The sequence below is a fragment of the Sceloporus occidentalis genome, unplaced genomic scaffold, assembly GCF_023333645.1.
Source record: "Sceloporus occidentalis isolate IW3139 unplaced genomic scaffold, rSceOcc1.0.p SCAF_2, whole genome shotgun sequence".
Taxonomy (NCBI): Eukaryota; Metazoa; Chordata; class Lepidosauria; order Squamata; family Phrynosomatidae; genus Sceloporus; species Sceloporus occidentalis.
In genome coordinates this window covers 209,113,468-209,185,556 of record NW_028316982.1, presented here as the reverse complement: position 1 = coordinate 209,185,556, position 72,089 = coordinate 209,113,468, and positions in this window count along the sequence as shown.

The window sequence follows — 72,089 nt, the reverse complement described above, 5'->3', positions numbered from 1 at the left end:
TGGCTCATGGGTTGTGTACTATTAATTTTATCAACACGGATTACTACTTAAATTGAGTCAAACTGCTGATCCATTTCACCAGTATTGTCAAGCCTGATGGCAATAACACTCTGGGGTTTCAAACAAGATTATTTCCTAGCTCTAACTGGTGATTCTTGCTAATCTCCCTTCAAATACTAACCAGGCCCAGCACTTCTTAGCTTGTGGTTTTATATTGGTTCTTTGTTGGAAGCAAGAAGAGTAACCTTTGGGAGTACAACTGAGAAAAAATAACTTTTGGGGGCTACTACTCCCCTAATTGTCAAGACAGCATAGATTATTGGAAATACAAATTTTAAAATACCCTGGTTCTAGACTCAGGTAGGCAAAGATCCATATCTGCCACCTTAGGCCAAACTAGTTTCAGCTAGCCACATAACAATGAGGAGAACTAGATGCTATTATGGTCCTTGTGCTTTTCCTTCAGGTATCTTGCACTATGAGAAAAAGGTACACTCTTGGCACTGAGACTTGAAGAGTGGGGAGACAAACTGGGCTTCCACTGCTTGCCCAGGTACAGAAGAGAGCAACAGCAATCTGTGTTTTTAAGTAACCATAGATAATGAAATAAAAGATAAGATATAATGTGTTTGTAAAATACTATTAAGTTGTTGCCTGGAGCTGAGATAATTCACTCTGCTATTACCTCGCAGAAGCATCAGCATGAGACATGCTGTTAACAGGATTCTCATGTGCTTACTTTAGGGATAGGGAGGGGGAAAATAAGTAATTGAACATTCTTATTGCAAGTATCTATTTTGCACATCCTGGCACTTCTTGCCAGACAAAGTGTACTTTGCTTCAGAAATTTGCATATTTACAAGGCTACCAGTTTGTTTTATGTACATTAATTCATATGTGCATTTATAAAATGCAAATGGATTTTTACAAAGTGCAACTGAAAAATGTTCACAAACATAACGTTAGTCAGTTTGGAAAATGTATATATAAATATGTACATGAAAGAAGGTTCATACAGAAATGAATGTTATGGAAACTCCATGTAGAAAATATTTCCATGAGGGAAGAAAATGCAAGGTCTGACATCTTGATGTGAACAAAACAGGAATCCAAGAGAGATTCAGGAAAATGAAATGAAATCTAGACTGAGTTTTTCACATCTGTGTACTTCTGCTTCCTCAACCTAAATAAATAAATAAATGGAAAAAAGTGTTTGCACATTGTTGCCTGCAGTAGAGTACCCAATATTTGCATATTTCTATCTCCCTAACACATTCAGAGAGTTTGAATATTTTTGCTAGCTGTAATATGTATAGAAATTCTAGGTATTTTTAGTGACTTTGTGTGGATTTTGTGCACAGATTGTATATATTTTAAATTTATGACGTTGGGTCAGACAAACTATATTTATTTATTCAACAAATGCCAGGGACCTTATTATTAAAACATATTGTCTATTACAACTTTTCATGCAACTATCTGTGCTTTTAATATTTGTATTTATATTCCTGTTGCAGTCTCCTGAGTTGCTTAGGAGAATCAATAGCAACTGTTAATGACCGAAGAATCAACTGCCCCAGAGGAAGAATGTTTATCTTTTTGGGTGCTCAAACATTGCTCACATTGTCTCACAGCCTCAGTTGACCTTGAGAGAGCATGTCTCTCCTAAATGGCCACCATTACTCTGCATCAATGGAAATAATAATTGGTGACACTCCCATACAATCAATACTGTAAAGTTCTAGCCTCATACAGGGATCAAGCTATCGGTCCATGCAGTATTCCTCTTGATTGGCTCAGATATTTTTCATGTGGGTGGAACACCCCCCCCCCCCAAACATGAACATGTTCTATTACCCTGGAAGAAGGGAGAGCCACAGGGTACTGGCTACTCCCAAGCTGACTCCCAGTGGATGACACCTAAATCTATCTCCCCATCTGATTCCAAGGAAGCTATCTCCATACTGAACCACTGTCTGCTGTCAGTAATGGATGGGATGGGGGCAAACAAATTGAAGCCTAATCCAGACACAAAGTGATCCTTCTTTGATTGCTGACCCATCTTGATTATCTGGAACCCTTGACTTTAGACTGCCTTATCGACCTGCCTTTCTGATACCCTGAATCTCGGCCCTTTTAACAACTCCTTTGGTATTCCCTCTTCTGATACTGCATTACTTGCATTGACTCTGCCAGCTGGTGGTTTGTTTGTTTGGGAAGTAGGCTGGTCCTATCAGCCATTTGGCCCCTTTCCCAGACACACACTTTTTCTAGTATGGAACATTTCTAGTATGGAACATTTTAGTAAGTCTCTTTTGCATCTATTACTGTGTGTATAAGAAAGTTTGCATTGGTATTTGGAGAGTAGATTTGAGTTGTGCAAATCCCTCATCCTCTCCTTATCTGATTACTTTTGAGCATGTTGCTGAATTAACCGCATATTCTGACTCTGGCTACCTTACCCACACATTTTCCTCTTCCTCTGTTTCTTTCTTGGGTGAACTTTAACTTTATAAGCTCTAGAGTAGGGCTAGCAACATTAATGGTCATGGCCTGTTTTCTATAACTCTCTCATTTTGATAATTCTTTTCCCGTGATTATCTCTAGAAAGATTTTTATCTTCTTCTTTGTATTCTAATGTGCTGCTCCTGTTAATATGCCTCACCTGGAGTCATTAATTACAATAGTAATTCTCCCAAGATTTCTAATTAGGTTTCATCAAGGGAAAAATAGCAGTACTGGAAAGAGGAGAAATAACTAAGCTCTTTTCCATGTCTTATTTATTAGGCGTACCAGTTTATGAAATATGTATTGATTTAAGCATCATTAGGATGATCATCTATTGAAGAGAAATGTAGAATAAGTTAAGTTTTATTATCTGGAAAAAGTCCCTTCTTGTCATGTGAATCAATTATCTGGCTCATTGATAGCACAATCCTATAGGTGAACTTAAATGTAAATGTTGCTGAGATCAAAGGGAATTATTTCTGAATAAGTAGGTACGGTCATCTCGTTGTATCCCTTTGTACCCTCCCCCCCCCCAATGAAAACTGTGGGACCTCAAGACCCATTGTTTTCTATGGTGGCATAATGTGTGTGTGGCTACTTGCCCATTCACGGCTCATGAACCTTATGATCCGTGGAATCTCAAATCCACAAATAGCAAAACGCAGATAAGGAGAGTCCTCTGTACTCTTAGTCTGAACTCTGAATCCAGTAACTCTTAATGTTAAAATTATGTGTATTTTTTACATATAAAACAATCATACATATTTTGTAATGGTTGTTGCCATATGGCCTCATCCACACATTCATATACTGTTGTTGTTATTCAAAAAAGGCAATTTTCAAAAGGATCAGCACAGCTTCTTTAAACAGAGGTCTGATCTGCAGCAATTAGTAAATCACAAAGAATTAGCTCTGGGCTATGTAATACTTTACAGTGTTTTCTACATATGAAACTCCTGTGCAAAAGTTTAGCAGGAAGGGGAAAGAGGTTCATGCTTTATCAAAGCACTATGTTTATCCATCTCTTCTTGAATCAATTCCAAATAAAACAGCCATCTGTATTGTAAAGTGGTCAGTGAAGTCAAGGTGCATGGCAGACTAGCCTGGATCTTCTTTATGAGATATATAGAATCATGGAATCATAGATTTGGAAATGTCATCAAGTTCAACCCCCTTGCTTAATGCAGGATCTCCAACTAAATCATACCTATCAGGTAATTGCCCACCCTCTTTCTGAAGACATCCGGTGAAGGAGACCCCACCACCTCTCCAGGGAATCAGTTCCATATATCCTGCCATTCTTTTAAGGATGGGATTCTAGGATGCCTACAGCATCCAACATAAATATAACATAGCAATTTATTAATATCAAAGCATACATCAGTTTTTAAAATATCTATTAGCACACTTTAAAATACTGCATTAATAAAAAAGTAAAGATAAACCACTGTTTAAACTCAGAGATGTAGCTGTGTTAGTCTGTAGAATCAGTATATAGAGAGATTTTGTAGCATTTAACTGAAAGAAAGAAGTTGGCAGCATGAGCTTTCATAGACTTCAGTCTACATCTTCAGATACACAAGCATCTCAAAGGTGCTACAAGATCTCTCTATGGCCTGTTACAGACAGCCAAAATAAAGCTGCTTCGAGTCACAGTGGAGGTATGGTGTTTCAATGATGCATGCGTCCTAAGAGTCCAGAGGTCGCACCAAAGCCACGCTCCAGCCCTAAGGACTGGAGCATGGCTTTGGTGTGGCTTCTGGACTCTTAGGATGCATGCATCATTGAAACACCATATCTCCACTGTGATTCAAAGCAGCTTTATTTTGGCTGTCTGTAACAGGCCAATAGAACTGTTTGAACCCAGTTAGTTACTGAAGTCCTGCTTGATTATTTTTTTAAAAGCCTTTGCATGGAAGCAGATGGAAAACAAAGAGATGTTAGCCTAATCTCCGCAAGAAAGAGACTCTGCAGCCTGGGATGATCATGGAGAATTCTTTCTTCCCTTTTCCTATCAAATGTACCCCTGAAGGTGGTGGGGCAGTGAGAAAGCCCTCTCCTGTGGATATTGGAGCCTAGGAAAACTGATAGGAGTTTATATGATATTTTATCTGGCCTGAGCCAGATAAGACTTCATATGTAATAACCAGCAAATTATGCAATAAATAAATAAATAAATAAATAAATAAAAATAGACCAGTAGTCACTGGAACTTTGCAACAGAGGACTACATGTTCCTGTAACTGCCCCAGTAAACAGTCTGGCTGAAGCATTCTGAAACATGGAACCAATAACTGTGTAAATATTGTAGAAATTTTCAGAACTGGACACAGCTGACTCCCTAGCTTTAATTATGAAAAAGCACTCCATGCCACCATCAAAACCTGGGAATTATGGGCTCTTTGAGGGGAATCTGCCTCATCCATCACAAACTGAATCCCTGATCTGAACAATCAGGAGCAACTCTTTTTGTCTGGATTAAGTTCCCATTTGTTTTCCCTCATTCAGTCTATTGCTGCATCAGAGTTAAATTTAGAACTAAAAAAAAAGATGTTGTTGGATTTAGCTAGAAAAGCAAAATACAGCTGGGTGTCATCAGCATATTGGTGTACCAAATCCCAATGCTCTGGACAACCTCTCCCAGAGGTTTCATGGTACAAACGAGACCTTTATTTTCTCCAGCAAAAACACCTGTGAAATCTCAGTGAACAGATACATAGAAACAAGGTATTGATGATATTCATCCTGCGAAATGGCATTGTGAGAGTAAGATACCGCATTTTAATGGATCAAGCATCTAACTGCGAAAAGGAAGATGACATAAGAGCAACACTGCATGGCTTTTTTCCTCTCTCTCTCTCTCTCTCAGAGGATAAAGTGCAATCAATACAACATGGAAAGTTACTGTGAGTTAATCCAGCTGTCCAAGTAGCTGATTCTGAGTATAGTGTGATGGCCTCTCTCTTCAATAATTAAATTGCATCCCATGTAAAAAAGTATTTCAAGGCAGGTACAAGCTTGGCACAAGCCATCCTGTTTCAAAACAGCATAAAAAGAACAGCAATAGCTGTACTTAATAAACTCCTCTGCCCACTGTATATTTAGCTTCAACTTGACTTTTTGTTAAACTGTTACTAATTCTGCATGTAGAAAAGTATAGGTAAGGAACTGAAAGCATGTATCCAAGCAGCAAACAAAGAGGAGACAAGCTCCACATACTCTAACATGGTCAACTGTTTATTCAGAGTTTATAAAGGCCAATGTTCTTCGGCCACACTAGGCCTTCCTCAGGGTCTGAAAACAAATATAAATAAACTTAGATTATAATACTAAAAAAGACATGACAGAGTCTTATAGTTCTAAACAAAGGGGCAAAAATATCCATATAGTTCTAAACAAAGGGGTGAAACAGACCACCTCTTTGTGCTGACTTGAGGGTGGCATCAGAGTGCGGTGTTTAGATGCCACACGCTGTGACGCCACCCCTAAGCCAGCTTCACACTACCTGCCTGACCACATAGTGGACAGCTTTGTGGCACTCCAGTGGCACAGCCTTTATACACTGAAGGCAGCAGGAGCACCACAAAGCCACAGTAGCAGCAGAAAAGCCAGTTTTTTTGACAGGCCAAAAAGGAGCAGCATTTTGCTACTTCTTTTGTGCTGGTACAAATCCAGGTTGGAGGCATGGCATGCATTGCCATGGCCCCAACCCAGCATTCAAAGGAGCATCAAGACCATCTGTTAAAAACACTGAAAATTCTGGACCATGCCAACAACTATCAGGTCAGAATGCACAGGGAAGCCATTGAAGCCACAAAAACTTGGACAACTTCATCAGGAAAAAAGAAACCCTTAAAGTAAACAAGGTTTGGCTACCAGTCCTGCAAAACAGCAAAATCTGTACTCAGCAAATGCAAATGAGAAATCACCCAGGGTCAGGAGCCTTCCCAGCAGACAATGATCACCAACTAGCAGACACTAATCCTCCTTCGCATATCTTCCCAACCTGAGGCCCTGCCAGCAACAACAGAACAATACACAGATTAACATGGGAATCACTCCTTCTTACACAGGGTCACATAGTGTATACACACACACACACACACACACACACACACACACTTTTCCAGGTCAGCATTCTCTGAAGATGCCATTCACAGATGCTGGCGAAACGTCAGGAATAAACTCTTCTACAACATGGCCACATAGCCCGAAAAACCCATAAAAAACTATGAAAAAAATTAATTAAATTCAATTAGTTATTTGTAATTAGTTGTTTCCAAGCTCTGAAATTGCTGAGTAATTTCCTTATGCTCTTGACTGTTGACCGAGATTCAGCTGAAAGCCTGATAGTGTCATACTAAGTAAGTATAAATGTTCAGGACTGCAGGGAAACAAAAAAACAAAACAAAAAACAACATTTGGATTGAAGCTGTAGAGGGAAGAGCTGTGTGCTGACATCTTTTTCAAATGTCCAAGGAATATTATACAGTCCAGGGAAACATTTGTGTGTAGTGGCTTGGAGACCTCTCTACTGGTTAGTCCCCAGATTATTCTGGTCCATATCTGCTCTATGAATTTCCTTCCCTCACAAGAATAGGCAGCTGCTCCCAGGTGCAGTAGAAGATATTATGCCATCACCATTACTGAATCTATAGAAGCTGGTCATTTTACCTTCTGTATATAGAAGTGTTGGGAGCCAATGTAGTGTAGTGTACTAGAACTCTGGGATACCATGGTTCAAATCCCTGATCACCTATGGAAACCTACTGGGTGACTTTAGGCAAGTCACACTCTCTCTCAGACACAAAGGGAGGCAATCCCCACAGCAAACAAATCTTGCTGAAAAAACCCTGTAAAAGCTTCACCTTAGGCTCACTGTATCAGTGTAAGGTATACAACAATTAGAAATATGAGAGCGTCACAGTCTTGGCCTTAGCCTCAAGCAAACAGGATAGGCCAGGATTGCCTAAACACTGGCAATACCAATCAGTTCTATTGAATATAGTTCTAATGAAATATGCTTGAGACAGCATCTTCTTAAATGTTATATTTTTCTCCAAAGGTATAAAGTAGTGGTTCACTGAACAACATTAATTTTGATTATGCTTCCACAAAAATCAATAAAGTTTAGCAATGAATCAGATGAGCACTGGGGCCAAAAACATGTGTTTGTCTTAGGAAGTTCATGAGAGTTAAATATGTAGCGATCAACAGAGATATATATCAAAAATAGATGACACTTGGAAGTCTGATACATATCTATGCTCATTACACAAAGTTTCACAAATAGTACAAATTCAATACAATTTTGAGGCTGCAATTTAAGTGTAGGTGAGAGATGTAGGGAAGGCAGGAGACTTCAGATTTTGTTGAAAAGTCAGTTCTTTGGTGTCACTAAAGACTAAACAAAGACACAAGGTTCCAAGCAATGCTGTCAGTGGAATCAGAGATATAACATCTATTTGCTGTGATATATTTTACTAGCTAAATCTGACACTTGTGATCAATAACATTCACACCTGGGAGTGAACAGTATGAGAAGGGAAGGTGGAACAGATGGAGAAAATTCCATCATCTTGGGAAAAAAATAGATCAAAATATTACATGAAGATTAATTCATTTATTTTCTTGTACAATCTGGCTGTGCTTTCCTATAAACAGAAAACCAATTCTACTCTCCCCACCCTTTATTCAATATTTCTTTGCCATTTTTCAACATATACGCTCTAAATAAAATTGAGAAATGGCTTTGAATCATTATAGAGAGAAATGGGATGGGGGCGGAAGAGGTCACCAAGTCAGATTTCTCTTTTCTTTGAACTCATTACAAGATGGAGCATGTGACTGAGACTGTATATTGACTGTTTCATAAAAGAAATAAATTTTTGGACCAGGGTGTTGACATGCATGTCCTGTGTGAGATAGGCCTTATTTTGGGGGGCGGGGGGGGGGGGGGGAAGGTCACTGCCTGTAAACTTTCCCTTGGGCAAGATTTACTGTAAATAAAACTTTCTCCTCCCACCTCAACATTTTCCCTTCCCCATTACAAAAATAATATTTATAATCTTAAAGAGAAAATTAAGTTTTGAAATACCTTATTGTAACAACAATTTAAAAATTTGGTGCATTTATTAAAACTCTTTCCCATAGCTATCAGTCAGTTGCTAAAGATCTGCCTGAATGGACAAGTCGTTGCCTCTCATGAAACACCTGTCCCATTGACTTCAAAGAGCCTAATTTAAGTATAAGTTTGTATTCAACACACAGTCCATCCCCTCAGCACTGTAAATAATCACCAGTCATGTTTTATAGATCCATAAAGGCATATCCTTAAGTTTCACATTCTGTCACATATCCTTTATCTAATCAAAATATAGCATATCAATCTTAATGTATACAAGAAATGTATATTTTAAAGAGACAAACTGATTCTACAATAATTCGTAATTGCTTATCACCATGTATCACCAAAATTTTGACTGCAAATAATTTCAGACTAATGATGAATTAAATGTAATAGCAATATGACATGATCAGAGGCTGGATTAAATATTTTCTTTTTAATAAGAATATTAATAACATTTACTTAAATTTAACATTTATTTTCACCAAATGGCTCAAGATCAGACTTATTTAATCAAAAGCAAAACAATAAAATACAACACTATAATATACTAAAGATAATATCTTCAGCACTCTACGAGTTGCTACTCATCTCAGCAAATGTAGGCAAGGCACACTCAGAAGCTTGATCCGTTAAATCAAAGACTTCAACCCTTTATGAAAGTGAATAAGATCTTCATCTAGCTAGAGGTACAAAGGAAAACAATTCCACAAATGCAGAGCCAGATCCTGAAAGGTTCACAGCCTCAACAGAGTCATATCTATTGGTGGAGCCACCAACAATCCCTTGTCTGTAGATCTTAAATTCCTAGATGGTACATACCACGCTAGCAGAGCTGTCAGGGAATGAGGGAAGGTAAAGTACAGGGTCTTAAATACCAGGACCAAAATCTTGTAATGAGCCCTGGCCCAAACTGGCAGCCAGCAGAGGGATCTACAAGGAGAAGAGACATGTGAGTATTTAGGGAGACTTAAAACCACCCAAATGGCATTGTTATGGATTAAAATCAGAAGAATGAGAGGGCATGAAGGTGAATGTGCCAGTAGGCTATTACAGTAATATAGGCATGAAATAGCCAAATAGATGTGCAGTTTCAGTGGTTAAAAATTGAAGGATCCTATGGATGTTCAAAAGATGGAAGCTATATGCCTTTTCAGATGCCTCAATAAAGGGACATAAGGACAGACAATCATCAAGCAGGGCCCCAAGGTTCCTGGCAACTGAGACAGACACAAGTGTATAACCCTGTAAACACATTTTAGAGCATGAAAGTGGGGCTACTGGGCAGTCAAGTTCAAACACTAGGATCTCTATTTTACTCATGTTTAGCTTAAGACAGTGAGTGATCATCCACAGAAAAACACTCAACAGGAAGTCAGTTATAAACTTCCACATGGTAGCATCAATTGAATCAAAGCTCTGGAGGGTCTGAGTGTCATGTGTGTAGATGTGATATTGGAAAACCACTTCTAAAATAAGAAATTCAAGAGGAAGTGTGTATAATGAGAAAATAAGAGGGCCCAATACTGATCCTTGAGGAACCCCTCCAGCTACAGTGAAGGTTGTTTACATAGCTCTTCAAAATGAACTAATGGTGGAACAGTCCAACAAAAGCATTCAAACCTGGACAGAGCATTCCCCATTATTCCCAATGATGCCAACCATAGTAGTAGGATTTGATGGTCCAAAGTGTCAAAGGCTGCAGAGGGACTGAACAGGATCAACACTGATATTTGATGCTGAACCTTTGCCATGAGAATATCATTTACCACATGAGTCTGAGCTGTATCTGTGGAATTACCTGTCTGAGACCCTGAATGAAATGGATAAAAAAGAAAATTATGTGTGAGTGAATAAGGCATCAGTTCGGAAATGGCCATTTTCTCCAAAAAAATTAGAGATAAATATGAGGAGAAATAATATATAATAATTAACACTTAGTGAATAATCAAGGGAGCACGCAGGACAATATGCTTAAAGCAGCCCATAAAAACACCCTTTAAAAAGGAGCAGTTCACCAAGTGGGCTTATAAAACAGAAAGAAAAGCAGGTCTGCATAAAGAAAAGAAGGAAAAGGTTCAGTAGAGCAGGAAGTAGGGGATGAAGAATTCCATTACTTTTTCAACAGTACAGTCCTCACAAGGTGGCTATTAAGTGTTGCTACTATTTCAAAATGAGTGTGCAAATTCATCACTAGTTTAACAGCCAAAGGGCTACAGAAATTGTTTTTCATTCTTGCTGATATAAGCAAAATAATTCTTGAAAAATGCTCATAGCTACCATGCTGCGCAGAAAACAAAATGGACTAGTTTTGCAAGTATATAAGCATGTATCCTTCTTACGTATTCTAGACAGCTCTTGGAATCTCAGTGAATGGTTTGCTTTCTGATGCATACTCTTCTCCCATGATTGACACAGATTTAAGAACTGGGCTAAATCAGTGTTATTCAAACTATCAGATGTGGGGGACTGGGCCAACAGTAGCCCATGGACCAGGTGCATAGGGCTAGATTAGTACAATGGCCAACTCTATACAAGTAGTTTTTTGTGGGTTTTTTTGGGCTATGTGGCCATGTTCTAGAAGAGTTTCTTTCTGATGTTTCACCAGCATCTGCGGCTGGCATCTCTGAAGGTGCCAGCCACAGATGCAGGCAAAACGTCAGGAAGAAACTCTTCTAGAACATGGCCACATAGTCCAAAACCCCCACAAAAAACTATGGATGCCAGCCATTAAAGCCTTCAACTTCTTTATGGAAGTACTTCATTAAACATTGGCAATTTCAGGCAAAGCATTGCTAATTCTTGCCCCTCTGACCCAGATATCCAGGTTCATGAGGGGTGACCACACATAATTTCTTATCACCATTTTGAGATAGCCTAGTCATTTGTGGAAATTTTATGGGGAGCAGGAAGACCACAGCATTTCTATTTATTTATTTATGTCATTTATGTCCCACCTTTCTCACAGATTGAGACCCAAGGCAGCTTCCTGAAATAGCAAATTAAAAAAGTTTACAATAAAAATTTAAAAAACAATTAGAAATCCTCACATTAAACACTACAAAATCATTTCAAAGCCACACAAAAGATAAAGGCAAATAAACCACACATCTAAAAACAAATTTCCCTGCTTAACCATTAAATTTCTGCTTAAACAAAAATGTCTTTGACTCTCAGCAAAAGGACAACAGGGAAGGGGGTTCCTAAAGATTACAGCAGCCACTAAGGATATTATCACACGGGGCATAATTGGAAGTTTAAAGGGGTGGCAATGCAGGGTCATCCAGGGCTTAGGGACAAATTCGCAGCTGTTTTTCACATGATGCTGCAGGTAATCAGAAGAGAATCCAGGGAGAATGTGAGGTCAATCAGAAAATAAGTAAGTTTGCAAAACTACTGGATTTACATTTCCATTTTGCTTGCGAATGGACTCCTCTCACATAATGGCTGCTGTGTGAAAATGCAAGCCTCCAGATGCATCCAGTTTCCTGATTTCCCAAGCTGCCTTGTTGTCCCTGGGAGAGACTTCTGAAAGACACACACACACACTTCCCTCACCCTGTTCTCTCCTCCTCCCACCACATAGCTGGTGGGAGAAGGCAGAGGGAGGGCATTTTGGAAGTCCTCCTGGACAGGAGGGAGAAGGGAAGACATGCCCTGGAAAAGGAGGGCACCAAGGAGTATCAGCCCTCACTGGAACCAGGGTGGTTTATGGAACCGGCCCCCTCTTTTCTCTCTCTTTCATGTGTGTGTGTCTTTGTGTGTGGTTTTAGGAGTTTGCAAAGGGCAGCCTCATTCTTCCTTTCTCTGAAACACCTTTTTGGCCTTCTGTGGCAAAGAGGATTCCTCCCCGTCTCCCCTCCCCAGAGTATGTGTGTATGGGTGTGGGTGTGTGCGCACATGTGTGCACTTGTGGAAATGACACTTTGGAGCATGCCCAGAAAATATATTTAGAAGCTTGCAATGGGGATTTGTTTGTCTCCTTTTGACAGCCAAATTCACATTGGGCCCACTTCAATGTGCTTTTAACCCCTTGTTGTGCTACGTGTGTGATAACCAAAAGCAATGGACTTGCTTTTCTGGGATTCCACCACTTTAACCATTTTGGGGATGGAAACACATAGGACCTACATGTGATAAAGTCCTAAGAAGGTGTTCTCTCTCATGTCCTCATCACATAAGCCTGTGGTGGTGGAGGGTCTGTGAGAAAGCCTTCCCTGAAGATCTTAGCATTCTTTCCGTTTTGTATGAGGATTCCCTTTGGAATGTTTCTCTCTCTCTCTCTCTCTCTCTCTCTCTCTCACACACACACACACACACACATTAAATTGCTTGGGAGGCAAGGTTTAATTGGAGAGCCAAGGCTTGTTCACAGCTCACAGGATACATTTTTCCACCTCTTCTGCTACTTGCAGAATGCAGTGCTTGCAGTTTTAAATGAAGATTTGAACTTGCAGTCTTTAATTTCAATGTAATAGAGAAAGTATATATTAGAATATATGTATGGATATGATTGTAATATGATAACATGAATAGAATGAGAAACTGTCTGGAGAGATTGCACCATATGTCCCTATGTCCTATCTCAAGAGATATCATTGGTTATGCTGTCCCAAGGTCATCTGAAATATGTATATATACAGAAATGTTGCTGTGTCTGATCCCTTTATCTTTATGGTCCTGTATTTTGGAGCGTGTTCACAACTCCAGTGATCTCTTTTGAAGGGTATGTATAACTTTGGTCCAAAACACACTGCAGATATAATCCAGTTTGAGACGACTTTAACTACCATAGCTCAGTGCTATGGAATCTTTAGACTTGTAGTTTGTTTTAGCACCAGGGCTCTCTGAAGGAGAACACTAAATGTATCACAAAACTACAATTCCCAGAATTCCATAGCATTGAGCCAAGGCAGCTAAAGTGGTCTCAAACTGGATTATTTCTGCAGTGTGTTTTGGACCATGAGTAGGAGGGGTTCTTTCATTGTTTTATTTGCCCTGCCTTGGAAATGATATGAATAATTAAATAAATAAAGAAGCAATGAAGCAATAGACCAAATTGTAACTGGTAAAATGTAGACTTGCAAAGTTCTCAACTTGGATCACTTATTCATTTAACCCTTGTGTATTTTGATCAGATATTTTATTCATTTTTTAAATCCTGGAGGTATCCACATCTCCCTAAATATTGTCTTTGGGAGAAGGTTAGAAAGAAACTGAAAATATAACACAAGAAAATAAATATAAGCATGATGTGTATCGTGATAGAATTGCACAAGTAAATCCTTTTGTCATTTCCAATTAATCCAAAATCAATCTAAGTAGTACTTAAGAAGTACTCCTATTATCAGGCAACAGATGACTCAGAGGTGGTGGCTCAAACATTTCCAAGTGATTAACAGTGCATTATATTCAACAAATGAATCTCTGCACAGATTAATGCATGGTCTATGACCAAATGAAAGACTTTAATTTTGTTGAAAACTTAAGTTCCTAGTACAAAACATACAAATTGCACTAAAGCTCTATTCACTCAGGGACTGTGTTGCAATTTACAGTACAATGAAAATAACTTTGTAGGCTGTGAGTCATTATTTTAATTTTGAATTTTGAATCTCTAATGCAGGAATACTGAAGGGAATTCTATTGTTCAGGTATTAAAATTGTCAAAAAAGATCTTAAAATTACATTGGGAACTTTTGCATAAAGTTTTTGTACTTCTACAAAATATTTTTTTTTTTTGTTATGAGTGATTTAAAGTATCTTCAAACACATTCAATTACTGATATCTTTATAAATTTAAACATCCACATAGACCTGCCTGGAAATAAAGTGAAAAAGGAATTATCAGTAGGCAAAAAATAGAATTAAAAAAAAATATTATGACAGGCCATCTCAGCAGAACCATGATACAGAATCTTTCCTCCTCTGCTTTTCTATAAAATATACTGGCAAGTTTATTCCCAAGTAGTGTGAAGCCTTTTGTGTATGGGATGAGACAAATTAGGACTAGAATCCATAGATACCTGATGTGACAATTTTTTCAGGTACTTTTATAAAAAATACAGTTGCTCAGAACTTGACACCATACTTATTACAGAATCTATGGAGGTGTTGTGTTACAGAATCTATGGAGGCTGCCGGGTCCTAGATTTTCTGGGGTCAGTTACAGTTGCTCCAGCCTGTACATGTGGATAAGATCCCTGAATCAATCTGTCCTACCACATGTAAGCTTGACCCTTACTCAACTTGGCTATTGAGACTTAACAGAGCAAGATGTGCTGGGTGGGTTCTAGAGGTGGTAAACACTCTGCCAGACAAAAGTGTCCATTGAATGAGGCTGTGGTTTGCACCCCCTCCCAAAGAAGATCTCTTCTTGTTGTTGCGGCTGCTGCTAACTGCCCTCAAGTCAATCTTGACTCATGATGACCCTGTGGATGTGACATCTCCAAGACTCCCTTTCCTCCACTGTTCTGCTTAGCTCCTGTAAAGTCATGCCTGTGTTCTCCTTAATAGAGTCCAACCATCTAGCATGTGGCCTTCCTCTTTTTCTACTTTCCTCCACCTATTCTAGCATTATGTTTTTTCTAGCGAGTCGTCCATTCTCATGATGTGTCTGAAGTATGACAGCCTCAGTTTTGTCATCTTGGCTTCTAGGGAGATCTCTGTCGGGTATGCTCTAGGACCCATTTGTTTGTTTTCTTGGCCATCCATGGGATTCTCATCACTCTTCTCCAGCACCACATCTCAAATGCATTTATTTTCTTCCTATTCACTTTCTTCACTGTCCTGAGCTCACATCTATACATGGTAATAGGGAATACAATGGCTTGTATGATTCTAACTTTTGTGCTGAGTTGCATATCTTTGCATTTTAGAATCTTTTCTAGTTCTTTCACAACTGCTTTCCCCGTTCTTAATCTTCTTCTGATTTCCTGACTGCAGTCCCCATTTCTAACAAGGTTTGATCCCAGGTATGAGAATTCTTTTACTACTTCTATTTCTTCATTGTCTAAGTTGAATTTGTCAAGATTCTCCATTGTCATTTACTTTGTTTTCTTTATGTTCAAGAATAGACCTGTCTTTCTTCTTGTTGTTGTTCTGCTTTTTTTTCACAATATGTTATGCATATCAGTTGAGTAGGTAGGGTGATAAGATACAGCCTTGTCTGACTCCTTTGTCAATTGGGAATCATTCTGTTTCTCTGTGTTTTGTTCTGACAGTAGCCTCTTATCCTAAGTACAAATTCCTCATCAGAACTCTCGTGTCGTTAAGTGCACTCCATAGCCTTTCATGATCTTTTGCTTTATTTTATAAAGCCTATGCTGATTTTCTTTTGGAATTCCCTGGTGTACTGCAATGTGGTCCCTAGTACCTCTTCCTTTCCTGAACCCCACTTGGACTTCTAGGATTTCTCTCTCCATGTATGGATGGTTCCTATGTTGCAGAATTTTGAACAAGATTTTGTTTGCACGGGAGATCAGTTCTATGGTCCTATAGTTGATGAAGTTGCTTGTGTCTCCTTCACTTCCAATCTGTTGGTCACTGTTTTGTTTTCCATATCTGTTGACATATGTTGGTTAGCACTAGAGTTGATTCTGTCGCTGTGGATTGTAGCTGTTTAATTGGATTATTGTTTGTTCTTGGTGATTTGTTTTTTGCCATTTCTCTTATTGCACCTTCCACCTCAAAGACTGTGGAACTCCTTTCCACTGGAGATCAGGTTAGTACCCTCCCTACTATCTTTTTTTATTTAGGCAGGCTTTTGGTGGGTGAATTTTCTTTTTGCAATGTGGTGAGCTATTTTAATGTTTATTTACTTTTTGAATGTTTTGAACCATGCTGTTTTTTAACTTTTGTTTTAATATTAGTATTGTGTTTGTTTTACCTTTTGTAATCAATATTTAATTTTGTACTTTAGAGTACAGTGCGCCCACATCATACGCTGGCACATCTTATGCTGGAAGCCACGCCAGAAGGCGCATGCTGCCATGGGCCGCTGCAGGCACAAGCCTCATTATCTTCAATGGGGCTCAAGCATAAGTGGAATTTCTCTTACATGAGGGAGGTGTCTGGAATGGATCCCCCACGTAAAGGAAGGGAACACTGTATTGTAAGCCACCTTGATTCACATTATGGAAGAGAGGTGAGATATAAATCTTATAAATAAATATAAAATAAAATAGGCTTATCACCAACATACAATACCTGCATCCCAGTGTCTGGTGAGATCCCCTTCCCCCACTTTTCACCTGCCATTATGTTGACCTCTACAGTATAGGCTCATCACATATAGCCAGTATCTGATGAATTTAGTCCACCCTGCTCTGCCATCCACTTTTCTCTCTGTCCTATCTTATTTACATTGCAAACCTGAGGACAGAGAACTATCAAATTAACTATCTGTAGGCCACTCTGGGAAAATTTTGACTGAAGGGGAGGGTATAAATCCAAGAAGGAGAGAGGGAGAGAAGGGTGTTTTTTTTCCTGTGTTTATCTTCTTTACAATTCCCTTCCTCAGTGACTGGGACTTCTGCAACTATGACATTTTTCAGAAAATACCATCAGAATTACATGAATTGCAGTGGTCAGTGTACCACAATCTAAATGAGTCATTAAACAAGTGCCAAAAGTGTCATGCACAAGGAAACCTAGGCCCAGGTTGTGTGCAAGGGAAGAAACCAACAGTTGTAGAAGTAGCTACAAAAACAATAGCATGTCTGAGAAACATAAGTCAAATATTACTTGTATAACTGGAGAAAACAATGAAAACGTGCTAGTCCAGAGTTCTCCTTTGCACTGGATTTTGATTGCGGACAGCTCCTATAGATACGCTGATACTGGATAGTGATATTGACAAGAAACCCATTGGATCAAGGTGGCTAACAATATGAATTAAAACAAAGGACATGAACTAAAAATACTAATAAAATTAAAGACACTGCCATATTAAAACACCAGTACCCTAAAACAACATAAAATCATTTAAAACCATGACAAGAAGAATAAAATACAGCATATACACAATCTTAAAAACCTTTCTGCACCAAAAGCTTAGGTAAAGGTAAAAGTATTCCCTCTTGACAAGGTTGTCAAGTCATGTCTGACCATAGGAAGTGGTGCTCATGTCCATTACTAAGCCAAAGAGCCAACATTGTCAGAGACTACTCTGTGATCATGTGGCCACATGATTGCACAGAATGTTTTTTACCTTCCCACCAGAGTGGTACCTATTCATCTACTTGCATTTGCATGCTTTTGAACTACTTAGAAGCTACAGATAAGGGCCCTTCCTGTGTCCCAACTTGTGAAAGTGGTCAGATTGGAGAGAAAGCCCTCCCATAAGGATATTAAGTCCTGACAGACTTTGAATTCTTCCTGGAACAGAGAGTAGCCAGTCAAGTTGTTTAAACAAGGGTATTATGTTTCCTGTAGCCAGTCCCAGTTTCTGAACTGTTTTCAAAGGCAGCCTCACTTATTGTGTGAGTAATTCATATGGGATATAATCAAGACATGAATCACCATAGCCAGGCCTGATATTTCCAGTAATGAACACAGCTGATGCACTAGTTTTAACTGAAAATATACTCTTGGCTGTTACTGAAACCTGGGCATCCGGGCCCAGGGTGTATGTTGAAAAGTGTGTGTGTGCCTCAGGGTGTGTCCAAAAATGTGTGTATGTGTCTTCAAGTATCCTGTTGATTTATTGTGACCACATGGATTTCTTATGCAATATATACTCAGAAGTGGTTTTGCCTGTTCCTTCCTCTCAAGTATAGTCTTCAGTACCTGGTACCCCTAAGCAGTCTCTCATCCAAGTTCTAAGCAGAGTTACCCTTGCATAGCTTCCAAGATCAGACAGGGTCTGGTGCCTTTGGGGGATTTTGGCCCTACGAGTACACCCAAACAAAAAAATTAAGATTTCAGGGGGAGAGTAATCCCATCCAGCAGAGGCTCAGTCCCTATTCTCTGATTTGTCTTTTCAGTGACAAGGAACACCACTGTTTTGTTTTCATAGAATCATAGATTTTTTTTTTATTAAGCTTCAGTTTGTTTTGTTTTGATTAAGCTTCAGTTTGTTTGCCATCAGCCAGTCCATTATTGACAGAAGACACTAGTTTAGCATGAAAACAATTCTATTGAAGTTAGATGGAAAGGAGAAGCATACAAGTGTCATGAGGATACTGGTGGCATAAATGTAATTAATTGATATAAATATCATCAAAATGTAAAGTTAGGATTTTAAATTGTTCCTTGGCTATAATCCATTATAAACAAAAAATCTTAAAAATCATTTCTATTTGTTCACACTACAGTTTTGCATTTATTCAAACATTTTAATATAATGTGGAATGCATATTGCCACTATGTAAAGGGATTTTGTAGCACTTTTAATACTTCCGGTTAGTCTGAAAGGTGCTACAAGATCCCTTTGCATACTTTTTTCTTTCCTGGACTAACACAGTATGTCTTTCATTTCTACCACCATGTATATGTTCCATTTGGATTAATTATAATTACTTGAAAATAGTTCACTGTGTATGTTGTGATCAGTTTTGAAAAGATCTGCTGATATTATTGGCAGTATCAATATACCATTTAAGTGGATCATATACTATAGTTACTGTTGTCATTTTAACCTTTTCCCTCCTTTGGGCCTTGGAATGCAGACATATCCCATCAAGATATATTTCAGTTTTAATGATGCTATGATGGTAATATGTGATTGATTTTTCATTTTGTCCTCTCAGTATATGAAAAATAATTAAGTATTCTACCCAAGGTCAGAACTATCTTGCAAGAAGATAGTTATGACACAATATACCTCCTTTTTGACTCTCTATGAGGAAGGTACAACCAAGGATGCTGGATATTTCAGACCACCGCAAATTCTTTTTTAAAGTTCCAAAAGAAAAAAAGACTTTTAGAGAGTTAAGCAGAAGGTGAAATAGGAAAATAAAGGAAAGGACATGGAGAGTAGCAAGGAGAATGTAATACTCTAACGAAAGTTTGAGAAGCATTGTAAATTAATAAAGGACACTGAAAAGTCATTCTGGGATTTAGTTACTGACAAAATGTCACTATAACATATTATTTCTGTTCTTGAAACATTGCAGTACAGAATCTAGAGACTACTAGGTTTCAACATATGAAAAAAGTGTGAATATTCAGTTTGAACAAATTCTGAGTTGAAAGAAGCAGCTTCAGAAAGATTCAGGGGGGAGACTTACAATGTAGGTCATTGTACAACATTGCCATCTGCAAAGTTGTAAACAGTGCTCTCAGATTTCAGCCACTTGCCAAGGGCATGATTTTCATAGTCGTATTCAACTTGGACAAAATTGTGCCCAGAAAACTTTTCATTTTTGTCATTAGGCTCCTTCTTTGTTCCAACCTGTTGGTGGCCCATACCAAAACAAAGCAGAACTTATGCACCTTGCTTGTCATTAGGTCGGCCTCATTTAGGACAAGTTGAAGATATCCCCACCCCCAATGATTACACTGGATTTCAATCGAATCAGAAAATACAGATGACACATGGTATACTTTCTTTTATTTTATATCTTTTAAAAAATGTATTGCACTCTGTGGGTGTTTTTGTTTGTTTTGTTTTGTTTTTTACTTGGGATATTAGAGTGGAACATGATAAACCCTCTGGGACACAGGGCATTTTATACAACACAATACATTGTCATCTTCATTCGGCTTTTAAAAAAATACTACACAACTAGGACAATGCAAGTTTGTGTATTCTAGTCCATGCAGCTTTAAAAATAGCAGCACTATGTGTGAGAGAAGGATAAGAATTAGGAGTTGCAAAGATGCAAGTGGCATTAAATTTCTCCTTTCTTTTGTACAGAGATACACTCTTCCAGAGTTACTATCAGTGTGTGAAGACAGCATTGGTGGCAATAGGAGCTTTTCCCCCCAGTGCAGACTGTAGCTTCATAGAACTGCTTTATGTCAGAATAGACAGAAAGACTTATTTCCAATATATGGTGATCCTATGGCCATGGAAACCAACTGTCCTGTTTGGTGGGGTGAAGTGTTTAGTTTGGCTTTAACTGTCTTTAATTGATCTCTTCTAAAAGAAACCCAGTTAATTTATGCACAATAAGCTACTGAAAGTGGCAAGACTCAAGAAAAATTTTTGTTTCCTCATTTCAGTGGTTGAACAAATATAACACAGTGCCAAGCTTATTTCCTCTGGAAGGAATGTTGTAATACAAATGTAAAGAATGGGCATGGAGCTGTGGGAAATTGTTTTTGAATGATAATAAATAAATTTTATAGAGCTGTGTTTGTAAGTTGGGTGGTGGGTATTGGGATCAGATGTTAGAAAATATCAGCATTCATAATGGGAGTAGACATAGTCTTAGAATAATAGAGACAGTCCAAGGCTGCAATATCTATAAATAATGCAGCAACGTGTTGAGCTGATATACAACTGTAAGACATTAGATATGTTGACAAATGTCAGAGCAGAAGCTGTGTTCATCTATTAGAGCAAAAACAGAGTCAGTCTTGCAGCAGCTTAAAGATGAACAGATTAACTAGAGTGGGCTCTAGTCCATGGAATCTTACGCATGATGAATCTGTTAGTCTTTAAGTGCCACAAGACCATATTTTGTGTGTTTTTTTAAAAATATGTTAAATCAGAAGTCCAAAAAAACATGAGTCTCTTGTGAACCTTTTCCTTGGAAACAGCTGTGATTAACCAAGAATGATTAATTGTAGGGAGCATAAACACAAAATAAAAGCTAGCAGTCTATGAAAACATGCCTGGGACTAAATCCCATTGAATTCAGTAAGAGTTACTTTTCATTAAATTAATAAGGTCCAAGGGACAGAAAATATCATGTATATGTTTCCAAGGGTGGCTCATATTTATATTTATAACATTCCCAAGTGCCTAGAATGATCATTTTAAAAGTGTTTTATACAGTCATAGCATCTTTAGCTGAGAGCACTTCATTCATATAACAACATACCTGGGAACAAATCCCATTGAACCAGTGATACATAACTATATAGCCATAGATATAATTTTAGTTTTAATGCATTGGCCTTGATAGTTGTTTACCCAACCTTCCAAGAATCATATGGACTGTTTTCACATATCTCTCTCTCTCTCTCTCTCTCTCTCTCTCTCTCTCTCTCTCTCTCTCTCTCTGTGTGTGTGCGTGTGCGCGTGTGTATCCTCTTGAACAGGCTTGTATAATTGTGTTACATATTGTTATGCCACCTCCCATTGATTCCAGGATATCATCACAGGACATGCTTTATAAATAAAGTTATTCACATCACCTTTATTTTTTAATATGCAATAGTGAACAGTACTAAACAGATATCTCTGCTGCTCTTTACTAGTGTATTTGCCCACTTATTAGTCATTTAAGATGCTAACAGTGATTGCTACGAAGTGATATGGCAGAGTTAAATGATTGCTACAGAAACCTAGACAGCATGGCACTGGGGACACAAACTAAAGTGAAACTTCACTTGTGCATGTTTTGGCTCTACCATTTTGACTCACTGATTCAGGGGTCAGGGGAGTTGAGGTATAATGGATTTCCATCTTGTACTATAGTAGAGATCAGCAAGGGCTTATAAACTGCAAATCTCCATTTAAAACCACAGCATGGCATGAGCTAGAGATAAAAAGAATTGGTCAGTTTTACTTATTATCACATCTGAATTCTTTTTGATCCTCAGCTTAACACCTCCAGAAAGCATTTTTCATCTGCAGAATGTTAAGGAGCTAAAAATGCGGATGCATTATCAGTTCAAATTGATGCCTTGAGTAGCATTGTATAATACATTGATAAATTGGCAGATGGTGGAATGGGAAGATAAACTTTCTGAAGATTTTCACTTGACATCGCTATATCATTCCTTTAATGTCCCAAAGTGTAGTGGAAAGAAAGTTGATATATCAGAATTCAGCAATAAATGATTACAAAACAATTTCAAAACAGTTGAATTGCTAAATTCTATCAATGTTTTAAGAACACTAACAGCCTCATGTGAAAAACTTTTGGAATCATCTATCTGTTATGACGATTCCACTACACTTTGGGACGTTAAAGGAACGATATAGCGATGTCGTATGAAAATCTTCTGTCTTGCCAGGGAAGAAAGTATTTATTTATTTATTTGCTTGCTTGCTTGCTTGCTTTTTGTGCCTTGGGTCTTGATGATGATAAAGAACATAAGAAACAGTTAATAACCTAGGACACCTGACTGTGAAAATCAAGAGAAAAAATGTAAAAGCCACAGGTGATAATGCCATGAGATGCTGGTAATGGTGAGAATCCTTATATAGAACAGGCCAAATGTAACCTACGAAGAGAACATCCAGAAGCATGTTCTATGAAAATGAAACTGGAATGTCTTCCAATCCTAGTATTGACACTGGGCTGAGAGAGCATGGGAAATTTGTGTCATTCCCTAGGCAGGGAAGCTCAGGGATTTCCTTTGGTACGTATTTTGAAGCACACAAACCTCCCAGATTATGAGGTGTATAAGAATCCAGTTTTCATTCTGATGAGTCCCTTTTCAGAATATTGTGGTGTTGCCCTGAGCTCAGAAATGGGCCTATATGCATAACAATGAAATACAGTATCACATAATATTAATAGAAGTATACTTTGAGAATTGTATTTAGAAACGCCACTTTATTCAATTTTCAAAATCTGCTTGCGTTAAACACAGATTAATATGGAAATAGACTGAAACATACTTTCTAATGAATACATATGAAAATGGCACGAAATGGAAGTGCAACAATTCTGCCTTCTCTCTATGTGTATCGCATTGTTTGACAGCAGAAGACTAACAGAACATATGTTAATTTCATGCCTTAAGACTGAGTTTTTCCATGGGCTTGATTCCTGATCCACTAGGCTTTTCTTGTTCACTCATTAGGCATCACTGAAGAGTATGGTATGGTAGGATATTTATGGCATTTTTGTAGGCTGCAATTGTTTATGAATGTGTTATGAATCCTTTCTCAGAAGCCTTCATTCAAGAGATAGTTTGTGATAATATGGATATCAATGAATTAGTAATATTCCTGCAAAGATTTATATTTTTGTAAAAATAAAATACAGTGGGTCCTTGTTATATGCTGGGGTTTGGTTCCAAGATCCCCCGTGTATAACAAAATCCATGGATGCTCAAGTCCCATTAAATATAATGACATAGCAAAATGGTGTCCCTTATAAAAAATGGAAAATCAAGGTTTGATTGTCAGAGGGTGGAAGAAAGGGGAGGAGACGGGTTGAGGTCCCGCACCTGAAGACACTATGCCAGAGGACTCTCTGAAGCCAAAGAGGACAGACTGGAGCTGGCTCAAGGAGAAACGGCTGGGGCTGGGGCGAGGGCTGGGGAGGAGGCGGTCCCAAGGGTTAGAAAAGGGGTGGAGAGAGAGGACCAGGGACAGGAGGAGGAGGAAGAGCGGAAATGGACGCTGAGAGGGGAAGGGGTGACAGGCTATGAAGAGGAGATAGGGGTCTGAGTATGGGGTGCCTGCACGGCTGAAGTAAAGCGCCAATACCTCTGAGGGTGTGGGTCGTCTGATTGTCAAGGGAGCATCTGGGAACACCCTGTAGAGAATTTGTTTGACTCCTGGGTCCACCCTTCATCCTTAGACAGTGACGCTGGTCTGTACCAAGCCTGGCCTGTGATTAACCCTGGTCCGCGTCTGCTTTGGGACATACGAGATCAGTGTTGGCCCATGGAACGGAGTGCTAAGGGAAGGCCAGGGAGAGAAGTGGGCCCTGGAGTGGCAGGCTCCAGTCCGGAAGCTGAATTACAGTGCTAGTTACAAGGGCAGTGAAGTAACCAGTCCATGTGTTCATGTTGCCCATTTGGGTGTATTTAAGTTGCATTAAAGAAGTGTTAAGCATCCGTCGGCATCTATGACTTTTGACCATGGATACTCATGGACCCCCCTCACCTGCCAGCATGGCCCAGGGCCCAGCAACATTGATATTTGAAATTTATACTTTTTTTGAACATTTTCAAACCGTAAATGCTTGAATCCGTGTATAAGAAATCTTTATATAAGAAGGGCCAACTGCACACCTTTCTTAAAATATAATGCTTTTACCCAATCCTAATAATGATAATAATAATAATAATAATAATAATAAAATTTATTTCTATACTGCTTTTCCACATTGATCAAAGCAGTGTACAAAACAAAAGAATACAGCAATACAACAGTACAAAATAAAATTACAATATATACATAACGATAAAAACTGTGTAAAAATTACAAATACAATTTTAAAAGACTATTAAACCAAATCAAGGCCAGCTGAGCTGATGATCCATGATGCAAGCTACATATGGGGGGGGGGGGGAACCACATGATATCAAAGCACATGGGGGAAAGCTTGATGGAAGAAAAAGGTCTTAAGTTTCTTTTTAAAGAGATCCAGGGAGGTGATGGAGCGGGAAGGGTGTTCCAAATTTTTGGGGCCGAAATAGAAAAGGCCCTTTGCGAGGTCGACGCAAATTTCGCAGCCGGAACCCTCAACAGATTCTTCCCGGCTGACCTGAGTGTGTGGGGCGGATTATATGGTGAGAGGCGGTCCTCCAAGTAAACTGGGCCTAAGCCATTTAGGGCTTTATAGGTAATTACCAACACCTTGTATTGCGCCCGGAAGCAAATAGGCAGCCAATGGAGATCTTGTAAAATGGGTGTTATGTGGTTAGCCCTGGAACAACCAGCGACCAATCTCGCAGCCATATTCTGCACTAATTGAAGCTTCCAGGTTTGGTACAAGGGTTGCCCCATGTAGAGCGTGTTACAGAAATCTAATCGAGAGGTTACCGGAGCATGTACCACAGTTTCAAGGTCCCCCCGGCCCAGGTAGGGTCGTAGCTGGCGTATCAGCCAAAGCTGATAACAAGCGCCTCTGACCGTCGCATCCACTTGAGATGTCAATTGGAGCGACGAATCCAGAAGCAACCCCAAGCTGTGAATAGAGTCCTTCAGGGGGGGGCATGACCCCATTTAGGACAGGTGGAAAAATTTCGCTACCCGGACCCAGGGAGCCTATCACTAGTACTTCCGTTTTCTCTGGATTCAGACTGAGTTTGTTTTCCCTCATCCAGCCCATTACCGACTCCAAGCAGGCATTTAGAGGAGAGATGCCATCCCTAGTCACTGCATCCGTTGGAGACACAGAGAAGCATATCTGGGTGTCATCAGCATATTGATAACACCGCACCCCGTGTCTCTGGATGATCTCGCCCAGTGGTTTCATGTAAATGTTAAATAGCATGGGGGACAAAATAGCTCCTTGAGGGACACCAGATGTAAGTTCCCTCTTATCGGAGCAAAAGTCCCCCAACTGCACCATCTGGAATCTACCCGAGAAGTAGCAACAGAACCACAGGAGCGCACTGCCCCCGATACCCAACTCCCTCAGGCATTCCAGAAGGATACCATGGTTGATGATATCGAAAGCCGCTGAGATGTCGAACAGCACTAACAGGGACACACTTCCCCTGTCCATGCCCAGATGGAGATCATCAACTAAGGCAGGGGTCGGCAACCTCCGGCCCGCGGGCCGGATGCGGCCCACGGAGGCCTGGCAACCGGCCCCTGGCTGCTGTTGCCGCCACCGCTGCCTCCACGGCGGCCGCCCGTCACGTCTTTTCGCCGCTCTGGGCGCCGCCATTTTGGGCGGCAAAATGGCGCCGCCCATAGCGGCCTCTGGGGCTATGGGCGCCACCATTTTGCCACCCAAAATGGCGGTGCCCAGAGCGGCGAAAAGCCACGACAAGCGGCCGTGGCAGCAGTGGCGATGGGCCTCTAGGAGGCCCACTGCCATCTCTGGGGCCCTCCAGGAGGGCTCCGAGGGCGGCAGGGGGCCTCTGGGGGTTCCATTGCCGTCTCTGGGGCCCTCCAGGAGGGCTCCGAAGGTGGCAGGGGGCCCCATTGCCGTCTCTGGGGCCCTCCAGGAGGGCTCCGAGGGTAGCAGGGGGCCTCTGGGGGGCCCATTGCCTTCTCTCAGGCCCTCCAGGAGGGCTCCGAGGGCAGCAGGGGGCCTCTGGGGGGCCCGGTGCCGTCACTGGGGCCCTCCAGGAGGGCTCCGAGGGTGGCAGGGGGCCTCTGGGAGGCCCAGTGCCATCGCTGGGGCCCTCCAGGGGGCCCTCCAGCGCTGGCGGCCCCCCCAGCATTTTTGCCGGTCTCTGACGGGGCCTGGGGCCCCGTCAGGGGCCAGCAAAGATGGGGAGGCCTCGCCCCCGGAGGGTGGAAGCTCCATCCCCAGCATGTGGCCCCGCCCCTGGAGGGTGGAAGCTCCACCCCCCGGCACATGGACCCGCCCCGGAGGGTGGAAGCTCCACCCCTGGCACGCGGCCCCGCCCTGGAGGGTGGAAGCTCCACCCCCGGCACCTGGCCCTGCCCCGGAGGGTTGAAGCTCCACCCCCGGCTTCGGCCCCCCAGTCGTCTGAGGGACAGCAACCCGGCCCCCGGCTCAAAAAGGTTGCCTACCCCTGAACTAAGGCAACCATGGCAGTCTCAACTCCATAGCCCGCCCTAAAGCCAGTTTGAAATGGGTCCAGAAAATCCGTTTCATCCAAGATTGCTTGGAGTTGGAAGGCAACCGCTCTCTCGATCACCTTCCCCAAAAAAGGCAGCAGCAACACAGGTCGATAGTTATTTCTTATCAGGGGGTGTAAAGAGGGCTTTTTTAGCAGAGGTCTAACTACTAACTAATAATAGATGGAAATCGCCCCTCACTAAAGGATGAATTAATTATGCAGCACAGCATAGATGTTACCGCAGTTCCCCCCTGGGCCGTCAACCATGAAGGGCAGGGATTGAGAGAGCATGTCGTCTTCCTAACACTTCCAAGAATCTTGTTCACTTCCTCGGTATTCACAAACTCAAAGTGATCCAGTTTAATAGAGTCCACGGAAGCTTGTATTCATCTAGATCAGGAAAAGGAATTCATTCACTGTAACGTTTAATTTCTATTCAAAATTCCCCATATTGCAATTATACTTATACATACACTTTGGTTGAATAGATCCACAGGGGATTTACTTCTGAGTGGACTTGCACAGATTGGCACTCAGGTGTATAGTTCTGAGCTATAGGCAGTCATCATGATAGTCCCAACTGCTATGACCTTAAAGGGACAGTTCTAAAACTGAGGCATCTGTATTGATCCAAATCAATAACACACTTCTTCTAGTTTTCAGCTCCATCAGGTGTGGGCCTTGTGAAACTAATGGTTCACAATTCTCCATTCAAGACATGAAAACTTGAAATACACAACAATTTTGCTGGGATAAGCCATTCCTCCTATTGCATCTATGGTGAGAATTATAGCTGAACTCAATAGGATGCAGGGCAATGACATCATTGGTCATTTTAATCACAAACTGCCAGCGCTGAACCCCACATGCCTTCATTCCACTACAACACTGATTGTACTATCAGTTAATGGTTGTATGTGACTTGAAAGCATGGGCAATTTTGATTTGCTTACATAATTATTTTTGTTTTGTCTTCTCAAATGTAAGGAGCCGGTAGATTTAAAGCCTTCTTTCCACATGGGGTTATTATGGATATCTGTGGGTAAAAAATAAAGTTTCTTTTCAAATTGTTCCATTTGAGCAAGCTTTAAGTCTGGGTCTCTGCAAACAGCATAACATTATAATATGCAAATACTGGCCTTTAGGACATTGTGAAATGAGCAATGTGACCTATTAAAGCATTGTGTTTTTCCAAGGCTGTTAATCTTGCTGATATTTTGGAGAGTACAAGACTACATGCAGTTAGGCAAAATTCCACTTTTCAAAATCCTGAAACAGAGGTTGACTTGCTGAAAAATAACCAATTAAGGAAGGGGGGGGGGGGGAGAGAATGAAACAAAAACAACAGCAAAAGAAGAAGTAAGCTGCCTTCCTCCAGGTCATTAAAACCACACAGCAATGTTATCTGTCTCTAAATAAGCTGCTGTGGTTAACATTTAAACAAATAGCACCTGACTGCATTCAATCTAGGTCACACTTCCCAGTTCAAAAGCATATGAAGAGTTGCAACATTTTGCTTCACTTTCTTATCATAGTACTAAGTAGAAGCTGTTCTTTGCAAACTACCGACAATTCCGACTGAGAAGTGCCCTGCACAAAAAGGAAAGGCCAACTGTTAAGTACCTCATAGAAAACAAAATAACTGGAATAGCAGCTCATTGGATTACTGCGTGTGGTTTTGTGGCCAACTAAGAACCTTCATGAGCCGCTTTAAATTAATATCCTCAATATTGAAATTAGGTCATCACAATCAAGGAATCATTTCCACATGAGTTTTCATGGATATAAACCCACTTCTTCCACTAAAAAATAGTGTATTTATATCCAGTAAAGCTCATGTGGAAGATGAGTCATTTGGACACCTAGAATTAGCAATTAATGTCCACTTTCCAGATTTAGTCTGTCTGAAATCCTGTACAAATGTTTAGCAAGGAGTAAATATCATTGAACAAAATGGGACCTCATTCTAAGGAGACATGCTTAGGACTGTGCTTACTAGTGTTCATCTGTTTCATAGTATACTATTGGTGTGGTTAAATACAGCATTTAAATGGCTAATATACCAAAACATACTGATTTTTTTCAGTTCTCAATATGAGTATGATCTATGAACACTAAGCATTTATTCACTACTGATTTATAATGCAGTCCTGATGTCAATGCAACTTTCTCCCTACTACTGTCACCTAAAAACCTAGGGTCCCAGGAGAGCACGTATAAATTGTATTTATGGGAAAAATAATTTGGCAGTGAGAGAGCTAGAATTATTTGAATAACAGAGGGATGTCAACACACACACACACACACACACACACACACACACACACGGATAGCAAATTAAAGGATTTCTGGAGCAATACTTACCAGTTCTAGAAGTGAGGCTACAATCTGGGAAGTGAATGGGACTCTGCTGCTGTGTAGCAAAGACAGAAGTACTGATGGGGTCAAGCTTGACATGGACAGAGTTTCTGCCTGATTCCAAACTCACCCAAAGAGAAAGTGCCCCAAGCAAGTGAGTCGATTTCCCAGGAATCCCAGAAACAATGGGATTCCCAGCTGCTTGATGCTTTTAAATTCAGATATACAAAAGGAATATATTTGGTTGATAGCAGTGACATTGATTTAATCAAGCAGTGATAAAATTAAGAGAACCTCAGGGAGTTTGGAACAGGATGAGGTATTGGGAAGTTCAATGGGAGCTAGCAGAGAGATTGGCTTATTGTTTTGGATTGATAGACTTCATTGTCCTTGACCTTCAAGAAGAAATGCACATGGCAAAGGCTTGAGAAGCAGCGATACTTATAACCATCAAGTTATATGTCTCCTTTCCACATGACCTCAGGGCTTATGTGACCACTTATGACATATTCACTTAAAGGTAATCCTGACCTTTCAAAGTTCATGCTTTGGGGACTCTGTGTAACTGATATTATAACAAGATATAACAAAATATTTAGCTATATAACAAATAAATTATAACAAAAATATAACAAATATAGCAATATAAAACAATATAACAAAATGTTAGCAAAATAAAGCTGACAGTAGGCATGTTTAGAGTTGTACCCTTGAATGTATACAGCATTATTGTCAAATCCAGTTAGTTTATATTCTTCAATAACTGGTTTATATCCAATATTAATTCATGAGTAAGTCTCTGGGATCCAGGATTAAAATCCTGGGTCAGCCATGTAAGTCCTCTGGCTGATCTTGGGAAAGTCACACTCTCTCAGCTCAGAGGATGGCAATGGAAAACCCCTTGTGAAGAAACCTGCCAAGAAAGCCCCATGATAGGATTGCCTTAGGGTTGCCATAAGATGGGAACAATTTGAAGACACATAACAACATGTATTTATGAGTGTTGCTCTTTCAGTAGAACTTCTTCATATATAAATAAACTCATATATAAATATACTGATATACTGAGTGGCCAGAACTCTGAACAGAAGGCCTTCATGCCACAACATTTTCTTTGGGTGACTCACATTCCCTACCCAATTCAGATTCATTATTTTGTTTCTTTTTTTCTCACATAGGTAGAGGTGTACATCCCCTGGCCAAAACACCCCCTCTAGTTCTAAAAAAAAAAAACAACCCTAAACAAAAAACAAAACAAAAACTTTATAGCTTTTTAGTATTATAATAATGTTACCAGGCAATTGAGGGTATAGGAGCTTGTCAGGATCTGTCAGATATCAACAAGCAGTAATTCCTTGAAGGGAGATCCTTTCATAGTCATCTAGTGTCATTCTTATGCTTCCAGTTATCATCTCTTTCTTTTGTCTGAAAGAATAATAATAATAAAAAAGAATTCTCCACTCCACAGTACAGTACCATGTTTTGATCTTTCACTTTTAGACATTTCAAAAACTATCTAGCAGGAGTATTTCAGTGATCTGGCACTTTGAAGAATCAAATGTGTAGAATCTAATGGTGTAAAAATTCAATGACACATTTATTATAAGCAAGGATCACCTATACTTTGGAACCTGCAGACACATTTTGAAATTTGTGAAATGGCCACAAGCACCATCTCAAAAGGGCTGCCATGCAGCATTATCAGCTAGTCATAAAATAACCCTTATGAGAACTTGAGAATCAAAAAAGAACAATATATCTGCCCCCCCCCCAAAAAAAGATGCATATGAAGTAGACATTGATGTTTATCACACTATACTCTTAAAGTGCTACTATTCCACTTTGACTCCTCTAGCTGCCTCCTGTTGCATTCTGGGATTGGCAGTTTTAAGGAGGAGTATTTAGAATTCTCAGGCTGAGAACTTCTCTGCCTGAGAATTCTAAATACCCCTCCTTAAAACTGCCAATCCCAGAATGCAACAGGAGGCAGCTAGAGGAGTCAAAGTGGAATAGTAGCACTTTAAGAGTATAGTGTGATAAACATCATTGGGTCTTAGCTTCAAACACCAAACCAAAGCTACACCGCACTACCAGCAAACCAAACAAGGAGCAAAGGTGAAAAACAGACTTCAATACAAGGAGAAAACACACACAAGTAATCCCATCAGAACAGTAATCCCATTTGTCACTGAATGAGCTGCCATCATCAGCATTACCATTTTGACCCATATGTAAGTCAATTTTGGGGCATACATTTCTTGACTTATAATAGATGAGAAAAAGCTGCTATCTAAAAGCTGCCCCTTTTAGAGCCAGATCAGGTGCATGGCAACTGCACACCGCAGCCTTGATCTGGCCTTTCCAGGATGCAAAAAGCAGCTCCTTTCTGCACCCTGGCAAGTGTGCAATAGCAGCAGCACCGTGGCTTTAAGGCTGCGTTGTGTAAGCGCAGCACCAGGGGAGCACCATGATTCTGCACACCATGTGAAGTGGTGTATGGTGTCAGGCTGTCCTTAATGGCTGATCTCCACAGGCCCTTAGTTAGAACATAAAGTGAATTTAAGCCAAGGTTTGTTAACACAGTAGTAGGACTTGTATTATCATAACAGTTGTTTTTGTTTGTTTGTTTTAAGGAAGTAATGAAAGCTATTTAAAGCTCCACCCTTAACCTTCTAAAAACAGTTGGATGAAATCAATAGACTTTCTGCACTTTGGTTGTCCCAATAAAGATATCATTGTTTTCTATATTTAGGATGTTATTGTACTTTGCTATGTGGCCAACATAGCTGCCCCTAGATATGTCATCTAAGTACAAACAGTAAGAGATCTCCTGCATATAATCCAAAACTCTCGTTGATATATTACCCACAAAAACATTGGTAGATTTTTTTTTAATGGTCCTTTAAAAACTACACTTTAACTCCTGACAAGGCATAGGCAAAGTAAGCACCCAATGCCTTTTCTTTCTGCCTCTGCCATGTTTTTTGTTTTGTTTTTATTTTGCAATGGGCAGTAGTTTTGCCACGTGAAAGAACATAGTCAGCCCTCTATATACATGGATTTGACATCAGTGGATTCAACCACTCAAAGCATGAAAATATTCCAGACTTTTTTTTATCGCAGCACTCCTAGGTGTTATAAGTATAGGTCGTGGAAGAGTGTGATATATGTTGGAAGTCAGCAAATGGATAGGAACAGTTTAGCTCTGTAGCCTGATGTTGTTGACCTAATGTGTTTTTCCCAGATAGTTTTGCTTGGCCATTTAATAAGCTTTTTTAAAAAGCTTTTTTGATTATTTTTGCTCATGTTTAGATGGCAATGCTTATTTTTCATGGCTGCTAGTACTATTTTGATTTTTTGCTAAAATTATCTGGTTATTTTATTTTAGGTTATTCTAAGTGCTGCTTATTGATTTGTGTTTTATTCAGATTGCAATTTTATTTGATTAATCTCGATGTCTCTGGGAGAACTCCTTCTTGTGGATTGCCTCTTATAGATACATTTTCATACTCTCAATATTTAGTTTGGCTTTAATAGGCGTCTATCTATTGATAGAAAATTTAGTGTGCCAGTATGGCATAGAGGTCAAATATGATGCTCACGCACACACACACATTCATGCAAACAGAATATCAGGAGGGATATTATTCAACCTGACATTAATTATAAGTATAAAATTAACTTTTCATTTATGAAACCACCTTTCCCCAGTAAGCAGCATAGCTGTAGATAAAATCATTGTGATCGACAATAATGTATCTTCATCTCATTTTTATTTATTACATCATTTCTGTTCCACCTTATATGCATGGGATCTCAGGGCAACACACAGTAAGTTCACTTCAGTGTTTCTCACAGTTGTGTCTGTAAAACTTCTTCTTGATGTCATGGTCAGTGTTTATGATTGAGCTTGGCTAAGAGTTTTGAATCTCGTGTTTGTTGTCATATCTAAATGTTCTATCTTTTAAATAGTAAGTCAAAAAGTTACGGTCGGCCCTTCCCTTACTCGGGGGATCTGTTCTGGACACACACACCCCCGCGTAAGGGGAAAAAAACGTGTACATTCAAGTCCCATTAGAAGTAATGGGCCTCGTGTCCACGGCAAGCCGCGGAGTGCGTACTATGGGCACAAACCCAATTACTTTTTCCAAGGTGTGTCAGAGTTTTTTCCAGCGTGGCTTCCAGTGTATGCTGGAAGCTGTGTAAGGTGCACCCACATATAACACAGGCACACTGTATTTCTTTATTTTGTTATATATCTTATTGTTTGTGGCACAGCTTTAATATTGTATATAGCATAGTGTTTTGTCCTCCTCCAGTCTTGTTGTTGTTAGTCTGAAACTCAAGGAAAAAATCACACATCTAACTAATCAGTGACTTATTTGGTCCCTTTTAAGTTCTCCACCTATTTTTCTTCTCACTTGGTTTAATCAGTTCCAATTATTTCTACCCACCTGGTTTAATAAATTCCATTTGTCTCCTTTGCCCCCCCCCCCCATTTCTTAATTATTTATGTATTTGTCCTGTTAATCTTATTTTCCACTGGAATTTTTAATCTTTCCACCTGAGACTGCTTAGTTCAGATTCTTGGTTTGTTTGGTCTATGACTTTAGTCCTTGGAACCTTTAATTTTCAATCTTATTTAGTCTCTCTCCTGTTATTCTTCACTGCCCCTTCCACTCCAGATGAGGATAATGGCACAAATGAGAGTGATTTTTTTCTTTTTAAAAAATTATTCATTTTTAACAAAGAATATAACAATAAACAAATACATGACATATAACAATAAACAAAAAACAAGCAAACCATTTCACATTACACAGTAACAAAACTAACTAACCCTCTCAATGAAAATAAAATCTCTTCACCTCGATATCTCTTTTTACCCCCCCCCCCTTCTTAATTAATTCAGCACTTTCCTCAGATCAAGTTTCTTTTCTTTAAATTTCATTTGCATCACCTTCTCTTACCTTCTAAAATTACCCTTTTGTGTTTATTCCTTCTTGGTCCCATCTTCTCTATCTTCTATATTCCTCCCTTTTTTCTTTCTGACTTGATTCCTTTCTCTTCAATCTTACATTCACTACCTACTCTTACCTTCTTTCACTTACCAAATTCCTCTGTCTTCAACTTCTAAACTTGATCCAAAGATTGTACTCTTTCCAATATAGACTGAACATAACAACATCTATTCCATCACACATATTGCATTACAATTAACAAAATTGTCCTTCCTATCTTGTGAATAAGATTTTGTCCATAAATTCACTTGTGATATCTCTTATATCCCATATATAATTTTATGTATGCTACCGCCCATTTAAATATCTTCTAACTAACTCTCTTATTTAGTCTATTTTGCTACCTCCACTAAGTCTATCATCTCTATTAAATCAACATTATTATTATTATTCCACTAAATTCATAGTCCTGTTCTTCTTGACTAAATCAATTCAATTCAATTTAATTTCTTAAATCAGTATTATAATAATAATCCCAATTAAATAATTTATTTTTCATTATTCTATAAAACCTTCTGTTGTTGCAAAAAGTTTATTACATTTCCCCAGTCTTTTTAAAATTCTTCAGTGTTTCCATCCATCAATAATCATGTGAGCTTGTCCATCTCTGCCAAATCATAAATTTTTATGATCTAGTCTTCAATACTAGGAATAGCATCTTCCTTCCATCTTCATCTAGTATCATTCTTGCTGCAGTGATAAAATAAAACAATATTCTACCATATATATGTTTTTCTAAATTTAGGTCTAAGATAATCAACAAATATAATTCTGGTTTGAACTCAACGTACTACAAATTGTTCTATGGATCTCCAACCAATATTTTTTATATATATTTTTACAGGTCCACCAAACACGGAAGAAAGACCCTCCCCTTTTTCCTGACATTTCCAGCATTTATCATTTGTAGCATTTTTCTTTTTTTTGGGGCCAATTTATCTGGTGATAAATATCACTGGAATAACATTTTGCAATAGTTTTTCCTTATACTCTGACGTCTCAAGTATTTCAACCTTTTTTCCAAAGGAGCCCTGGTGGCGCAGTGGTTAAATGCCTGTACTGCAGCCATTCACTCAAAACCACAAGGTTGCGAGTTCAAGACCAGCAAAAGGGCCCAAGCTCGGCTCAGGCTTGCATCCTTCCGAGGTCGCTAAAATGAGTACCCAGACTGTTGGGGGCAAATTAGCTTACTTGCTAATTAGCTTACTTGCTGTTCACCACTATGATCTTTGGAATAGCGGTATATAAAAAAATATTATTATTATTATTATTATTATTATTATTATTATTTTTCCTAAGTAAATTCCCATTGGGATAATCCGATAGCATGGCCAATATTTTGTGCCCAAATTACCATATTATTTTTTATCACCTCTTTTTCCATTTCAATCTTTAGTAAGTATTTGTATAATTTGGATAGCATACCTTTATATTCTAAATTTAATATTTTCTCCAATTCTATTTTCCCCATTGCAATAGATTCTTCTTTTAATTCTAATTTGAATCTTTCTTTTAATTGCCAAGTCAAATACCAATGTATGTTTAAATTTTCTGTAACTAATCCTTTTTCTCTTCTAAAAAAGGCTTCATGTGGGGAAGATTCCAACAAAATTTTATCACCAGTTTTTTTCTGACTTTTTTCCAGACCCACAAAAGTGGTTTTCTTACACAATGATCATGAAATTCTTTGTTACATTTCTCTTTGCTATAATATAAATATGCATGCCAACCATATATTATATTAACACTCTCAAATTGTAACATTTTGTTGTCTTTCAAATTTACCCAATTCTTAATCCACATTAAACACGCCACTTGAAAATAAATTTTTAAGTCCGGAACTGCTAGGCCACCTCTTTCTCTTGAATCTTGTAGGGTTTTTAATCAAACACTAAGTTTCTTCCCCAGCCATAAGAATTTAGTTAAGTCTCTTTGCCATATTTGTATGCGTTTTTCTTTTACTGTAACTGATACAGGAATAATAACTTAGGCAATGTATTCATTTTTATACATGCAATCCTTCCTAGTAGAGATAAATTCAAAGATTTCCAATTCTCTAAATCTTTTTTAATCTAGTTCCAAATTTTATTATAGTTATTTTTAAAGAGATCTGTATTGTTTGTCATAATATCAGTTGCTAGATATTTTACTTTTTTACTATATTGTAGCCTGATTTTCGAGATATTTCTAATTTATCAATTTTATTCATATCTTTGTTTGTTTGTTTGACCTTCATTAACGCTTAGTCCACATATTTTTCCAAGTTCTTTCAGTTCACTTTGTAGAGTTTCAATACTTGATATTGGATTTTCAAAAAAGAAAGCTAGGTCATCTGCAAATGCTAGAACTTTAAATTAATCTCCTTTATTAACTCCTAATATATTTTTATTCGATTTTATTTTTTTAATCAGTGTTTCTATGATCATAATAAATAATAAGGGGGATAAAAGGCAACCTTGCCTGGTGCCCTGCTGTATTTTTAGTGCCTTGTTTTTTCTTTATTTATAATTAAATATGCTTCCTGTTCTTTGTATATTGCTCTGATCCAATTTTGGAATCTTTTCCCTATTCCTATGTTTTTTTATGATTTCAAAAAATGTCTTCCACTTTACCCTATCAAATGCTTTTTCCATATCAGCCAATATTATAGCCAAATCTCTATCTTTCCTATTTTTAAATAATTCAATTATATTTGCTGATTTTTTTCAAATGTCTCTTAGGCAGGAAACCATTCTTTTCTTCTCCAATCCAATTTGGGAGGATTGAGTTTTTTTCAGGGGAACAAAAACAAACTATTTCGAGTACTTTCCTCATCAATAACATAAACAATAACCAGCTTTTCACCTTTTCCTCTCTCAGCATTCAGAGGGAAGGTGTGACTGTCTGAGTTCCTTCACTCTAAAGCTTTTCTTTTCTAGCTCCTTTAACAACTGAAACTCTTCCAGTTGTCTCAAACAAACAATTTAATCCATTTAATCCATACCGTTTCTTATAACTTGATGTTTTCTTTTTATTAATTCAGGAAAATGGTCTCAATCTTTCAAGAAAAAGTACACTAAAAAAGAAAGAGTCCTGGCTTGCCCTTTTTCCAAAAAAAAGCTCCTTCCCCCCCCCCCCTACACAGAGGAGATACAAAACATAGAGTACCATGTTCATGAAACAAATGTGATGAAACAACTGATCCCTCTCTATGATGTCTCAACTCTTTAAAATGTCTACTGCTTAGTAGCGTGTTATGATTTAAAAACTCAGACCAAGTGGATGTTCAAACAGCAACAAAAGTTTATTTTAAAACAGAATGGTAAAATGTAACTTGGACATGAAATGGTTATTGATGACTTGCTTGGTTATTTAGTTACAGGTTGGTTCTTAAACATCTATTTGTAACTCAGCCACACAGGCTATGATATCCCTCAGGATATTAATCAACTGAGATTCCTCTTCCAGAATCCGGCTAACTCTGAGTTTCTCATTATTAGACTCCCACTTCTACCACCATCCCTTTCTGATACCACCAGACCCTTTCTTGGTCTACAATCAAAACCCACACTAACAAATTACTGCTCCCTCAGGAACTCCTGGAAAACAGTCATCTGTCAGATTTTACTGTTCCCCAACTGCTACTCTCAACTATCAAAACCCAACTGCCCACTTCAACTGTCCGCATGGAATTTTTAACTTTCCCCCAAGCCAGAATCCTATTGGCTAGTGACCGCTGCCTCATGATTGGCTAGCTGGTAGATCTCTTCACCACACTTGTCCCCCAGGTGAATTCTTTATTATTATTATTTTTCTTTGTCTTGCAAACTATATTTAAGCTGCTGGCAAAGCTAGAAGCCTCTGAAACTTTGAGGTCACTTCCTCCACTGTTCAGCTGTTCTTTGGCTCCTTTTGTGTTTCTGACACCATCTGTCCCCAGGGAAAACATGATACATTCCACCACTCTAAGCCTCTGGCAAACCCCCATAATCCTTGATCCTCAGTCTGGTCGATAGACCCCCAGCCTTGAGTTTTTATGTGTTTGCCCTGGAGAATTGAGAGGACAGCACGTGCTCCTACCCTGATTTTGATGGGTCTGCTGAAAGTATTACTGCCTAAAACCTCATATATTCAGAAGCAATTAAAGCAGTGAACTATGGTTATACTTCTCTCAAGTCAGACAAGACAGAGACTACTTGCCAAATGTGTAGCATTTATCTGAAAACAGCTTCGCAATGGTAACAATTCCATTGGTTATACTTTCCCAGGACTATAACAATGTCTGGAATGTTTACAGATTTGGATAATGAATCTTGAAAACTGATTCATCCTTTGTTCAGATTCATCCTCTCAGATAGTGATAGGAACAATATTTCTACATTATATAATGTTCAACAACACTTGAATTGAAATTTTATACAGAGATGCATGAAGAAGTACAAATTTGCCTTTTCCTTGCTAGAGCTTATACATTGCCATGCTTCTAAGGAACATTGCTTGCTGTTATAAAGAGACATAATATTGATTTCAAAGTGTTTGCAGCTGCCTAAATTCCACATTTTCCTATTGATATAATAAGTATTGCCTGTGTGTATTGATTGGTTGCTCCATGGTGTAAAGCCAAATTGCAATTGTGGAATGTAATGATGCCGAACATTCCTTGTGCAAATGATGGGCTAATGTTTAGCTGGTCTGTGTCCTGTTCATTTAGATTTACTAATAACCTCTTTAATCACTTCTCCTCCGAAAATCACAGAACCTAAAGCAAATTAAAAACATAACAACAGAATATGATTTAAAAACATTTCATAAATCCAGAATAAGATAAATTATTTCTTCCATCCACTCTCCATTGACTAGTCTGGATGCCACTTGCATTTAATGTGTTGCAAGGCCCTGATAGAATGATACAATGCCATCTATCAACAGATTAGGCAAGCCCAAATCTTATTAAGTTAGTACTTTATTCTGTAAATAGACAGTAAAACTCAATAGCATTATTTAGGGGGTAAGATATTAAGGCCGTTTGCTTAATAGAGCAAGCAGGTTCATGCTCCCCCCGCCCTTCTGCCTATACTAAAACAGAGCTTGGCATCATTAACAACTTTAATTATCTGGCATTGATACTGTGTGCTGATTAATTAAAATTACTACAGCACTTAATGTTAAATGGCTTGTGTGTGTATGCTGAGTCTTCATATCTGCCATTGTTATTTATTATTGTTAATAGAACTGTGCAAACATTGGCATAACAGAATCCTAAATGATATAAAAGCTGCTAGTTTCAGAACCCATACCCCTTCATTAAAGCCACTGCCTTTCTATTTTAAAAAATAACTGTGAAATACTCCATGCATCTTTTCACAGCTTATTATCTATTGATTAGAAACTGTCAAAAGCAGATCTATAATCAGCACAGAGACTTTCAACGTGGCAAGTATCTGAGCACATAATTAGTCACTCTTATTTATCATACCACAGGATTGATTGGTAAAACAAAAAAGTTTGGGGAAAGGTGATTATAAAAAAAGTATTTAAAAACTTGATTAACCAGTGTGATGGCAAGATTATAATATAAGAAATGCCAGTTTTGACAATAAACATCAAATGATGGAAACTAGAAGTCCCAGGTGACATACAAATAAAGCTATCCAACAGTAAAAGTACATAATACTATCAGGAATGTATGTACTTCATAACAACATATGTTGGAAGTAAAACATATATTCTTATGAAGTACATACATTCCTGATATTATATGTACATTTACTGTTGGATAGCTTTATTTGTATGTCACCTGGGACTTCTAGTTTCCAGCATTTGATGTTTATTGTCAAAACTGGTATTTCTTATATTATAATCTTGCCATCACACTGGTTAATCAAGTTTTTAAATACTTTTTTTATAATAACCTTTCCCTAAACTTTTTTGTTTTACCAATTTATCCTTTTGGTTTAGGGAACCACCTTTGTGTTCATCATACTACAGGACTGAGCAATGCAAACCTGAGGAATTGTAATATGTCCATTGCTTCCCAGACTAATCCCTTTTGGATTGCATTCAGAACATTTTATGCACTTTGCTAACTTTTAGGCTGGTGGGAAGATTTGTTATGGCAAGGGCAGGAACAGGAGTCTTTAAGGTCTGAGGTATTTCATCTTGTCTAATTAGTCCCATGTAAATTCTCCTTGATTAATACTATGTTGGCAAAAGTGAAGGTGGACTTATTCCCAATGGTCGAAGGTGAATCAATCTTGAATATATACAGTACCTGGAAAACACTGACATCTATGGGATGTAGATACATGTTTTCTTTGTTACTGGCAAGAAAGTAAAGGATGAGATATGCTGAACACCAAAGGGGGAGACACAAGCATTAAAATGCAGTGAACAACAATCATTTGAGGGAGGAGTACACAAAGTGTTGGTTAGAGTTTTTGATGTTTTGCAGGATAACAGGTATTTATGAAACCTTTTTCGTGTGTTTAGTGAATGGAAGAACTCAGGTTAGGATTGTACCCACTGCTATCCTCCACCTCCCCAGCATCTGAATCATCGATTTTCATGAAAGAAGTCAAGCATAAATGGCTTTTCATTATCCCAAGGACAAAATGGGATAATGGGCCACATGGATGGAGTAACTGGAATAAAATAAGGTACCCAATTTAGGGTCCATTTACAAAAAACAAAACATAAAATAAAAACAATATCTCACCTGATTACATAAGCACAGTGGAAGAGACAAGGGGCTCATCACGTTTTCATGAACCCTGGCCAATAAGGTTTTCTTAAAGTTGTAGCCAAGGGTCCGTAGGGGAATTTTATTATTGTTATTAGCTCAAATATTGCAAGAGGGGCTGGCTACGTGAGCCCACCGAAATCGCCCTCCCGATATGTATACAGAGTAGACCAGGGGATCCCAATAAATAAAGCTGAGACCGATATTAATAACTAGATGTCTAATTTATTGAAATAGGGGAAAAACACATGTGTCGCACATACACTCACACACACACTCAGGACTCAGGAAAATTAGGGTTGGAAAATAGGAACAGATTTCAGGCGTTACTAATGGAGATGCTTACCAGAATGTAGACTCCCTCTGGGGAGCGAATGGGGTGTGGGACAGTGAGACAAGTCCGCTCCGCAGCCTGGGGATGAGCAGAAATGCTGGCTACCAAACCAGAGGTCTGACTGACGTGGATTAAGTAGACCTTGAAAATGGCACGCTGAGCAGCCAAAGTGGGGACTTTTTATAGGCCAAATCTGGCCTGAGGCAAAGAGGCTGGCTTGGCCGAAACAAAGGTGTTCTAAAGATTTTCTTTTCACCTGATGTCTGCTTTAGATAGTATAAAGGGCTTATGCCTCTCGGACAATAGGTTTGAGGAGGAGGTTGATAGCTTCAGGGAAGGCAATCCTTTTACTCTTCCCAGCCTTGAGATAATCCCTTCATGCGACTTCCCCGGACCCTCTGAGATGTTAATATGGGTGCTCCCTTAGGGGAGGTGTACATGTCCTCTCGCTTTGCCAGTAATGGTGGACAGGCTGCTAGAGTTCATCCAGGGGTCATTAAGGGTTATCATTGATTCCAAAATTTATATCGAGCAGCATGGGTAACAAAGTGAGAGAAAACACTACATATATATAAGAGGACATGCATGAGGTCCCTTTCTCGCTTATAGGCAACATATGGCCACTGGAGGCATGGAGGGCAGTGGGCGTACTGACATTACTGGCAAAGGACAGGCCTCAATTCAGCAAACATAGGGACACTTCTGTTGACTTTTAAAAGTTTTTTTTTTAAAAAAAATACAAATTTCCTTATAGAACAAATAATGATGCAAAATGCAGACAGAAGAATTTCACAGTGATATATTTAGAATCCATACATTATTGGTCTGCATAAGAACCTGTTCACATAATGGGGATGTAGAAAACATTGAACATTTTGTTGACCAACCATGGAATAATGAGACCAGACACAGTATTTGGGGTTAAACAAGGGCTATCTTTCTTGACCTAAAGCCTACTTAATTTTTTGAGACCTGAGGCAGAGCAAACAAAGGGAAGGAAGGAACCTGGTGTGGGCTTAGCTGAGGCACAGCTGTCAACATGTGACACCTCCCCCAGCCACCCTTGGGTGAAACACTAGACACCAAGGGCAATCAAAAGAGATTGGTTGCCATCTTGGATGGTCATTTTTGGAAGGCTAACAGGGGTGGGGGTCCCTCTCAAGCCGCTTGACTTTATAAGAGAGAGTAATCCCACAGATAAGCTTCAAGGACAAACTCTTTCCCAAGCCACTCAGTCCCATGTGCCATGAAGACAGTTAGAGCCCAATCCTCCACTACAAAGTGGGTGACAAGGTGTACACCAATCTCATTTCTTCTCCCCTGCTATCTGCCATTGACGAGGGGCAAGCATCTGCTTAGTCTTTTGTCCCTGTTTTATAGCAAAAATACCAACATTAACTTCATCATCATCAATATATTTTGTGCAAAGATTTTGTATTTTGCGTCTAAAAAACTGTAAAATTTGAGCAAAACTGTTCAGAAGTATGAGTAAATTGTTGAAACGCCAAAAAAAACACAAACCCTTTTCTAGTTATATCCAGTAAAGAGAAGTTTTTGAATTTGCTGTTCACGTGTGTAGTGATGGGATGAACAAAGATGTACATCCTTAGCATATATACAAAGGAAGGAAATAGACACATGACTAGTCTAAATGGCAAATATAATCATTGGCTTTTGTAGGCTTTTGGGTAATCTAGTAGGTCTTTTTCTATTATATGTATCTTCATAAAATAATCAATGTCCCCTGTTTGTTTAACCTTTCCAATGAGGCACAATCCACAAAATGCCTGAGCAACAATGACCATGCATGTGAGACTAATGAAGACTCAAAGACACACTTCCAGTTTTTCTCATAGCTTTGAGATGAGCAGGTGAAAAGAATACAAGCTAGGTGGAAGAGTACTAAATGCCATATAGTTCTCCTGCTGGAGGTAAGTAGAAGTGTCAAATTGTAAAGGATTTTATATTTCCCTTCCCTTTCCAGAAAAAGTTGCCACTTCAAATCAGACATGTAGAATTGTATTCTGAACGTGCAGACCTCAGTTTAATTTCACTTTTCCAAGGTGTTTGTTTTTCATAAACAAACAAGCTGAGAAACATGTAAGAAGGCAAATGACTTAATTCCTTAGTTCATTTTCTTTTTACAAAAGAAATTCTTAATCCAGTGAAATTCATCAAACAGTTTACATAAAATTTTATAGTATAATACAAAATGCAATGAAATCAACTTACATGGTGAAAAAAAAATCAGATTTATTTAAAATGGATGAGCTAAAAGACCTGGACAAAAAAGTGGGGCAATTTACATGCTGCCAGAAAGAGAACAAATCAGTACAGTGTGAAGTATGTGAGGAAGATTCCGGAAAGGTGGGGGCACAACTCAATAGTCCCGCTCTCTCCTTCTGTCTTCTCCAATGGCAGAATGTCTTTAAACAAATATCTTCAATATTTCATTTAGCCTAACAAGAGACCTAACTTTGTTTGGCTGATAATACGTTTATTTTTTAAAACCGAGACAGCTTACTGTATATACTCAACCATAAGTCGAAGGTAGTTTTTGGAGCCAAAATTATGGTTATTGATATGACCCATGGGTAAGTGAAGGGTAAAATTTAGGGACATGTAACAAAGAATCTAATGGAAGACAATGCCAATTTTTTTAAAAAAAATCCAGCAGGCATAACTGTTTTGCTCATATTAGAGGCTGAGGTAATAAAGTGGAGAGGTGTGGTGGTGGTGGTGTCACTACTACCAGAACACATTGTATGCTTGTGTTTCACCAGAGGATGGTTCCTTTAAAAAAACTTTAAAATATGGAGAGTTAAAGCACAGTACTTACATTGACCTTCGGATAAGTTGACTCAGGTGTTTTTGAGCAAACCTTTTCAATAAAATGTCTGGATTTATACACGAGTATATAGATGTTCAATATATAGATTTCAATGTTCTAATATGAAAATAGGAAACTGACATTAACTGATTCAAACAAGTGGGTGAAATACTGTGACGCTTGATAGACATTCCGGGTATCACATCCATTTCCCCCCTTACCATTGCTTGGAGATTCCTGAATTTAATTCTTTGTGAACAGCTACATTGTATATTGCAAAAATTATGTTGCAATGCATCCAGCATAGGAATTGTCAAAAACAATAAATCTTTGGCTGAAACACTCTTTTAGAATGTAAGTTAGCTATGAACAACTGTTTACATACTTTAAAGTTATTTGTCAGTCAACCAATAGTAGTTGATGTCAACATAGTACAAGATCTTTTTTATCTGTCAGGGTCAGATGACCCAGTGTCCTACTGAATAAAGTTGTATTTAACTGATGGCAAGTACAGCAGGCAACTGTCAACTGTCATCCTTCAAACTGTCTGCCCTTCAGTGTGTAGTAAAGTTCAGCTTTATTTGGAAATGACATCAGTGTAACACTGTAATCAATGTATGAGGACATTATATAAGCTGAAGTGACACTGGCAAGAGGTTAAACTGAAAAGAAAAGGAAAATATTATAATCATCATGATTTGAAAATACATGTTTTGATTCTATGATACTGTGGTATATGGCAGATCTCTGTGTTAAAGATGAATGGAAAATAAGATAAATCTACCTATTTTTGGTAAATCCAGTATGTTTTCTGAGTTGTCTATTCACGGCATTTGAAGACTTATAATGTCACAAGAAAAATACAATTAAATGCACCAAATACAGTAAAATAATTCCCCATTACTACAGGGATAAATATTTTGGAGGTCCAGTATGTGGTTAAAAGTGCTTATTTTAGATACTGGATGTTGTAATTTACTACAATTTTACACACATCCTTAATAGAATAGGATATAACTTATCAATATTGCCTTATATATGTTCACAGAATCATAGAGATGGAAGAAACCACAAGGGCCAGGCAGTCCAACCTCCTGCCATGCAGGAATACACAATCAAAGTACCCCTGACAGATGGCCATCCAGCCTCTGTTTATAAACCTTCAAGGAAGGAGACTCCACCACACTCCAAGGGAGTATGTTCCACTACCGAACAGCTCTTACTGTCAGGAAGTTCTTTCTCATGTTGTAGTGGAATCTCTTTTCCTGTAGTTTATTGCTCTGGGTCCCATTCTCTGGAGCAGTAGAAAACAAGCTTGCTCCATCCTCAGTATGACACCCCTTCAAATATTTTTGCCTGGGAGGCTGCCGCTAAGAACCACATGAAGCCAGAGCTGGAAGAAAGGCCACAACTTTATTAGCAACAGTAAACAATTGGTAGGGTTGGCCAAAAGCATAAGGTCAGGATCTGAAATATCGAAGAACCCCCCGGTTGTTCGATAAGCAGCTTGCCTGGTGACTGCCAGGCATTGGGATGACCTGGGGCTAAGGAACGCCAACTGGCAGCCATGGAACCAGCTGCTCACTTGTTCTCTAAGCCCCTAGTCATGGGGAGACACACCCATGTTGTGGCTCCCACAATGGCCACAACGCATGCCCTGATCGCCCCCGGGTCCCGAATGACTCCCAAACCAGTGCTCCGTAGCCCTGATACCACACCAACCAGATCCATGACCTATGCTGCCACCCCCAAAGTTGTGACTTGAACCACAAACCCTAGGGAAGGAGGGTGGGAGAGCCGAGCATCCAATGGTGCGGGGCCAGACCGCGGGGCCTTTATATAGGCCCTGGCCCCGGCCCATCATGTGATGGCAGCAGCTCCTCCTCCAGGGCAGCCCAGCCAATGAGCCGCCCTGGAGGACCGGAGTCGCCACCATAGAGCGGTCCTCCGCCCTCCTAGAGTGGCACGAGGCCTGCCCCTTCCACCCCGCATGACCAATGGAGGCGGAGGGCTCACCCCAGCAAGGCATGCTGGGGCGATAATCACCGCCGTGGCTCCCGGAGGCAAAGCAGCCTGCCCGGCGAGACGGGAAGTCACTCCAAACAGCTCTACCATAACGCTTCTTAACCTTCTCTTCTCCAGGCTGAATATATCCAGCTCCCTAAGTCTCTCCTCATAAGGCATGGTTTCCAGACCCTTCACCATTTTGGTTGCCCTCCTCTGGAGATGCTTCAGTTTGTCAACATCCTTTTTGTATTGTGGTGCCTAGAACTGGACACAGTATTTCAGGTGAGGTCTGACCAAAGCAGAATAGAGTGGCCCTATTACTTCCCTTGATCTAGACACTATACTTCTATTGATGCAGCCTAGAATCGCATTGGCCTTTTTAGCTGCCATATCACACTGTTGATTCATGTTCACCTTGTGGTCTACAAGGATTCCTAGATCCCTTTCACATGTACTGTTGTTAAACCAGGTGTCCCCTTTCCCATATCTATGCATTTCATTTTTTCTGCCTAAATAATTTTTCCATGTTGCAATTCATTTTGTTAGTTTTAGTCCAGCTTTCTGATCTATTCAAGTCATTTTGAATTTTGATCCACTCCTCTGGGATATTACCTATTCCTCCTAATTTGGTGTCATCTGCAAATTTGATAAGTATGCCCTCTATTATTTCATCCAAGTCATTGATAACGATGTTGAATAGCACTGGGCCCAGGACAGAACCTTGTGGCACCTCTTTCCATGATGAAGAGGAGCCATTGCTGACCACCTTTTGGGCTCAGCCAGTCAACCAATTACAAGTCCACCTAACAGTTGCATTGAGTAGTCCACATTTTACTAGCTTGTTTTCAACAATTTCATGGGAGACCTTGTCAAAGGTGTGATGGGCGTCTCCTTCACCAAACCTCTTTTACTTCAGTAGGCAGCCCTGGAGGGACACCCATCGCTGTCCCAATATGTAAGTTTCAGACTACTTTTATTTATTATCTATGTGTTTCCTTTAGTAGTAGTGTGGAAAATAATTCTAAGTTCACACATGCTTGAGTAAAAGAACAATATTTTTTTATTTAAATGTTGGTTGTCAGTGTTTCATTTGTTACATGATCATGTTGACTTGTTCTTGTTATACTTTGTTTCAACTTTATAAATCTATTAAATAACAAGTATTCTCTTTTAGGTCCCTCATGCCATCCTTATGTACTGTGTTCTTTCCAATCTTATTTCTATATTAGCCCACAGGCTCTCTATCCCCAAAAATCCCTCAGTCTGAGCTCAGTCTTAGAGCTAAGCCCTTTCCTTTGAACTTTTGCACTCACAGTCCCTAACGTATGAACTCTCACAAAACCAGACCCTCACTATCCGAAACCAAAACCGTATCTGAGTCTAACAGTCAGCAACGGAATTCTTTTTCTCTACATCTCACAATTCTATTGGCTGTTGCCAGCTTCTACTGATTGGCTGTTGCTAGCTTTGCATAATCCTTCCTGCTCTCCACACACCTCCCCCCTTTAAAGAAAAAACCTTTTAAGCTTGTACATATCAATCAGACCCATTCTCTTAACCAATTACTAAGCTTCATGGGCCCAGTACAGATGGGCCTTTTAGCAAGTAAGGAATACATTGCTAGGGCTGCCTCCGGGCATTTATCCACTGCAGCTTCCCACCAGTGGAAAAGGAGGTGCCAGAAGATCACCTTTGTGGGTGGTATGTATCCTGCCATTCTTACCCTTTTAAATCAAAACTAATCATAATATTATACAACATTTGTTTAAATATATAATACATTTCTTATACTTACTTTATTACACACATACGCACACACACACACACCATTTCTTGAGATATTTCTCCCTTCTTACACATCTTCTGCCTGTCAGCCACTATATTACCTTTCCTTTTATGTACTGAATAGAGAAATCAAAATCTTGGAGTATTCAACTCCACCTTAATAATTTACCATTGCTATCTTTCATGTGATTTAACCACATAATGCTGAATGATCAGTTTATACCACACATTCTACTCCCCATTAATATGGTTTTAGCTTGTTTAAGGCCCATACTAAAACCATACATTCTTTCTCAATAGTGGCCAAATGCTTCTCCCCTGGTAATAACTTCTTTACTTAGAAATAACACCAGATGTAACTGACCCTCCATCTACTTGATTTAGTGTTGCCCCTATTTCTGCACTGGAGGCATCTGTAGTTACTACAAAAGGTTTGGAATAATCTGGAGCCACCAATATGGGCATAGCAGTCATCAATTGTTTCAATTCATTAAGTGCATTATTATACTTTTCCAACCATTGGATTTTAACAGGTTTCTCCTGCTTTGTCAAATCGGACAAAGGACTTACAATAGTACCTAGGTTAGGAATAAACTTCCTATAATAACCTGCCAATCCCAAAAATGATCTGACACCCTTCTTTGAAGTTGGAATCAGCCAATTAATTATAGCTTCAATTTTAGAAGTTTCAGCCTTGATGTTTCCACTTCTTACCATATATATTAAGTATCAGCTTTCTCTTTTTCCAACATGACATTGAGAATTTTTAAAAGTTACACCATTGTTCTTAAGTCTCTCTAGCACTTCTGATAGGTGTTGAATATGTTCCTCCCAAGAATTACTAAACACACCAATGTCATCAATATAAGACACTACATGATGTTTTAAACCAGCTGTAGAGAAAAGACAGATTAGCCTAGCCTAGCCTAGCAAGAGCCAATCACAAGCCAACTGTCATCAGCCAATGAAATGCTGGCTGAGGTGTGATGAAATTTCAGTTAGTGGCAGTTAGAATGTTAGATAGGGTCTTTTAGTAACGTGGGTGTAACTCAAAATGCAGATAAACTTTTAATAAAATAAGAACCGAACATTATTGTATAGATGTTACAACAACATGTTACTTGAATAAATGTATATAAGGCAGTTGTTTATGACATTTGTTACTTATTTCAGATGGTGCTGTTTCTTTCTTAGTTTTAACTTTGTTGCAATTTCAGTTTCCTTAACAACTCTCCACAATGTATCAATGTTACAGTTTTCAAGGACACTCACACTGTCCTTTCCTTGCTTAGACTCCCTAATCCTGCCACTCAGGCTAACTATAACACACTGGTTATTTTCATATAAATAACTCCCTCACTTGGATTATCTGTCAGGTTATAAATCCCTCAACCCTGGACATTAACCTCAGTCCTTTTCTGGAACCCACAGAACTATGTCCCTCTCTTGGACTCAGCAAGACCCTATCTAACTTTCTAACTGCCACTAACTGAAATTTTGGACTTCAGTTCCCAGAAGTCTCAGCCATGTTGTCCAATAATCTGGGGTTAAGGGATCTGAAGTCCAAAATCCCTGAAAGAGCACAGTTTGGGGACCACTGCCATAATGCTTCATTTAAAGGTGTCATCAAGTTCTGTACATAAGTCGCTGCATCTTTGGGCTCTTTTCCAACCAGATTCTCCAACTCATACTGAATAAGATCTAAAGGTCATTTCACTTAAGTTCACATATTGCATCTGCAAACTCCCGTCCAACAGAACTGTTCAGGGTGGTGAGGGAACTAACTCAAGTGCCCGCCTCCCAGAACCCATTATTAGATCCAACAATAGTGTGCTGTGATGTATTAAATAACTGTGTTTTTTTGTGGGCTTTTCGGGCTATGTGGCCATGTTCTAAAAGATTTAGAAAAACCCACAAAAAACCATGGATGCCGGCAGACTTTGTTATAAACCACCCTGGGCAAAAAATGCTGTTTGAAAACAGTGAAATTGTGGACCATGTTAACATCTATCAGGTCAGAATGCACAGGGAAGCCATTGAAATCCATAAATACCTGGACAATTTCAACAGGAAAGAAGAAACTAAAGTGAACATAGTTTGGTACCAGTCCTGAAAAACAGCAAAATCAAGACTCGGCAAATGCCAATGAAAACCACCCAGGGTGAGGGAGATTCCTAACAGAAAATGGATCATTAAGTAAATTGACACCCTGTATGCTTTGCCATTCAACAACAGAACAATACACAGATAAACATACAAATCACCTCCTCTCAATCAACAGTATGTATACTCTTTTCCATGTCAGCATTCTCTGAAGATGCCAGCCACAGCTGCTGGTGAAACATCAGGAATAAACCTTTCTAGAACACGGCTTCATAGTCTGAAAATCCCTCAAAAAACTAGAATGAAAATTTATTTCTGAGGTATCTCAGAGAGAATATGGAGCTCAAGTGGGTAGTGTGAATGAAAGATATTTTTAATTAATTCCAGATTTTATATTTACTAGCTTATGGTTTGACTAATTTCTAATTCTCCAGAGTACCTTAATGTGACCTTTGAAAGAAACTTAAGATTTGTTCTAGTTTTCATATGATACCAAAGAAAACAAAGTCTAAGAATGACTAGAGCAATTTAAGGGTGGTGATCTCAGGAAATTTCTTCATGTTAACACTGTTGTATTTATTACCTGGTTGCCCTATTGATTTCCTTACAACCACATAGACAGTAAGTCTGTCTTTGGTTTACAGTCAAGTATATATTAGGCAACAGTATATTTGAATCTTCTATGCTTAAGAAAAAATCAACATTGGGACTTCAGAAAGATAATCTTTCTTATGATTTGACAACATAATTGTTAAACCATCTTCACTATCATTTTTAGTGCTAATAAGCAGATACTTAACTGTGTGTATGTGCAGGTATTTAGAAAATGATAACCTTTTCTTATGTTAATTGACTTATGATGATCTGAAAGCCTGAGGTTATTCAGCTTGTGTGTGCACATTGTCAGAATCCATAACCATGGTTCTGTCATGTTGGCATGATGATATGATAATATTAGTGGTTGAAGATATGAGAGCATAGTGATAACAATAATAAGTTTATAATAATAAGTTTTATTTATAAACCGCTATTCCGTGTTGATCATAGCGGTGTACAGGTAAAACTTGCAATATCAAATACAAAATACAGGATAAAAATTGCAATACATAAATAAAACTTCAGTAAAAACATTTCAAAATACAGATTAAAACCATACATCAAATCCAGGCCAGCTAAATGTGCTCGATAATGCTGTACATATAGGGGGGAGTCTAATAATAATAATAATAATAATAATAATAATAATAATAATATTTATTTGTATACCGCCCTCTGGCAAACCAATCCGGGTGGTTAACAACAGTAAAATATAAAATATTACAATTAAAAACCCTTTATCCCTCCCCCCCTTAAGACAGTATTAAATAGTATAACATATTAAAAACACAATATCAAGCATAAAAACAGCAATTAAAACTAAAAACCCTGATATCCCTCTGTTGATCCTCAACCATCACTAAGATGGGGCCATGGGAGGAATGAGGGAATCAGGGAACCTGGGAACCTGGGCCGGGATGGTTAATCTGGAAAGGCCTGCCGGAAGAGATCCGTCTTGACCGCTTTTTTAAAGCTGTCTAATGATGTTATCTGACGGATCTCATCTGGCAGGTCGTTCCAGAGTTTGGGGGCGACAGCAGAGAACGCCCTCTGGGAGGTCGCTGCAAGCCTAGATTTTAGAAGCTGCAGTAAGTTCCTCCCAGAGGACCGGAGAGCGCGGGGAGGATTGTATGGGAGGAGGCGGTCCCTAAGATGGCTTGGACCCAAGCCATTTAGGGCTTTAAAGGTGATAACCAATACCTTGTATCATCAAGGAGCATCGGGGAAGGCTTGCCGAAACAGGAAGGTCTTAAGTATCTTTTTAAAGAGATCCAGGGAGGTGGCGGAGCGGAGTTCCTCAGGAAGGGTGTTCCAGATCCCAGGGGCCGAGATAGAAAAGGCCCTTTGTGAGGTTGATACATATCTCTTTATCGGGATCCTCACCAGATTCTTCCCAGACGACCTGAGTGTGTGGGACGGACTATATGGGGAGAGGCGGTCCTCCAAGTACCCTGGGCCCAAGCCATTTAGGGCTTTATAGGTTATAACCAACACCTTGTATTGTGATGTGATGTGATGTGATGTGGTGATTTAACGTTGTATAGTATGTTGACTATTGAGAAGGGGATATTAATTATGTTAAATCCAAGCCTGGGAGACAAATGGGAGAGCCAGCGGCAGAAAGGAGTTGTAGTTTTATGACCCCAATCTTCCTGCCATTCTTTCAGGATGTATCAGGTCGTTTATATGATTCCCTCCCCCAGCTCCAAACTAGGGTTTTAGTTACTCCAGTCTTCCAATTACTAGCTTTGCAGAAATCGAGGCATGGATCATTGTAGGTATCTTTCATTTATGTTCACATTCCTTTGGTAACTTTTCTTGCTCCTTTCCTTTGGATGCCTAAACTGTATTTCAAAATTCTTAACTCAAAGTTATTACAATGCTAGAAATTTGAAGACTGAAAGAAAATTTCATGGGAGAGGACAGAATAAGTATTTACAGGTGGTATTCCCATTCTCCCACCGGTAGATACAACCCTTCCCAGATCCCAGCTATTTTGGGTGGTAAATGCATATTTACTTGTGACATTGGTAATTCCTATCATTTGTGAATATTAGGACATTGCTCTGGGAGCCTAGGAAATTTTATTGCTTGGGTAACATGAGGGTGTCAAGTGTGCAACCCCACAGTTGTTTCCGTTCCCATAGCATAAATGAAGTCATGCCACATGGTAGGAGTTCTTTTCTTTATTTGGGTCCACATTCAAGAGTCACTATCTCAGTAGGTTGGGAATGTAAAGCAAAACATCCTCACTCATCCTCCTCAGGTAAGCCTGCAAAATCAAAATCCCCCGCAACACTTGGCTTGGTATGGCAATACTGGTATTGTATCTAATGACCCAAATACCCTAACTGGCTAGCCCAGATTCTTCAATGGTCTGCAGACTGTTTAACAAAAGGAAGGGGGGAAAGGCACCAGGTGCCATGGAAGATATGATGCTCCCTATGAGAGGTCCTTTGTGCCTGGGTGACTCCAGGGGCCTTTATGCTCCAAAGTCCAACCCCCAAGTCATTGCTGCTTGTAGGGCATCTTCCCTCCCCATTTGTCTGTTGCCTCTTTTAATTTACTGCCAGCCTCTTATCTTCTACATTTAATCGTACTTGAGCATAGTTTTTTGTGGGTTTTTTGGGCTATGTGGCCATGTTCTAGAAGAGTTTATTCCTGATGTTTCTGTGGCTGGCATCTTCAGAGAATGCTGACCAGTAAGAAAGTGTGTGTGTGCGTGTGTACGCACACACACACACACACATACACACACACACACATATATATATATATACACTGTGTGATCCTGGGTAAGGAGGAGTGATTGTTAATCTGTGTATTGTTCTGTTGATGGCCAGGCCTCAGGGTACACAATATATATATATACCCACTCTCTTCCAGGTCAGCATTCTCTGAAGATGCCAGCCACAGATGCTGGCGAAACGTCAGGAATAAACTCTTCTAGAACATGGCCACATAGCCTGAAAAACCCACCAAAAACTATGGATGCCAATCATGAAAGCCTTCGACTTTGTACTTAAGCTTCTTTCTCAGTAGTATTTCATGCCCACAACCCTTTCCACATGTGTCTGAACTTCCTCTCTTCTCATCCAGTGGAGCTGGGAAGGACAGACCAAACTCAGCCAGTAAGGTCAGAAACAACCCCACTCCTTGCTCCCAGAGGTTGGTCTTGCTGCTTGTTGCTTCCTCCTCATTCAGTACAGGACTACTGTCTCTGGCTCCCTCCACAGTTAAAGCCCAACAGAGCACCAACCACCATAAGGATCTGGGGCTGGGGAGCAGCATCTGCTTCTTCATCTTCCTCCACTCCTGCTGGTACTCTTGATCCCATGGCATTCTGTCCGCCTCCCTCTTCCTTTAACATACCCTTTTGAAATTTCCACTGTCTCCCTTTGCCTCAAAGCTCCTCTTTTCCAGTACTGCAATTGGGACAGGAAGTAAAAGGCTTCTGGTGTCTTCCAGGTTCTTCATTTCCAGACACCATAGCTCCCCTCAGTAAACAGCCAGCCTCCAGCATCCCAATACCAAGCAGGTAAGTAGCCAGCCACAATGGGTTATGCTCCTTGCTTTCCTTGGTTAACAAACACACCACAGCTCATTTCAGGGACAGATATCATTCTGGGGCTCTGGTTTGGAGGACTGGAAAGACAAGGAGCTATCCACATCTTCTATTTGCTGAGAGAAATGTTATCTCTTTCTTTCTTGGAGACCAATAGAGAGGGAGTAGTTTGGATTCTCTGGAAGACATGCACCCTGACCCATCTCTTCCTGCTCCCTGCCTGCTATTTCTTCTTTATTTGTTCACCCATTGAGCAAGAAGGGTTGAGATCAAATTACCATGAAGCAAATATAGCAAGTAACAGCCCAAAATAATATGCCCACACTTCTGAGGAATGTGTTTGTGTTGGTGGGTGGGTGGGTGGGTGGGCAGTTACACATGATATAGTGCTTGCATGTTTTTGTTACACTAGAACTAGAGATCACTATTGCTTCGGTTCAGGGCATGGGGAATCTGCAGCAAGGAAATGCCTTTGGTTAATCTTATATTATCCTATTTTTTAAAAATCTGGCTACGATTTATCTGAATAGAGAAAACATATAATATATAATGATGTTATGTACTCCACTGTATTTCCATTTTTGACCTCAGATTACATATGATATCTCATCTGGATAATTTCAACCAGAAAGAAGAAATCCTCAAAGTGAACAAAATTTGGCTACCAGTCCTGAAGAATAGCAAAATGAGGACTCAGCAAATGCAAATGGGAAACCACTCAGAGTCAGGGGCTTTCCCAGCAGATAATGATCACCAATTAGCAGACACTAATCCTCTTTTGTGTTAGCCTCCCAGCCTGAAGCTTGCCATCACCACAGAACAATACACAATCAAATCATTTCTGCATTCCCAGGTTCACACAGTATATATATATACCCAACTTTTTCCAGGCAAGCATTCTCTGAAGATGCCAGTCACAGATGCTGGCGAAATGTCAGGAAGAAACTCTTCTATAACATGACCACATAGCCCAAAAACCCCACAAAAAACTATGGATGCCAGCCATGAAAGCCTTCGAGTTCACAATGTGGGAGACATGGAAGAAAGAGACCTGTGGCATTTGTTGTTGTTTTTTTAAAAAAATATGCCAACATGTATAATAATTTCCAAACATAACTGGGATATTACTGAGTCTTGCAGTTGATTTTCCATCCCCCTTATGCTGCTGGTATGGTGAGAAAAATATGAATTTGTTGGCCTCCAATGAGGAAAGACCATGCTAAATTTTGGCTTAGTGCTTTGTGTCAATACAAGGAGTACTGAGGGGTGTGGATAAAAGTATATAAGACTCTGCCTTTAGAAACTTTTGACCCACCCTCCCACCTCTAACACACTGTAAAATCCCTGATTGCTTTTGGACCAAATAGGAATTTTCTCCTATTACCATCACCATGGGACCTGGGGATTGTATCGTCTGGTTACTTTTCCATGAGATGGCTGGCTAGGGAGTAGGGAGCAATCCCGTTTTTGGATTCTTCTTGGGATTCAGGTGTTTCACTCAAGGGAAGATGTGGAGGTGCTCCAAGGGAGACCAACTGTCTCTACAGGCCCTGAACTAGGTTGTGCCTCCCCCCCCCTTTTTTTTTTTTTTTTTTTTGCATTTCTCAAGAAATAAATTCAAATAAAGGGATAGTTTAAATAAAGTGGTCTATATTTTATTCCAAGGTTTCTGTGTAGTTTTGTTATTTCATGGATTAGTAATCAATCCATCATTTCTGCCATTTTACTATATTCAAAACAATTACTAAAGAAAATACATTAATTTAAAGCTTGCTTGTTTAACTAAAACAGTTAAATAGATTTCCCCCTCTCCCCTTTAATACAAGAAAAATCATAGAACCACGGAGACTGAAAGGTCCTCAAGCCTATCTAAGTTTTGAAATGTTGTTTTGTTTTTGTTTGTTTTGCTTTTCTTTCATATTCACAAACATAGCCATGCACAGTCCCTTGAGCTTGGAATGCCTTTGTTGGTTGGCTTGTTTTTAAAAGGCAGCTCAATAATACATCTCTCTGCACTCAAATATTTTATTACAGTAGTTATATGTGATACTGCTTCCTTTCATTCCATCATTGCTATTGACAAATGTGGGAATGGCATCTAGAGAAAGGAGCCAGACATGGTAACAAGGTGGTACAATCCCAGGTAGTATTCCAGAGTTCACTCACTCAGGCATCTGCTGCAGTCACCAATGGCCTTGTCAAAAGGTTAAGGTGAAAACTAGGGATGCAAAACTTTTTTCTTCCATATTAAATTAGAGTATTCACATGTACACACACATACCCTTTCCCTAAGACCCTTTTTTTCTTTTTATCAGACACCTTGTCCATTTGTGAGACTGATTTTTTGATTATTTTTGTAAAAGTGCACAATGGAATAGTAGCCATTTCTTTCTTCCATGGGCTATTTTTTTTAAAAAAGTATTGGATGATTTTCTGTATATTTATGGATAGCAAACAAGTTCTTTTTGCTTGCTCTGTCTGTTCATCAACTGAGCTTCACAAAGCAAAAATACACTATATATATATATATATATATATATATATATATTGCACCAAACATAATGGAAAAACAGGTTTTGGTACTTTGTTTTCACCACAGAAGTGAGAAATATTGCTATCTTGCCAAACAGTCTGTTTTGACCATAAATGAGACATTGGCAAAATGTATTTACATCCCTATTGAAATCCTGTTTGCTTGCTCTAGATTGTTGTGCATGCTTGTCTGAACAAGATGAATGAAAATAGTTGGCACAATAGTGATAATCCAAACTTTGAGAGAGTTGAAAAGAAAGAAATCGTGTTTCACAAACATATTCAACACTTGCTCTGGTTCTGTTCATGTTCTTGAATGTGTTACCTATGTTTGATCATTTATTTAGAGTATTTCACAGTAGAGAATATTTCAGCAAAAATAATGAGCCTCAAACAGTTCTGAACACCTCTAGTGCTTTTTTGTTTTGCTACAAGGATAATACCCATATTCATTTGAAGTAATAATAAGCCAAAAATAAATCACAAAAATCAACATTTCACTACTAAAGAAAAGGTGGATTTCTTAGTCCAAATATAATATATCATTATCAAGCTGACAGAATTGCTTGGTTATTGAAATGGGTCAATGAAAGGAAGAGGTTTCACTTATTCCACAAGAACGGTATAGTCACAAACATATGGAAAGAACCTACAATAACAGGTAAGAGCAAATAATTGTATAAAATACATTTTATTATTAAGGTTTTTAAAAGAAATTCATCTAACATATTGTGGCTTAAATACTGTGATCTCTTAATTTCATTGCAATTTTAAAATGGTAAACTAAAACTGAATGGATGAATTGCTTCCCTCCATTCTACTTTCAAGTTTCAGGAGATTTATGTTTAGAAGAGTGTGCTGTTCTTATTTTAGAAAATCCAGACTAATTTATTAGGGATTTATTTTGTGGTGTTCAACAACAGTCTCATGCTATGGAATTCCATTATGGTGATTTACAATAGAAGTGATAATGGCACTTGCAGTTAAACATGCTCAGGAGACTCATTGTTGCAAATTGACTGATCATATTTGATAGAGAAAAATCATTTAGCCTGCAATCCTATGTATATTTACCTGGAAATAAGCTCCATTATATATATATATATATATTTAAAAACCAACAAAACAGCAGCATCAACTCACCAAAAACCAGCTCTTCACTATTGCAGTTTATCATTGTAAAAACCAAGAATGACCAAAGACAATTAATATGAGGGCAAATAAAGTTGATAGTGAATGTAACATGATATTGCCCATTGCCACAATATATTTTGCAGAATTTTAGTTAACCATTCTGAGCACACATACTTTGAATTATACACCACTCCACTCCATTGTTGTAAGTATGCTGAGCTTACATTTCATCATGGTGCAAAAATTACATTTTGACAATAGTTTGAGAAATGGTTCAGATGTCAGTCAGTAAATTATTTGGCTACCTATTTGCTTAAACAAACATTCAGTATACCTTATCTGAAATGCTTGGGACCAGAAAGATTTTGGTGTGCACCCTCCCAAAATCTGGAATATTGATATATCTAATGAGATATCTTGGAGATGGGACCCAAATCTAAATGTGAAATTCACGTTTCATATACACCTTATACAAATAGCCTAAAGGTAATTTTACAAAATATTTTAATAATTTTGTGCATGCAACAAAGTTTGTATACATTGAACTGTTAGAAAGCACAAGCATCACTATTTGAGCTTTGAGATTTTGGAGCATTTTGGATTTTCATATAAGGGATACTCAGCATGTACATGCAATAAAAACCTTCCCTTTTCATTCTCCTCCCTCAGCACCTGCTACTTGTTCCTTTTCATCCACTTCTGTCCACATTCTAAGCTTCGCTGTGAGCAGCTTTTGTCCTTCCCCTGGCACTTGCATACATACTTGCACAGCTGAAGCCTCTAAATCCATTATGTGAATTTTGCAATTCTGCCTGCCAGTTGAAGCACAACCAGAGGAACACACATCCAACAAGTTGTTGTCACACTTCTGGAAAATCTTTTGTGTTTCTCTGTGTGTGTATGTGTGTGTTATTTTTGTATAATAGAAGCTTTCCAGAAACTGACATGGATTTTATTCTGCAAAATCAGTGGGGTTTGCAACCCCTCCCCCCCCCCAAGAAAAATGATTTATGCATAAAAAGATATTTAAGTTTCTGGAAAATGTTTTCTCTTTTGTGCAAAAGGCCAGATTTCTTGAAATTACTGAAAGTCTTTGGGATGTGTGAATTTTCTAGCATTTGGTAAACTCATTTGTGGGGAATAACACAATAGAAATATTTTTTCTCTTTTTTTTTGTCCAGGAAAAGAATTATGATGAACATTCTTTCGATTACTACTTCATTGTAATTAATAAGCAGAGCAGGAAAGAAAGATGAACTCTTCCATTCACTGCTGTTTTAAAATGTAAAGAAACTTGTTTCCTCAAAAACTCTGAGAATTAGTATAAGTTACAAGACAGTGATTGGCTGAAAGCCACCTGATGAGATTCATAGCTGAATATGGCCCTATACAGACCAGCACTTTGGGCTGGCATGGGGGCAGAGGTGGGGCATAGCATCCTCATGACACATGCCCTGATTCTGTTTGCAGGGTGCTGTGATGTCGTGTGCTACTCCACATGGCACACGGCATCACTGCACTCCTTCCGTGCTGTGTCCATATGAAGCAGTGCTGAAGGAGCGCCGCATGGCCACGCCACTGTGGCTATCATGCCCTTTCCAGGCACAAAAAGGATCTGCTTTTTGTGGCTCCTTTTCATGCCATGGAAAGGCTGGATGAAGGCTGCGACATGAGGTTGCCATGGCCCCAATCTGGCTAGAAAAAGGGCGGCTGGAGGCCCCTTTGTGGCTGTATGTACAGCCCCTTTGTTTGAACTTGAGTCCCTTATCAAACAAGTTAATCAATATTCCACAAGCCAACTTGCTTATTTGGTTATTTCCCTAGCCAAGTTGACTTCCCCTAACCACATTGCAACAGATAGCTTGAAAACAACAACAACAATTTTTAGTTCTTACCTGCCTCCTCCTGAGGCTTAGGGTGGGCAACATAGATTAAAACACATAAATGGCTTGGGCCCAGAGTACTTGGAGGACCGCCTCTCCCCATATAATCCACCCCGCACTCTCAGGTCAGGAGGGAGACAACTTCTGCGAGTTCCGGTGACGAGATTTGTAATAACTTCGCAGAGGGCTTTTTCGGTCACTGCCCTGCAGTCCTGGAACTCTCTCCCTATCGAGCTCCGCTCAGCCCTCTCCCTTGAGTCCTTTAAGAAGAATTTGAAGACCCATTTGTTTTGGCAAGCTTTCCCTACCATGTCTTGAATTGTTATCTGCTCCTGTAATGATGTCTGATCGTGTTTTAGCTAGGGGGTTTTATTGATGTTTTTATTGGTTTTAAGTTAGGAATGAATGATGGCTTTTATGATGTTGTATGGTTTTATCTTGGGGGGTTCCTATGTTATATAATGTATTGTTATTGTTTTTGTTATTATTGTTAACCGCCGTGATCATTGGAACGGCGGTATATAAATAAACCTTCATTCATTCATTCATTCATTCATTCATAAAATCATTTAAGCACACCAAACTAAAACACATAAACAAATGACACATTAAAATAATTCAACATAAAAATGTAAAATATACTAAAATTGACTGTGTCTGGTCTGCTGGAAGAGGTAGGTCTTTACTGTTGTTTTAAATTCACACATCATGTTCAGTTGTCAAATCTCTCCTGGCATGTCATTCCACAGTCTAGGGGCATTTGATGAACATTTCCTTTGCATGATAGTTTTGTATTACTGCAACATCCTCCTGGCTGGGCTTCCTCTTTCTCACCTCTGTCCTTTAATTTCTGTCCAGCATTCAGCTGCATGCATTATCACATCCGCCCACTGCTCTGACCACATCTCTCCTGCGTTGGCATCCCTTCACTGGCTCGTGCTCCCTTTCCGCATTCAGTATAAGCTCCTGCTGTCGATGTTTAAAGCCCTCCATGGGCTGGCCCCTCCTTACTTATCAGACCTTATTTCTCCTCACCTTCTCACTAGGGCCCTCCGTTCTGGTAGTCAAGGTCTGCTGTCCCAGCCCAGGATTTCCTCTGCCCTTTCTCGGATTTGCCCCTTTTCAGTTGCTGCCCCTCACTCCTGGAACCTTCTTCCCCCGCGAGCAAGAGCCATCACTTCTTTAACCAGCTTCAAAACGGAGTTGAAGACCATCCTGTTTAGAGAAGCGTTCCCAGGAATTGCATAATTGTCACTTGCTATTTGATGTTCTTTGTTGCCTGTTTTATTGAATCATTTCCTGTATTGCTATGTATTTTATATGTATTATCCTACTAGAGAGGCAGGCTAGCTCCAACAGGCCTTCTTGGAAGAAGATTAACCATCCAGTCCATCTCCCCTGATCCAGGCCCCGGAGGTAGAGAAGAACTGCTGGCCCTCATCCTCTTCCCCACCACCACTCCCTTCTCCTTTTGTGTCATGTCTTTTTAGATTGTAAGCCTGAGGGCAGGGAACCGTCCAATTAAAAAGATTGTATGTACAGCGCTGTGTAAATTTACAGCACTTTATAAATAAAGATTAACAACAACAACAATAATAGTTGCCAGTCTATTTCTAGCTAGTTGAAATAGGTGTCTCCCAGAGGACCTGAGTGTATGAGGATTATATGATTGACTCTGGTATAGTGTTGATTGAGTAGATCAGGAATAGCTACATGATCTATACACAATTGAAATAGACATATGATCATTTATAAGCAAGGACTAGTCAAAACTATTTAAGCCATCATGGAATAATTATTGAAGGAAGATGAATACTTTCTGCTAGATGAACTTCTACACAAACATTTCTAGTGTGAGAAAGTCATGGATTTCAACATAATCTTCCTAAAGAGGTAATGGAATCACAATGACCGTATAAAATTATGATATAATTACTATATTATTCTTCTATTGTGTGTATATGAATAATTGGCAATAACTATTCTGAAAAGTATCACAATCCTTTTGTTAAGATGGGTCACTTTTCTTGGTGGAATGGCCCTCATTTTGCTAAGCCAAATGTTACTGTGTTTTTTTCCTCTCTGCATGCAATATCTTATTTGTTCCTGGGGGTTCTATTTATTTGACATAATTTCAGCCAGAGTATACCATGACAGAGTAGCGTGGAACTGACTGCCAATGAAGCTATGATTTCAGAAAGGAATTCAGAGTTCAGAAAACATTATTGCATTTTTCCAGTTTTATGCAAGGCAGCAATCAAATTGTATTTGTTCTCATCAGTATCACTAAGTGTTCAATGAAATGTGAAAATATATTCATGAAAAATTACATTTTAAGACATTTGGTTTTCTGCAAAAAACAAAAACAAAAACCTATCAGGTAATGTGCCTATTCTTACAAATGTTATTGTTGACATGTGGAAGGGGCAAAAATAAATGCACTAAAAAATGTCAGGACTTTTATCGTGTGATTTGTATAATATCTTTCAAATGACTATACTCACTAGATTTTTATTCAAAGAAAGTTGAAATATACATTTTTGAATTTAGAGATGTTTAAGGTCAAAGATTTATGAGAGGTTTACTGTATTATCTGAAAAGTTAAGATTGAATGTGTTTTTCCTTCTTTATACACATCCATTAACTATACCATATTTTAGTTTTTAAAAGAGAGAAGAAGGATAGAAACGAATAGCAAAAAGGTACCACAAATGCCTTCACCCAGCAAAGTAAATCTTTATGTATTGAAGAGTGGCCACAAATTATCCACTACTATTATCACACAAACCTGTGAGGCTGCACAAAATCAAGTGAGATCCACCAGAAGAAGCTGAGATTAATTAATTCTGCAAATCTATAATTTATACACTAATTCTGGTGTACTGACAGTCATGAGTTGATGTCAATGAAAAAAATAATATTTGTTTCTGAAATATAAAACAGGAAATAATACTGGCTTAAATCCAGTGTTGTACAGGGCACAGCAGCATCGAGGCAAGGCAATCAAGCTGCATTCTTCACTCCTGCAGTTCTGTGTGCCACCTGAAAACTGACTCCAGAGAGTTTCCCAGGAGGGGTGCTGCGTTTGGAAGGAAAGATTGCTCTCTTCCAATTCTGCTGCCTGAAATGTTGGAACAATATTTCTTTAACCAGCTGTAAAATATTTTGTATGGCTAAAATTGCTGAGTCAGAGCCCTTGGCATGATGCAAAGGCTTGCAACAGAGATTACATCATGCTAAGTAGCACTAGATGACAACCATTAGGCAACTCTCTATATAACAGCACTGAGACTAAGTGCATGTGTGGGCTGTTGAAGAGAGTGGGTTGGAGATAGTGGCTGTTGGTTGTGGTTGGATTGTTTGATAACAGATGGAGTAAGGTGATGGGAGTCTTGAGGTGTATTTGTACTTTGTATATATTGCAACAAGATAAAGAACCTCCAAGAACCTGGAAGAACATCAACAGTGTCTGTGAGTTTAATCAAATGGTCAGTGCATTGCCAGTACTTAAACTGAACTGGTGCTTCCATATTCTGCTAGTGTTAGCTACTTCTGAGAATGTTTACCTCAGACAGTGCTGCAAGTTGGCATCTCTGGTGAGCCTAGAGTTTTGTTTTTGTTACTGCACATCAGCAGGACATCCCACTAGATTCAGACCAAACCACAAAAAAGAACTGGAAATTAATATTATGCACTGAGTAAAGGTTATGTATCATATTTATATGCAGTCATTTAAGTATTTGAGGAATTAATTCATTTAAGGATTCCAACACAAATTGATCTGATCAGCAACTGATCAAATCAGTTCATGGGCTAATGTGCAGATCAGAATATAGTCATCTACTAGCATTTGATTATCTTAAGAGTTTTGACATAGCAATGGTCGCCCGCCTCGCCGGGCAGACCATTTTGCCGCTAGACGTGGCTGGACTACAAGCCCCAGAGTGCTCTGGGGCTTGCCCGGCTCCCTATTGGTGCGCGGGGGCGGAAGGGGCGTTCCTTCCGTTCTGCGACGCTCTGGGAGACGGTTTCGTTGGTGCGGGGCTTCCGGTCCTCCAAGGCTGCCCATTGGTGGGCTGGGCCTTGGAGGCGGGGCCCCGCACAGCACGCAGGGGGGGAGGGGCCTAGGCCTATATAAGGCCATGTTGCTGGCCCTTTCCCTCAGTCGGTTGCTTGGCTTCGAGCAGAGCGGAGCCAAGCTGTGGAAGGGAGCAAGTCTTGGTGCTTCTCCCGCCCGCCCACCGCTGTTGTTAGGTGGTTTTTAGTCACAACTTGGCGGCAGCATAGGCCAGGATCTGCACGTTGTGGTACCAGGGCTATGGAGCTCTGGTTTGGGAGTCAATAGGTACCCGGGGGCGAATAGGGCAGGCGTTTGGCCATTGCGGGGGCCAGAATGCAGGAGCGCCTCCTGGTGACTAGGGGCTTTGTGAATTGGTGAACGCAAGACAAGGTTTGCGGTCAAGTTGTGTTCCTTAGCCCCTAGGTCATCCCAAGCACCGGGTGGGTGCCCGGTTTGGATAATCAGACTACATCGGGTGGTTTGATTGCACAGATCCTGACCTTATGCTTTGTGCCAACCCTACCAATTGTTTGCAAATAAAGTTGTGGCCTTACTTCCAACACGTTGTACTGTGGTTATTTGACAGCAACATCTGAAGCAAATACCTCCACATGCACACGCATACAGACACACAAGGAAAGCAAAGAGAAAAGATCAGTGTATTTAAGAATATTAACTTTTGAGAGAAAATACATTTAGAAATGGGGAGTTTAAGAAAAAATGTGGGTTTTTTTTAAAAGAAATGTTTGCTTTGAGATAAAACACAATTAAAACAGAAGCAGGGGATATTTTAGTTGTAGATTTCCTAGGTATTGATAAGTGGTTGACCTAGATGACTTTTTGGTCCCTTGCCAATTTCATGACTGTATTAAATAACATATTTAAATAAATGTGCTATTTTAAAAGTAAAACTGAAATTATTTAAAATTTGCACATTAACTAAGAGTAGAAAAGATTTAGGAGTGACCCATGCAAAGGTGATAGGGAATAAAATTAAACTGATCCATCCATAACTAACAGCAGATTGGTTAACTTGCTTGCTAAGCAGCTTGAGTAAATTAGATGACTATTTAATTTTATTTGTGAAACCTTTGGGATCTTATGGTGCAGTCCTAAGACAGGACTTTATTGCACCGGCTTTTATTCCCTTGCTAGCTGTGGAATGTAAATGCACAGGGTCAGATTCTATCGCACAGCTCTGTCACTGGGCTTCTCCCAGAGATTTTAAATAGAATCTGTCCCTGTGTACAGTATTTACATCCCACATATAGCATTGGAATAAAAGCTGGTGCCATAATATCCTTAGAAAGGGGGCCAACAGCCAGCTGAAGCAACATTAGGCAGGCTGAAGCTGTGCTGAATCTAAACCTTCCTTCATTCCAGGACAGGTGTCGCTGTAATCAATGGATGGGATTCCAAAATTTTTATTTTGGAGGCAATCCTATTGGTTTCCATGTATTGGAAATAACTTAGGACAGCAGTTCTCAAATGGTTGGATCTCTGGAGGGGGTGGTGGTGAAAGAGTTGCTTGAGGCAGGAGAGGGTAAGACTTGGAGGCCCTGATCACTCCTCTTCCTCCTCTTCTCAAACTGTTTATGTGTAAAAAAATAGGTGTGTCGAGTTAAATATTACATTTACTTAAATAAAACTGTTCTAATTTGAACAATTTTATTTCTTTATAAAATGTTAAAATATGAATATACAAGAATGTGTGAATGAAAATATGCACACAAAACAAAACATTTTTAATTCATATACTACACTGAATGGGGGCCATGATGTCTGCACGCAGATGTAAAGGGGGGTCCCCAAGTGTAAAAAGAAGAAATACAGTTCAGATGTATGGATATTATGTCTAAAATAGGTGTTTAAATATAGGAAGTCATGTTTGTGTACAGAAGATACAGTAGGGCATGAGGATTTGCATTCCAGTATTCCCTTCATTCCCCTGAATCAGCAGATAACTAAGAAGTCATCATGTATCACTTCTGTATCATATATTATGCTTGAAACATAAAGGATAGTCATGAAAAAAGGAGTTTCCACAGCAAATAAACAGGGAAGGGTCAAAAGATTCTTCTCACTTCAGGATGTATTTTTTGTGGTTTGTGGGTTTTTTTTTTAATTTTTTGGCAACCAAATTACAATTTTTGTACACATCAATATGGTGAACTGTAAATAGTTGTCAAAAGCTGCACAAAATCCCTTATGTTATTATGCAATAGGAACAAACTCCTGAAATTATTCACTTACAAGAATGACATATGTGAATATTTACAACTGTATATCATATATGTTTGAAATTATTATTGTAATCAATGTTGTTATTCTAATCTTTAAAACCTGGTTGTTTCTATACTAATTTTGTTACTGTTATCTTCTTTAACGGTAAGAGCAGGTTTGTATAATAAAGTATTAACTGAGGCCAATTATTAAGTTATGTATAGTGAACACAGACTATATAAATAAATTTGTGATTTATATCTTTCTTTCTTTCTTTCTTTTTTTGTATTGATGTTTCTAAAGCCTGATAATATTTTTATGGTAGTGTCACTAATGAAATGTTGACATTATCAGCAGCTCTCCCCGTAACAGATATTTTATGACAGTGCTAATAGTGTATAGCATTAGACCTATAAACATGAAAGGGAAAGGTCATTTATCTCAGGATTCCTAAACTGGCAAGATATGCTATGCCCAAATCCTTCCTGATAGACACTCCATCCAAATCATGTCACTGGGAGACCTGTTTCATTGCTCTACTATTCAAATTATTTTGAATTCTTCCCCATTGCTGATAGCCAGTCTGCACCTGCTTCAACAGTCCAATGATTGCCATCATCAGTGTCTTGGAAGATAAGCACTCCTTTTTCATTTTTCACAGTTATAGTGTTGTTGACAATTTTCTCTCGAGCTATTTCTCATGCAAATAAAATTCCCTTGTTTCTTTGTTTTTTTAAAGTAACTATGCTTCATGCAAACTTGTATTAAGAGATATGTGCATCCTAGTCTTTTTGGTTTCTTCTATCTTGGTTCCCACCCCTCCTGAATTCTAGCTTGTCTATGATAATTTCCAAAGTAAACTGTAAAATGTGATATACATTTTTTGCCACAGGTTACAATTCCTTCCAGTTAATTTGCATATTTATCTTTGTCTGTTCCTGAAGTTTGTTGTTAAACACCATCATGTCAACTTTGACTTATGACAAACTTGTAAATGAGAGATTTCCAAGCCACCCTAGCAATAGCCTTGCTTAGATCTTGCAGACTCGGGGCACTGGCTTCTTGGATTGAGTCTATCTGTAAATTTTGCATTGCAAATAGTATATAGTTTGATGCTGCTCTAACTGGCAAGGCTCAATGCTATGGAGTTTTGGGATTTGTAATTTGGTGAGATATTTAACATTCTCTATCTGAGAGTTCTGGTGTCACAAATCCTAGGATTTCATAGCACTGAGCAGTAATGGGGGATTTTAACTATCTTGATATTTTCTGGAAGTCAAATTTTGCCATGAATTTCAGGTCCAACAAATTCCTCACTTGCTTTGCAGACAATTTCATTGCCCATGAGGTGGAAAAGGCAACAAGGAGATCAGCTATTTTTGATCTGAACCTAGCTAATAATGATGACATCGGACTTTATCCCACCCATTTTTTTCAGAGTTACGGGTATGGGAAGAGGATACTCGTGTGCGCGCACAACCTGCATAAACAGATTTTACCGCACGGCAAAGCGTCCCCCCAAAGGCCCCATTCCATTCCGTTGGATCCCACCAAAATTGACTGCAGAAATAATCCAGCTTGAGGCCATTTGTAAAATATTTTGTATGACTAAAATTGCTGAGTCAGAGCCCTTTTGGGAACTGTAGTTTGTTGTGGCACCAGAGCTCTGTAACAGAGAAGGCTCATGCCTTACAGAATTACAGTTTCCAAAATTCTCTGGGCAGTTAAAGTGGTCTCAATACGGATTATTTCTGCAGTCTGTTTTAGTTCAAAGTTCTCCTGAACTATGTTATATAGCAGAAAGAGGAAGTCTATTCCTAATTTCAATAAAATTAAGGAAATACTTTAAGAAAATCTATTCTTTCAATTCAGTAAAATAAGGAAAATCTATTTGCGATCTTGTGGTCAGGAATATTAAAACAGAATGGAGTTCTTGATGGATGGAAGTTTCTTTAAAAGAAAGCACAATTTCAAACAGTTCCAATGAGGTGGGAAAATGGGAGGTGTCTTAAGATACCAGAATGGATGACTAAAGAACCTTCAACTGAGCAAAGATGTAAAAGGAAAATGACAAATGGGGAAAGGGGGAAATCACCAAAGAGATCACAGTGTGCAGCATCACTGCACTCCTCCAGTGCTGTGTCTATATGATGCAGCACTGTCATGGCTTTCACACCCTTTCCAGGGTGCAAAAAGGAACCACTTTTTGCGGCTCCTTTTTATGCCCTGGAAAGGCTGCATCAGGGCCATTGTGTGAAGTTGCCACAGCCCTGATCTGGCTAGGAAAGGGCCGGCTGGGGGTTGCCCCTTTGAGACTGTATGTACAGCCCCAAAATCAGAAAAGCTAGAGTGCAGAATGGGTTCAAGCATGCTAGAAACATTAAAAACAATTAAAATGACATATTTTTGTTACATATGTAGCAAAAGAAAGCAATGGTATGGCTACTATATAGAGAGAATTGAGACATTTTAACAGGAGACAGAAAAAAAGGCAAAACTACTCAATACTTTCTTGGTCTTCTCCCCCCCCCCCCAAAAAAAAAAATAGTGCTTAACGCCTTAACCTGATGAAAATGGAGCAATTGATGCAGTAAAGTAAATGCATCACAGAATAGATAAAGAGGTAGTACAGGAACATCTGGCTACTCCAAATGGCAAATGATCTTAGGGTAGGATAAAATACATCCAAGGGTATTAAAAGAACTGCCAGAAGTAATCTCAAAACCACTGGCAATAAGCTTGGAGAATTCCTGAGGAACAGGAGAAGTCCCAGCAGATTGGCAGAGGGCAAACATTGTCCACATCTTCAAAAGCTAATGGGTGTGTGTGTGTGATCCAAACAATTACCCCTCAGCCAACCTGGCATCAATACCAGATTCTAGAACTGTTTGTGAAACAGCCAGTCTGTAAGAATTTCAAAAAGAGTGCCATGATCACTAAAGATCATCACGGGGTCTTCAAAAGGAAGCCATGTGAGAACATTTCTCTCTCTCTTATAAAATTACAAGCTTGGTAGATGAAGCAAGTGCTGTGGATGTAGCACACTTTGATTTCAGTAAAGCCTTTAACAAGTTCCCCCATGATATTCTTGCAAACAAGCTAGTGACATTTTCACAAGGGAATGCTACAGTTAGGTGGATATGTAATTGCTTGACCTGTCAAACTCAACGGGTGTTCTCCAATAGCTCCTCTTCATCCTGGAGATAAGTGGCTATGTGGTGTGAAATGGTTCTGCAGAAATATAAGGTTCTCCACACTTGGCTTGACAACAATACATATGGAAAGGATCTAGGAGTCTTGGTAGACTACAAGCTGAAAAATGACCCAACAATGTGATACGCCAACTAAAAAAATGTGATTCTAGACTGCATCAGTAGGAATATAGTATCTAGATGGGGGATAGTAATTGTACCATTCAATTCTGCTTTGGTCAGACCTCACCTGGAATACTGGGTACATTTCTGTGCATTACAACTGAAAAAAGAACATCAACTAACTGGATCATGTGAAGTGGAAGGTGGGTGACATGGTAAAAGATCTGGAATCAATGCCCTGTGTGGAATGGCTTAGGGAGTTTGAGTATGTTTAGCCTTGGAAAGAGAAAGTTATGAGGTGACATGATAGCCATGTTTAAATGTTTGAAAGGATGTCATATTGAGGATGGAGCAAGTTTACTTTTTTGCTGCTCCTGAGACTAGGGCTGCATTAGCACAGCAGAAATAATGGATTTTGTCACTGCTTTAACTGCCATGGCTCAGTGTTATAAAATTCTAGAATTTGTAGTTTAGCAAGATATTTAGCTTTCTGTATCAAAGAGCACGGGTGCCACAACAAACTACTATTCCCCAGATTCCATAACATGGTAGTTAAAACTCTGTCAGAACTACAATACTTCTGCAGTGCAGATACAGCCTAGGGCACAGATAATGGATTCAAAGTACAGGGAAAGAGATTCCATCTAAACATTGAAAATAACCTTCTGATAGTAACAGCTGTTCAACAGTGGGATACACTACCTCAAAACCTTTTCAAACCTCCTTTGGTGGTTTGTAAACAGGGGTTAGATGACCATCCATCAGGAATGCTTGGAATGTATATTCTTGCATGGCAGGAAGTTGGACGGGATGACCCTTGTGGTCTCTTCCAACTCTATTAACTGTAAACCAGTCTTTGCACTTTCTTACTTGATATTTTTTTCAATATTCATTCTAAGACATTGCTATTTTCTGATAGCAGTATGGTGGTATCTGCATATTGATAGTCTTTCCTCCAATTTTCATGCCTCCTGCTTTATGAATGATATGGTCAGTAAACGAGTTAAATAGATATAGTGGAAAACTGCAGCCTTACCTGATCCCTTTCCCAAGTGGAAACTATTCCATTATGGAAGTACATGTAGACATTCATGAAACACAGCAAAAAAAAAAAAAAGTCAGTCTTGATATGATAGTACATCTGATCACATCAATGTAGTTGTTTTGGCAGTGCTTCACATTTTCTCACAATCTCCAACGTAGCTATAGAAACTACACAAACAGATTTCACACAGCTATATGCACAATCACATCAAGATTGCATTTTGTGCTGAAATTCAGAAAGAAGTTTAGATGGACAGCACTTTTACAAACCCACATTTATTATTATTTCATAATCACCTTTATTCATTTTCCTTTCTTCCTTTACTATTTTCTTTCTGCTCTCCTCATATATATTGCCTCTTTCACAGATTAATCTCAATTCACTTTTACTTATAACATTCTCACATTAATTGTGCCTACCATTTTTGTTGCAGACTACATACACCAGACTAAAAATACACTGTCTTGGTTCAAATTAGTTTATCCAACTTTGTTGCCTTTAAAGAGAAAACAGGTTGTATGCTTTAATGGTTTTTGATAATCAGATATAGGTAACTCTGACTCTCCAGTTATTGCTGGACTGTGGTGGTACTCCAGTTATTGCTGACTGCAATTTTCAGTACAGTTTAGCCAGTGATGAGACACTATGGGAGCTGCAGTTGAGGGCCGCATGGGTTAAATACTGGGTTAAGAATTCCAGCAGCTTCCCATCCCTGGTCCCACTCTGTTCCATCAACTACATTATGGTTGGCTTTCGGGTGTTTATCATGTGTCCGTCTAAGTTTCTCCTTTTCAAACAAAACACATCCAGCTCTTCCAACCTCTCCTCATAGGGGTTTTGTTTCCAGAACCCATATGTCCATTGTTACTAGATAGATTCTAACATTTTAAAAAGTGGTGTTCAGAATGGGACACAGCACTCCAAACATAGTCTAATACAAAATAAACTGGAACTATTGGTTTCCATGACCACAGACAATGTATTTTTGTTAAAGTAGTCCATTGTTGCATTAGGTTTTGTTTTTTTTAAGTAGTCACATTACACTGCTAGCTCATAATCAGCTTGTGGTTCACTAAGAGGGCATCTTAGCTATAGCAGTCTGGTACATTTTGAGTGTCATGGCCCCATCTTAAGGAATCCTGGTATCTGTAGTTTGATGAAGTACTTAGAATTATTTCTAGAAATTCTAGTTCTAGTACCATTGTTCAGAAGTCTCTATTAGTAGTAATAGTCTCTAGTAGAGAACTACCTGAGTATGCTACCAAACAACAAATCCCAGGATTCCTTAAGATGGAGCTATGCATGTTAAAGTGATATGAAACTGCTCCAGTTCTGTAGCATAGATAGCATAGACACTCACTAGTGTAAATACACCTCAAGG